Raw genomic sequence first — 70,085 nt, forward strand, 5'->3', positions numbered from 1 at the left:
GCTTTTTAAAAATTGCATACTGTATATACATTACATACATTGCATGCCATTAACTCCTTCTTCAATAATTTAATGGCTGTCTATCACAGTAGTATATGAAGTACTCTATTTACATAACCAGTTAGATTTTTCCCCGTTTTATTCCATTGCAAGTGATACTATGATGAGCATCTGTGCACATCCATCCATCCATCCATCCATCTATATATGTGGGATTTCATTAGAGTGATGCTAACCAGGAACTGGAACATTCTCACTATCTTCAAATAAATGGATATGATTAAAATGATGCATATCGTCTCTATTTCTCCCATCAGGTATTTGATGGTAGCTGATAATTAGCAACTGTGCCTACACTGATCTCATTTACACTCATTAACAAAATCAAATAAGGTCAAAATTTATTGTCCTGTTCAGTGAATCATGAGTCTGGCAGCTGCTACCACCGAGGCAAGCATTAATGCCTGGCTGTTAACAGACTGTCTGAGAAAGTATTTTCCTGATTATCTTCTAATGAACTTATTCCTAGGAGATAATATTGCAAGGAATATGTGACCAAATTTCTCTAGCGAGAAGAGTTTAAACTGATGGTACATTGGGATTTCCTCAACAAAAGGGGAAGCTCCTTCAAATAATAAATTTATATTACAGACCAGGATGCGCTAGACAACAGCCATTTTGAGGGATACCATGGAGGAGGAAAGTGTATCTTCTCCAAGTGTGTCCTCTGGTTTCATGGGGCAGAGAAAGGCAGCCATTGTTGAATGGAGGCTAATTCACTTAGCAATTACTATACGCTATAATTTTCCATCTCATCCTTAATCCAAAGTATCCATTTTGGATGAGCCAGATCTTATATATATCTTCTTATCTATAGTCACCGTAAAAGAACCACTATCCATGTGTTGTCATTGTCAGTGCAAAAATAACAAGGAGAGAAAGCGGTGGATCTCTGTTGTGGTTAGACAAGGTTGGTGTTTTTTTCTTTTTAAGTTTTTATTAAATTCCCGTTAGTTAACGTAATAACGTTGTGTCAGATGAGTGATTCAACATCACCCACGGCTCGTCATGACTAGTGCCCTCTTTAATCCCCACCCCGCCACCCACCTCCGGTCTGGTTACCGTCAGTTTGTTCCCTGTATTTGACAGTCTGTTTCTTGGTTTGCTCTTTCTCTCTCATTTTTTCTCCCTTTACTTATTTGTTTTGTTTCTTAAATTCCACATATGATAAAATGATACGGCATTTGTCCTTTCTCTGACTTTTTCACTTCGCATAATACTCTCTAGCTCCATCCATGTCATTGCAAATGGCAAGATTTTTTTAAATGTTTATTTATTTTTGAGGGAGAGAGAGAGCAGAGGAGGGAAAGAAAGGGAGGGAGACACAGAATCTGAAGCAGGCTCCAGGCTGTGCGCTGTCAGCACAGAGCCTGATGCCGGGCTCGAACTCATGAACCATGAGATCATAACCTGAGCCAAAATCGGACACTTAACTAACCGAGCCTTCCAGGCGCCCCGCAAATGGCAAGATTTCATTCTTTTTATGTCTGAGTAACATTCCACTGTGTGCAACATTGATATATATATCAATCACATCTTCTTTATCTATTCTTCAGTCAATGGACACTTGGGCTGCTTCTATAATTTGGCTTTTGTAGATAATGCTGCTATTTAAATACCAGGATGAATGTAACCCTTTGAATTCGTATTTTTGTATTCTTTGGGTAAATACCCAGTAGTGCAATTGCTGGATAATAGGGTAGTTCTATTTGTAACTTTTTGAGAGAACTACAGGTCAACATCCCTGATGAACATGGATGCAAAAATTCTCAATAAAATACCAGCAACCTGAATCCAACTATACATTAAAAAAATCATTCGCGGGGCGCCTGGGTGGCTCAGTCGGTTAAGCGTCCGACTTCAGCTCAGGTCACGATCTCGCGGTCCGCGAGTTCGAGCCCCGCGTCGGGCTCTGGGCTGACGGCTCAGAGCCTGGAGCTTGCTTCCGATTCTGTGTCTCCCTCTCTCTCTGCCCCTCCCCCGTTCATGCTGTGTCTCTCTCTGTCTCAAAAAATAAATAAACGTTAAAAAAAAAATTAAAAAAAAAATCATTCGCTATGATCAAGTGGGATTTATTCTTAAGTTGCAAGGGTGGTTTGATATTCACAAATCAATCAATGTGATATACCGTGTTAATAAAGAAAGGGTAAGAACCTTATGATCATTTCCGTAGATGCAGACAAAGTAGAACAGACATTCATGATAATAAAAACTTGCAGCAAAGTAAGTTTAGAGGGGACATACCTCAACATAATCGGGGCCATATATGAAAACCCACAGCTCATATCATCCTCAATGGGAAAAAGCTCTCAGCTAAGGTCAGGAACTAGACAAGGATGTCCACTCTCACCACTGTGATTGAACATAGTACTAGAAGTCCCAGCCACAGTAATCAGACAACAAAAAGAAATAAAAGGCATTCCGATAGGCAAGAAAGAAGTAAAACTTCCACTATTTGCAGATAACATGATACTCTACATAGAAAGCCCGAAAGACTCCACCAAAAAACTGCTAGAACTGATAAATGAATTCAGTAAAGTCACAGGATAAAAAATCAGTGTAGAGAAATCTGGTGCATTTCTAAACACCAATAATGAAGCAACAGAAAGAGAAATTAAGTGATCAGACAGAGTTTTTAGAATTAGCACTTAGTTTTGAAAAAACAAACACAGAGCATAGTTTGAATTTAGCTTGGCTCTCATGCCAAACATGAATTTCAGGTAAATTTAGTCAATATAAAAATGGATCAAGAAAATAGACAAGTCTTCTTAATCTAGGCCGTATCAATTAAATGACATCTCTTGACTCAACGAAATTTCTATGTTATGTGATTGAAGTGGCATCGTTTATTTGCATGGCTTTTTTCAATAAACAAAACATTTTTATTTTAAGATCTTTTATTTCTATGTACTGAATAACCAAATATGATCGTTTTTCAATACCAAAGTAAATATAAAAATAGTGTTCATTTTCCTACCAGAAAGATGGTTATGCCACAGTCACGTAGATAAGGCAACAATATCTCCTACATCCCTGAGCAGTGACGTGGCATAAATATTGGAAAACGCTAAGGGCTTTGGTGATTATAGTTATTGTTGTGAACAGGTAGTTCACCTGACCTGCCTTTCAATAGATAATACATCGCTTTTCATAGATAGTATGTACACAGTCAAAATTTAGAAGGTACAAATGAGTGGAAAGAAAAGGGGAACATTTTCTTTCTCACTCTTGTCTACTTAGAGTCTCAGCTTCCTTCTCTAGAGGAGACAGTTCCTGTGTGACCTTGAAGAGACGGGAGAGCATGTACCAGTAGCTCCAACGTTTTGCAAGTTTGTGTGATGCCACTTTGCTTTTTTGAGAAAGCTGTTTTTGCTAACTAAGAAACCCGAAGACGATTTTCACTTTTACAAACAGAGAGAGAGAGAGAGAGAGACAGAGAGGGAGAGCGCATTCAGTATTGGTTTTGCAGTGAGCCCCTATGGGGTTAGGGTGAGTCCTGAGCGTGAGCACAGCCTTGCCCAGCTCCCTCCCCAGGAACCCCCTCCTCAGCATTTTCCCATCAGGCCCACCCCAGCTCTGAAATGTACCATCTGTGAGCATCTGGGCTTTCCCTCGATTTGTTTTGTGCTCCTGTTACCAAGATGTGTCCTAAGGTCTCAGAAAAGCCAAAGAGAGATGACTTTCTGGGCAGGGGAATGCTCGAAAATATTTCTGTATAAATTAATGGTATTCGCGTCTTCACTTTAGGCAAAGCTTAGGAAAGTTTTCATAGGAACGCTGTACTTTTTGGATTATCGGGGGAAACCTGTATGAGCATACCAGATTATATCTCCTTTAAAAACATACGAATGGTCAAAGAATCTCCCAGTGTCCTACAGCTTCCTGAGATATATTAAGTAGAAAAAAAGGAAACTCTTAGAAAAGGCATTTCTATGTATACCAGAGTTTCATGTTCTCATGGGCTGATACACCATCACTTATTTAATTAAACTTCTGTTAACATGTATGTTTTCTCTTTCATTCATGGTGTGATTTTACAGTAACTATCCTCATAAATATGTCTTTTGTACATATGTAACTATATCTATAAGATAAAGCCCTGGAAATTGAATAAATTGGCCAAAATATAAATGCATTTTAAATTTTGATAATATTGTCACTTGCCCCCATAGAGGATCAATAATATACATGATATAAATATAGGGGCACCTGGGTGGCTTGTCGGTTGAGCGTCCGACTTCGGCTCAGGTCATGATCTCACGGTCCGTGAGTTCGAGCCCCGAGTCGGGCTCTGTGCTGACAGCTCAGAGCCTGGAGCCTGTTTCAGATTCTGTGTCTCCCTCTCTTTCTGACCCTCCCCTGTTCATGCTCTGTCTCTCTCTGTCTCAAAAATAAATAAACGTTAAAAAAATATTTAAAAAAATAAATAAATAAATAAATAAATAAATAAATATAAATAGTTGTATTTAAAAAGTATGAGAATATCTGTTCTATCACATTCTTATTGAAACAAAATATCAAAGTTTTGCTTTGTAAATTTTATTTTATTATTCAATTTTTTTAATGCTTATTTAATTTTGAGAGAGACAGAGAGTGCAAACGGGGGAGGGGCAGAGAGACAGACACACACACACACACACACACACACAGAATCTGAAGCAGGCTCCAGGATCTGAGTGTCAGCACAGAGCCCAGCGTGGGGCTTGAACTCACAAACTGTGAGATCATGACCTAAGCAGAAGTCACACGATCAACTGACTGAGCCACCCAGGTGCCCCTGGTTTATAAATTCTACAGCAAAAAGAAAAATATACTTCAGTATGTCTTTGTTATGAATGAGCAATCTACCTTTTTATAAGTTTAATAGCTGGGGTTTTTTACATACGTTTTTGTGTTTTTGAACATTTTTTTATATAAAGTTGCATTTGTTATTTATTATGTAGTTAATAGACTTTCTTTAGGAAGCTCTTCACATCACAAAGAAAAAAGTCATTTTTCTACTATTTCATTACAAGTATTTCCCCTGCTGTGTCACCGCTTTTGACTTACTTTCAGTATTTAGTGCAGAGTATTTTTATAAATTTTGTAAATTAAAGTTAGCAATCTTTCTTCTCTGGCTTCTATTTTGTTTTCGTTTTCAACACTTAAAACATTCTCCTCCTAAATTTGTATTGTTTGTATGGCTTTGTTTTCCTGCTTTTAAATATCTGGTTTATATGAAATATGTCTCGTTTAAGCAATGAGGGTTCCAAACCGTCTATTTTTTTTTCTAGACAACTGCGTACTTTTCTCCTCTTTATTAAATAATCCATGTTTTCCCCTTTGACATGCCTTGTCCCCTTCCTTTTACACTGAAGCTTGCACATAGTAACCCATCAGAATTTGACAAAGCTAAATCATACACCTGGGTTTATGCCTTAACAAGGCTAGCCAACCCAGGTATACCCCAGTATGTCGCCAACAAATATTTTATCCAGATTGATGCTGAGTTGAAGATAACATTGCTATGTAAATCTACAGGCTAGATTTACCATGCTCTAACAGGAAAAGGTCACATTTGGTGAGATTAAGAGCTATATTGAAATGTAAACACATTTATACAGTGAAAGCATAAAACTGTATTTATGACCTTACTTACATTTCATACCTAGAGAAAAAAGCGTATTGTACTATACCCAGTGCCCTGGTTTCTTGAGGTTTTTGCAAACCATTTTATTGTCTTTATTTTATTGGACAGTCTAAATTACACCGTGACTCATGGGCCAGAAAGGATCCGTTTATAAATATAAATAATATAATTTTTCCTATGAATTATTTTCATTTCTTCACAATTATTAAAGTTGTATTAGGGAACCCAGCTACCACCCTCCTTTGCTATATACAGTGTTGCAAAGTTGGCAGAAATTTACTCCAATTTAACAAATAGACCCCAAATCAAAACCTATAGTTTTCTTGATTTTAATGAGGCAATTTATATACACTCAAATCCCAGCCATCTGAAATTGGCTTGGGTCCCTGACGCCTATCTTTCTCATTTTAAAAGTTTCAACTTATCAAAAATCCTTCAGTATCGCTCAGGTCTTTGAGGTTTGGCTGTGCTAATGAACGAACTAGGTCACAGCACAGGTCTGCCAGAATGGTAATTAATAAGAAATAGCACTTACATAGGACTTTACATCTTCAAAGGACTTTGCAAACACTAATTAACCCACATAACTGACCCCTTTAAAAGAACTAAGCAGGAACGAGCATTTGTTTTATGAATGACAAGCTGACTTGCAATAAAGCTGTAATTATGCCTGATGTGAAGGCGTTACTCACAAGCAATATGTCTTCTCCCATTACATTTCACATGATTCTAGAACAACTTTCCCCACTTCCGCACTAGTGACCTTTTGGTTTAGTTATTTGTTGCGGGGGAATTTTCTGTCCATTGTGGGATATATAACAACGTCTTTGGTCCTTGCCCACTAGATGCCAGTTGCACGTCCCCAGTCTTGACTCCTAGAGGGGCACCTGGGTGGCTCAGTCAACTGAGTGTCTGACTCTTGATTTCAGCTTAGGGCACGATCCTAGGGTTGTGGGATCAAACCCCGTGTTGGGCTCCATTCTGAGCATGGAGCCTACTTGGGATACTCCCTCTCTCCCTCTCTCTTTCTCCCTCTTCCCCTCTGCCCTGCTTGTACACATTCTCTCTCTCACACACATTAAAAAAAAATAAAATAAAATAAAAGTAAAAAAGTCTCTAGATGCTGCCAAACCCTGGGGGGGTGGAGTGCACAAAAACCAGCCCCCGTTGTGAACCACTATGTAGAAGAAAGGGCAAAAAGTGACTGACTCTATTACAAGGTTTCCTTACAAATGCAGTTCTTTTCTCCAATTCATATTTTGTTATTACTGTGTATCACAGAACCCCTGCACCTGTTATTTTCCTTCTACGTTACATACAAAAATAATAACTGATATGACATTGTCCTAAATATTGTTTTAAAACACACCCAGATGCAGGCGTGTACACGCATGCATCACACACGCACACACACACTTAGTCCTCAAAACAACTCAGTAAACTAGGTACCATTATTACCCTATTTTATATAAGAGCAAACTAAGGCAAGGAAAATTGCCTAACTTGTCCAAGTACAGAAGTCTGGATTCAAACTCAGGAACCTTGTTTCCAGGGTCTGTGTTCTCAACCACTGAGTTATTACCTGTATGTGTGTTATTTCCAGCAGAGGTTTTTTTTTTTTTTTATTTTTTGGTTTTTTTTGTGTTTTTTTTTTTTTGATGGTTATTTATTTTTGAGAGAGACAGAGACAGAGACAGAGAAAAAGCGTGAGCGGAGGAGGGGCAGAAAGAGAGGGAGACACAGAATCCGAAGCAGGCTCCGGGCTCTGAGCCGTCGGCACAGAGCCTGATGCGGAGCTCGAATTCATGAACCGTGAGATCATGACCTGAGCTGAAGTCGGATGCTTAACCGACTGAGCCACCCAGGCGCCCCTCCAGCAGAGAGTTTTTAAGCAGGGAACACCGCTAATGTCTTAAATGTCACTATAAGGTCTCTTAAAAACAACAGTGGCACTACCGATAAGGAAAGAAGAAAGTGCCAGAAAAGAGAGGAGTGAAGCTGCTCTGTGTAGTTATACTCCAAATAATATTTATGACATTAATAAACACAAGACACACTGAAGTGTAAGAGGTTCATACAGCATTATTCGTGCCCTTGAAGAGCTAACTCAAAAGATAACATCAGATAAATATATTTTGAGGCAGAAAATTATGAGGAGCACAAAACTGATAAATTCTTGGATGGTAGGGAAATGTGTCACGACCGGGTGGCTAGGGCAGATCACGAGATAAAAATGGCGTATCAGCTCTTCAAAGACAAGTAGGATCTAAAATTTGGAGACTGTCACAGCAGGTGCACAAAGAGGGCATTTCTGAAGAGGAAACAGGATATTCGTGGAGGCAGAAAGGGCTAATTGTAGTGAATCAGTTTGGCTGGAATTGATGAAGCAGAGAAAGACAAGATTGAAAAGTGAGCTTGAGGTCAGGTTATAAATGTGTTACCATCAATTTGGATTTTTTTTTTTTTCTAGTAAGCCTTACGGAGCAAATAGAGAAGGTGAAGGAGGAAATATCTGACTGCTTCTTATGCACTAAACACTGCTAGCACTTTGACATACATTCCTTATCTGCTTAATGAAGGTTTTCAGAAAGAGGAGAGCGTGATGACGTGTGTACTCACTCTCCGTGGCTGCATTTTCAACTGGAGGCTCAATCGGGAAAAGATTTGCTCCCCAGTTCTCATGGCTGTGGCAGCCTTCAGTTTCCTGCAGCTGTAGGATCCATGACAGCTTACTTCTGTGACAGCAGAGAGAAGGAGAGAGAAGGAGGGGGAGAGAGATGGAAGGAGGGAGGGAGGGAGGGAGGCAGGCAGAGAGAAGGTAGGGACAGTCTGCCCCAAAGACTGAGTCTTACTGAGTCTCACGCAATGTAACGTAATCATGGGGCAATCTGTCCTCTTTGTCATATTCAATTGATAAGAAGTAGGTCACAGGTCCTGCCCACAATCAAGTGAAGAAGATTGTACAGGCATGTGGACACCATTATCCAGGGATCAGGGGAACTGCCTTACACTCTGCTCACCAAAGTCCATCCTCTGATCCTTAATGATTGGCCTCCCTCCCTTATGCAAAATGCATGTGCTCCCCTCCTGGGGTTTCCAAGAATCTCAACCTACTATAGTAGCAGCAAAGTATAAAACTCATGCCTCAAATCAGGTGCAGATGAGGGGCCTGGTACAGCTGTCCATCTGTGGCCCTGCAAAATCGAAGACCCACATAATCTGCCCCCAACACACCCACCGTGCAATGGTGACGGAGACGTAAGGAGGCAGCTGTAGACATTCCCTTTCAGGAGGGAGAGTGAATGGAAGGGAGAAAGGAGCGTCTGTCCATAGTGGTTCTGAAATCCAGCCAAGCTCGTGCTGGGAATTCCTGGATTCGTTTTCAAAGCTTGGGAATAATTCTCGGTGGCTCTTGGCCTGACTCTCTGTACTCAGTAGTTCTGCCCTCAGACTCATCCTTCCTTCTTTCACGAACGAAGGCTTGTTTGCAGCTGAGTAGTCTTCCAATGTGGGAAGTCAGCTTAGGAATTCCCTGAGCTTGCACCCTTGGGTTAACAAGGTTTAGGAATAGGAAGCCTCAGGATGAAAGCATCCAAGATGAGGTAATCAAGATGAGGTATTCAGGGCAGCAGCAACCCCCTAACTTAGTACAATAGCAGGAAGCTGCTTTCACAGGAAGGAAGGACCAAATTAGGTAAACAGGTAAATAGGGCTATAGACTGCAGCAGGGTCAAGTTGCCTAGAGGAGAGCTAATTAGCAAAAGAAAGGCACCTTGTTGACCCCGAGGTAGCATGTTCTGTCTTATCCCCTAGGCAAGCTAAGATAAACAGGCTGGCGTCTCATACCTGCCATAGACAACCATCTGCCCAACACCAGGACTTTGTTTTGTATTGACCCAAACCCCTAACACCGCATATCTTCGAAACCCCCTTCCTGCCCCCCCCACCACGCCCATGAGTTAATGTTCATGGATTCATTGTCTCTTTGTACACATCCATTGCACTTGTAAGCCTTCTGATCCTAATAAAATCAGAGCAAGGACACTTACTCAGGGCTCTTGTCTCCTCCAGGACATTAGCCTCTCTCTCATTTTAATCCTGCGTCTGCCCTTTTGCTGGACAAGAGAGAATTCCAGACCCAGAATCTAGACATTCCAAGACTGGTTCCTGCCAGTAGAGCTTTGGTGGTTTTCTCTTTCTTTCTTTTTTTTTTAACGTTTTTATTTATTTTTGAGACAGAGAGAGACAGAGCATGAACGGGGGAGGGTCAGAGAGAGAGGGAGACACAGAATCGGAAACAGGCTCCAGGCTCTGAGTGGTCAGCACAGAGCCCGACGCGGGGCTCGAACTCACGGACCGCGAGATCATGACGTGAGCCGAAGTCAGCCGCTTAACCGACTGAGCCACCCAGGCGCCCCGGTTTTCTCTTTCTTTCAATCCATACTGGCAATGATTCTGCTGAAATAACTTTCCGAAGAATCCCGTGGGTCTCCTGAGGATTTCAGTGGGGTTCTCTCCTCTCAGCAAAAGGCACACAACAGACCTTTGCAAGATGAGATCTTCTCTGCTTCAGCCTCCTGCTGAGGTGGTTCCGGAACACAACACAGCTCATCTCACAGGCCCTGTAGCTTGAGAGGATCGAAGGCTGTCATCTGAAATCATGCTTTGTGAAGTTGAATAATCTGATCTCAGGTGTTTCTTTTTTCTTTTTTTTTTTAAGTATATTTATTTATTTAGAGAAAGAGACAGAGAGTGGGGGAAAAGGCAGAGAGAGAGAGGGAGAGAATTCCAAGCAGGCTCCACACTGTCAGAGCTGAACTGCATGCGGGGCTTGGACTCACAAAACGTGAGATCGTGACCTGAGCCGAAATCAAGAGTGGGATGCTCAACCGACTGAGCCACCCAGGTGCCCCGAGCCTCAGGTATTTCTGAGGTTAGAGCAGAAATTGTGCAACCACGCCTTTGGCTTTTTCTGTATGTGACAATTTTGAAGCAATTCATTAATTTCAGCAGACCTTATAGCTGGAGAAGCAGAGAATTTTCAAAGTCATGAAATTGTGGTTTCTTTTTGTAAAAAGCAGATTTTGTTTAAATTCTTTTGCATTTTATGGTAAACAGTGAGAACTCAGGTGGCATCGTGGACACTTTGTTTGCAAGTAGGTATACATCCAAGTTCAGCACCTACACATTCTTCTTTTTACTCAAGTGCAGGAGACAATTTCGCTAAGCTTCTGTCACCACATAACACGACGCCTCTTCCTCCCTTCCTTTTGAGCCCTCATTGGCAGCATCCTTAAAATCCCGATTTCTACCAATAGTCTCCTTGGAGATTTTAGGCTTTATCCTATAGTGTTTCTTGCATTTCTTCCTGACTGTGCCCATCACCCATTCCTAAAGCTGCTTTGTAAGCATTTGTTAAACAGCACCCCACTTCTGGAACCAAAAATCTGTATTAGTTTCCTATTGCCAACTTCTCATCTGAAAGATTAGCTGGGGAACCACCTTTTCTGCACTCGTGGTTGTTGCCAGCATGCACTTCCCCGGGCACATTCTTCAAAGCCAACACGGGGAGGGAGACTCTTGGAGCTGAGTCTGTAATCACACTGGTAACAAGACAAGACATTTTGCTCGTGTGTGTTCTGAATATGTGGGCATGATGGAAATGGTTGTTTTATGCCACTGAGGTTGGGGTTGACTTGCTATGCAGTCATAGGAACAGGAACAATACCCAGAAGTCCAATTTTTGCCTTTTGGTAAATACATTTTAATTTATTTTTATTTTTTAAAGAGATATATATAAATGTCTTATTTATTTATTTTGAGAGAGAGAAAGAGAGGAAGGGAGGGGCAGAGAGAGAGAGGAAGAGAGCATTCCAAATCCCAAGCTGGCTCCACACTGTCAGCACAGAGCCTAACGCGGGGCTTGAACCCACAAACCGTGAGATCGTGACCTGAGTCAAAACCAAGAGTCAGGCACTTAACCAACTGAGCCACAAGGGGCCCCAAGTTGAATTTTTTTTTTAAGTGAATGAAAGTAAATCATGATATGTTGACAAGAATTTTTGCCCATTGTGTTTATTGCTGTTTGCCCAGGTACTTAGATGACACTCATATTTGTAAACATTTACATTAAAAAATGTAAGGGATGGTGCTGTGGACTAAATGTGTTCCCTCAGAATCCCTAATCCTTAGAAGCCCTAATCCTTAATCTGATACTTGGAAGTGGGGCATGTATGTGTTGGGGGAGTGTCTTTGGGATGTAATTGGGTTGAGATGAGTGAATGAGGGTAGAGCGCCATGTTAGAAGTTGTGCCCTTATAAGATGAAGAGCCCAGAGCTAGATCTCTCTCTAGCACGTGAAAATACAGGAGCAAGGTGGCTCTCTGAAAGCCAAAAAGACGGCCCACACCAGAACTCAACTTTGCTGGCACACTGATCTCAGACTTCCAGCCTCCAGAAACGTGAGAAAGAAATGTTTGTTGTATAAGCTACTTGGCTGATGGTATTTTTGCTACATGAGCTTGAACTGAGGAGGGAGAATCAAGAAATCAGCCTTAGACAAAAACCTGAAATACCTTGCTAAAAATTCTTCAGTGCATTTTTCCTGAGCACCAGATACAACGCATGTTCTGCAGTGTAGCATTTGAAATCATTCAAAATTTATCCTAATTTACCTATACCTCTCCCTCCCACCTAAATTTGAATGTTTTACACTCTTCCCCAAATGTTTGTACTCCCCATGCTTGTATTTATAATCTTCCCTCTGCAAGGACAAACCCTCCATACCAATATGCCTGAGGGAATTCTACTTATGGTTCCAGAATGCACTCCCTTATTAACCCCCATTGGATTAATGAACCCCCACTGGGGAGGCCTGGATAAGGGCAGCAGATAAAAGCTGGAGAGTTTTTCTGTATGCTGGGCACTATAATTCTGTTCTCATACATGCTTTTTAAAAATTATTTCAAGTGTATTTATTTTGAAAGGGAGAGCAAATGAGTGGGGGGAGGGCAGCGAGAGAAGGAGAGAGAGAATCCCAGCAGGCTCTGGACTGTCAGCACAGAGTCACACGTGGGGCTCAACCTCATGAACCAGGAGATCATGACCTGAGCCAAAATCGAGTTGGATGCTCAACCGACTGAGCCACCCCAGGTGTCCCTGTTTTCAAATATTCTGCGTGAGGTAGATACTGTTTCCATTTGAAAGTTTAGAAACTAAGGTTTAAGGAAATTGTGATTTGCTCAGACAACAGAGACAATTGGTGGCAGAACTGGAGTTGAGCCCAGGAAAACTAGATTCTAAAACTTGTATTCATTTCATTACAGCATATGGCTTTCCAGGGAATCCATCATTCTTTCATAGGAAAGCACTTATCTTTTGTATTCCAATTATTTTTATCTTTCAGTACTCTTTGAGTTCCTTAAAAGCAGAGACTGTCTTGTTCATTTTTTCACTCCAATGACTATCAAGGAGAGTAAGAACTTAATATATACTGGTTGAAATTGAATGGGAATGGTTTATAAAATAGCTCTAGTGCTCAAAGAACTTCATATTAGATATTTTAAAGCTATGTCCAACCTACTTCCCCCAAAACAAGAGTTCCAAGTTTCCAAGCCAGACCTGTTCACTCTAATGCCAGGTAGAGTGCATGCCTATGATGCCTATGAAGCAGTTAGGGTAGCGACTTGATCTTCAAAGAAGGTGCCATCAGCCACAAAAACAACAAAAAAAAACCCAAAAAACAAAAAGCAACTCTTTCAGGATGGTGATGTCATCAGGAATGCAGAAAAAGGTGGAGTTCTTGAACAGTGTCTTGTCCTGCCTGCTTTCTGGCAAGAACACATAGTCTTGGAGAAGAGCAAAGTAGGCTTTTCAGTATAATTCAGAGAATTTATTCCATTAATATTTATTGAGTGACCAATTACAACAGTGAACAAAACATACCGAGTGACTTCATTCACGGAGTTTCTATTCTAGTGGTAGGAAATAAAGGTGCAGTGCTTTGGAAAAAATAAAGCAGAATGAAGGGATGGTGTTGGGGGTGTGGGTGGGGGAACATACACCAGCCCTGAATGAAGTTCAAGGAAAAAGCACACAGACCGATGAGACTACAGTGTGGTGAGCAAGGGGGTAAGTGATAGGAAATCAAGTCAGAGAGCTAACAGAAGATGGGTAATCGGGGTCACCTCCAATGGACCATTTACGACTTTGGAAGTTATGAGTGATGGGGATTCAGTAGTTTTGGCTAGTGGAGGAACATGAATTGACTGCATCTTTGAAAGTAAAAGTGAGTGTCCTTGAGAGCTGACAGTAGTGGAATAAGACTGCAAAAGGGAAGGCCAGTGAGGTGATCGTGGTCTGTGAATAATGGTGGCAGGCTATGGTTACTGGGAAAAGTGGTGAGAGGTCATATTCTGGATTATTTGGAAGCTCCAGGCAACAAGATTTTCTGTGAATTGGAAACATGAGAACAGACAGAACCAAGGATGACAGCATGGTTTTCAGCTTGAGCAGCTGGGTGGATAGATGCACCATTTTGTGAGGAGGGGAACACTGGGGAGGAGCGTTAAGTGTATTGCAGAAATCCAGAGTTCTGTACAGAACACTTGTGAATTGTTAGGTAATCTAAATGACTGCAAAATAATCCCGAGGTCTGTAAATAGGACAGTTGTTCAGACTGAGTGGTGAGCACGTACATTCATTGCACCATTCTCTTTCATATTTTAAAATGTTTTCTATGAGAAATATTTTATAGTTCTAGTTAGACACATTAAGTACGAGAGGCTCATTAGATTTCATGTGGAGACGTTATGTGGATACATACATGAACTGGAGTTCAGCAAAGAAACCAGGGCTAAAAATACATCAGAGTTATCAGCATATTTAAAGTCAGGGGATGGATGAGAATGTGTAGAGAGTGAGTAAAGACAGAAAACAGGTCCAGTACTAAGAAAACGAACTCCCCAACATTTAGAGATGGGAAAGAGAAGAATCTAGAAAGGCATGTTGCCAAGTTTTTGAAATGCGTATCCATTTACTAAAAAATATGTGCCTTTGAATCAGCAATTCCATTCTAAGGATGTATAAGAAACAAACAGGACTAGAATACACAGACTACAGTACAGATTGATTACAATGTTCGTTAGGAAAACAAAAAGGTGGCAAGGTCAAATAACCTAGAAATCGAACAATAATGGGCTAGCTGAACACATTACACTACATTCAATGGTATAGTGAACAGCAATTTAAAGTGATGTAGGCATATTTTAGTGGCCTGCCTGTAAATTCTCCCACTGAGAAAAGCTGATCAAATAAAGCATTATAGTTTTACACTTTTCTGTTACACTGTATATCCGTGTTTTGTGCTTTCCTTACCATCAAAAACCTGAAGTAGTGAATGTTATTGTCTTTGGTGGTAAAATTATGTACTTTTCTTTCCACTGCACTTACTGGTTATCTATTTTGTAGTTTTTCTCAATAGGTATTATAAAAATATGCAAGTTTAATTTTTAATGCATTTTTAATTTTTTTTTAATTTTCTTTTTGAGAGAGAGAGAGAGAGAGAGAGAGAGCGTGCGCACATGAGCATGGGAGGGGCAGAGAGAGGGAGACACACAATCCGAAGCAGGCTCCAGGCCCTGAGCTGTCAGCACAGCCCTGACGCGGGGCTCAAACTCACCAACCATGAGATCATGACCTGAGCCAAAGTCGGATGCTTAACCAACTGTTATCACCCAGGTGCCCCAAGTTTAAATTTTTAATAAAGTTCATTCAATAATATGAAACACAAAGGACCTCAAATAGGAACCTGATTTGAATCAGTCAAAAATTATAGATACCATAGTATCTAATCTGATTGAAATAACTATTACAAATTGTCTCAAAATAAATACATCATAGGAGTGGCTCAGTTGGTTAAGCATCTGACTCTTGATTTCACCTGAGGTCATGATCTCACAGTTCCTGAGTTGGAGCCCTGCATCGTGCTCTGTGCTGACAACGTGGAGCCTGTTTGGGATTCCCTCTCTCCTCCTCTCTGGCTCAAGCTCGTGCTCTCTCTCAAAATCAATCAATCCATCAACCACCATAAATTTCAATAGCATATTAAATATTTTATTTAAATTAAGAAATAAAATTACATTTGTTCCACCATTTCAATAAAATCTAAAACTACATACAAACAATCTATACACAGTTCCTTGGGTTCCATATTTTAAGTATTTCAGAGGTGTCATGAAAATATATTTTTCATAATGAATACACTGTATTCCAAAATTTAGTATATAAATCCAGACATAATATATATTATATACACTGAATTTAAATAACCTAAGATAAAAATCATTTTAAATAGAGCAATCTACCTCTCTGTAATGAAAGTCCCAACACATAGGCTATTTTGACATGTGGATTACATCTAGGAAAATCACTCTTTGTGAATACTATTCATCTTGGAGTAAAGTTCACATAAAAACATGGTCTTTGAAACGTGCTCTATTTTACAGAAACAATAAATGTGGGCCCAATACTTGCAAAATGGTAAGTTTCTTTTAATCAAACTGATCTAATTTTAAGTTTTTAGACCATCAAGTCTCATTCAATTTCCCCTAATTTACCTAGTTACATCAATAACAGGTTTCATTTATGAGCTTGCCCTTAACCCTAAAAAACAAATTTGTTTACAACATTTCAAACTTAAAAGAATTTTAGTCTTCAATTTAAGATATATTTTTACAAGTCTAACTATAACAATTCTTCTTTCTTGCAATGCTTTATTATATAACAACTATTAAAATTTTTATTTGACTCCAGAAAATCCATTTAGATCAATGCTTTTAATGACTCTAAAAGCCTCTGAATGTATTTTATTAATATTGGAGTCAAAATTCTAGATTTCTATAGCGATATTATATCAACACCTCTTCTTTAAACTGTTTATTTCATCTTGGTTTTAAAAGTCATCAAATATTACACTGCTAAAAGATTTCTTTCTTTCTTGGCTTTGGGCTATTCAGGGTCTTACCTATCTCAAAACTTAAAAATGTTGTTTTCCTATTCTAATAATACTATTTAAGCATAAATTTGAAGGGATAAAAACAAAATGTAGTTTAAAATTTTATCTTTACCACCTGTTACGACGTGTCCACCAGATCACAGGCTTTCCTCACTAGAAAAGCTAGCTTTAAACCAAATACTGATTTTCCTCCTGCAATTCACACTTGTCTATTGAATCAGTTACCCAATCTTGTTGCAGGATTTTAAATTTTCTCTTAAGAGTTCTTCGAAAAGCTTTCAAATCTGCAACACGACTATGATCCTCCCCAATGATTACATGAGACACTCCCTGAGCTAAACAAGAAACTACTTGTGCTCCATGAAATCGAAGTTCCAAAGCTGTAAAAGCTAACCTCGTCCCCTCGATTTTGGTACTCAGGTCATTAACAACAGCATACAAGTCCAAATAAATAATGTGGTGTCGAAACATACTGAGTGGGGAGTGGTCCCAGGAATATCGATATTCTAAATTAGCAATCATGGAAGCTATTTCTCCAGGACTTTGTTCGCCGGAATTTTTAATTCCTGAGAACACTTCTTTCAGTTGGTTCAAATCTGTATCAACGAAATAACTATCACCATAACAATCATATTCACGGGCAAAATGCTGCTTCGTCGATGGGCACATATGAATCATAAAGCGAGGTTGCCATGGAACACAGCTTTTGGTCTTAAAACACTCTAACAGCCACTCAGGCTTGACAACATCATGTTCATTGGAAGAAATTATGTTTTTCACCCTGATGTTCTCGGACCCTGCAATCACACAGTAGGTGTCTGGGCCTGGATTTTGTACTATATAACCCCCAAATTCCGCAAGTCTGTTCTCCAGATCGGGCTTTGGATGGCTGTTTGTTCCACTCATAACACAAAACTCCACATCTTCAAATACGTTAGAAACTTTGTTTACATTAGAAAGGTTAGGTGCTTTTAGGTGCTCAATGATTCCAACAACTTTCTTGATCCTTGGGGCAGCTTTCCGCCTCTTCTCTTGTGGTTCATCATCACCACCGACATAAAGGTGTTTGGACGCAAGCTTTCCAGATGCTTTCCCTCGAAGTTGTTCTAAGTCATCTAGGGTGGTACATTCATACCACTCTTTGTCTTCTCTGATCTTTTCAATTCGGGGGAAACGCAAGGTGCAGCCAGTTTTATACATCTCACTGGGGACGATCTCTGTTGCTTTAATCTGAACGATGACAGAATGACAAGGCTCAATGTACACTTCTGGCTTCTCTGTTCCACATAAGATGCTACTTGGTGGAGCTTTTTTATGAAAAGGCTTCCAATGCTTGGCCAATTTCAAACCCAGATCATACAGTTCTTTCATGGTATAACCTGAACCAACACGACAGAGAGTGTGAAACATGGAGGGTTTTTCACCAGGAGGAGGTTTCTCTGCTACAGCACACAGAAAATGAGACATCATTCCGCCTCGCGAACCTTTACCCCAATAGCCCCCCACAATTAAGGTGTCCAGTTCATCCATCAACCCATCGACATACTCTGGTTTAATTTTTAACCATCCTTCACCTCTTTTGTCTGGCTTATAAATGGATAGAGGATGTTTGATCATGATTCCCTCTTCTCTTTTGTCTATTGCTTCATTCAAAGCATCAATTACTTCTTTCTTCGTATGAGCTTGTGTTTTTTGCACTATGTCTATCCTACCTGGTATTGGTGTAAAAACACTAGTGAGAACGTCGTACCTCTTTTTCAGGGTCTCACGCCCTAGCTTTTTATTATTAACCATCAGTACGTCAAAAACACAGTAACAAGTTTGCAGATCAGAATCTTCCACCATTCTCTTGATATCGAACTTATTCCCCTTTTGCATAAAAGTTTGTGTATTAGGGTTGAAGGCCATCATCTCACCATCCAGGATACAGTTTTGCACGTCTGTTTTGAATGCACTGTGAATGAATGGTGTAAGAGAGCCTTCCTGTGGAGAATCTCCAAACTGATCTGTATAGTTAAACCCGTTCCGGGAGAAGTACTGATACACATCCCCATCCTTGTGCATTTGCATACGCTCACCGTCTAGCTTGGTCTCAATGTAGAAACTCTGGTGTTTCATGTCCTTCTCAATTCTCTCAATATCTGCTATGGCAGCCAGCATTGGTTTAAAGGCAGAGAATAAAGTGATAGAAATATCACTAAGTCCGACGGAAGGATCGTGCAGTTGCCTACAGACTTTTTCAAGATCCGTGGTGACATTATGCAACTCGGCAGCATCATTGTGGAATGCAGAAAATACAGATTGCTCACTAAAGCCAAGTTTCAAGTCCTTTACTATCATCCGTATAAGCCACTTTTGTTCCAGTGCCGAACTCTGACTTATAAGCTGAAGAAGACTCTTTTTTATTAGGTCCTTTCTTCTGGCAGAATTATTGCTGGCAATTGAGTCTAAAAGGTCATTTACTTGCTGTACTGTTAAACTTCCTTTCTGCAAACATCTTGGTTTCAACACGAAATACGCAATCATCGCAAAGTCTCCAGCATCTCCACGAGTTCCAGTGGGTGTCCTGTAATTTAAAAGCTTAAGGGCATCTTTTCCTTCTCTAGGTAAATTAAGCAACTCAATATAAAGTTTAGCAAGCATGGTTTCTTTGATTCCATAGGCCATTCTTTCTCTTTCGAGCTGAGGGAGAATAAGTCTCATTGCTGGATAAAAAGAGTCCCTGACATCTTTTTGGTTCTTATGAAGGGCATCATGAAATCTTCTCCAAGAATCTAAAAATTCCCTGAAGTGTCTGATTTTTTCTGCCCGTCCTTTACTTTTCTGTATTCGTTCTAAAGTTGAACATAAATCTGCAAAAGGAACGTGAGACGCAACGGTTTGTGAAGTCTGTGGGGTAGCCATAGAAGCGATGCGGAATCCTCTGCTTTAACTAATAAGGAAAAAAGAAGAACTTTAAGTCAAAGATAAACTTCAACTGAATATTTAACGTAAAGACTTCACAGACAGTGCTTCGTTCGTGATAAAAGATTTATCAACATTTGCAAAATGAAAGTGAATCAATGCTTATAAATTCTGTCCCTTTTCCACCTCTACATTTAATGAAAATCAACTATTTTACTTCAATTCTATTCTGTATTTATTACTAAAAGTATCAGCAGCCCCACTCACTACATTAGCAATATTGAAATTGACTACCTTGTCTTTCTCCGTAAACTCCAACTTCTATTGAATTAACTATTCCGTTCCTTATTCAGTGCATGATGCAAAAGAATAACAACAGAAAAAGAAGGCTCAATGCATTTCATTTCTGGCCTTCTGAGGTAAGGCCTTTCCTTTTATTTCTCCTCTTTTTCTGTCAGACTACCACACAGCCTCAGAAACAGATGTTTCTAACAAACCACCAGCTCATGGAATTGTATTTGGCTTTGCAGGAAGTTTGGACTCCTACACAGGTAGGAGTTCACCACAAAAAAAAAAAGCCCCAAAAACAAACAAACAAAAAAAAACCCCAAAAAACAGCTACCTTCTTCTTTAGGCCAAACAAAGCCTATGTCTGTCTGTGTTCACTTTCACATCACCACTAGCTTTACCCAATCATTCCAATCAATATTCAAAACCCAACTCAAAATAACTTCCACATGAAATCCTTACTTGACTTACCTCTTCTAACTATTTCGTCTAACTATTTACAGCTTCATAAATTTAAATTCAGTAGTACATTTTTTGGGTTCATATTCTCATCTCATGCCTGTTACCCCTAACAATTCACCGACCACATATCCACCAGGCACCGTGCTATGTTTCTGCTTTCAGAGAGCATATGTTCTGTAAAGAAAAAGGGGGTATAATGGGCACTAATTACAAAATGCTAAGTGCTGTAACAAAAGTGAATTGTCACGAGACAGTTGTCCACTGAAGTATCTTCTAAAGTCAGAGGAAATAATGAGTACCCTGCTGGGCTCGGGTCTAGACTATTTCCTAAAGTGGTCACCACAAGTGTGAAATTTCCTGAAAGTTTTAAATATTCATGCAAGTCCTATTAGAGTCTATAAGATATCAGAGCTACTATGTGATGTAAACCATAGAACACTAAAATCAACTAACTTTTCCAAAAAAGACTTCAAGAAGGGGCTCCTGGGTGGCTCAGTCAGCTGAGCATCCAACTCTTGATTTCGGCTCAGGTCATGATCTCAGGGTCATGAAACCCAGCCCCGTGTCGGGCTCCATGCTGAGCGTGGAGCCTGTTTAAGATTCTCTCTCCTTCTGCCTCTCTTCCGCACACACATGCACTCTCCAAAAAAAACCAAAGACTTCACCTAAAATGTGTGTTCTGGGAATAAAAACCATGTTTTATCTTGTGGTTTCAGACACCTCCTGGTACATCCACGTCAAGTCTCAGAGCAGCTGCACAGGGAGGAGGGAGCCCCGTAGCGGTCTCAGGGACGGCGAACACAGCAGCAAACAAGCCACAGACACCATCAGTACGAGGCTACGTTGCCTAACATCTGGCGTAGGAAATCACATGGCTGGTTACGGTACAGCCGTTACTACCCCACCAGTCTCCTGAGGTCAGGAGTTGTAATTTGTGTCAGTAGTGCCTGGCACTTAGTAGGTTTGTTTGCTGAACGAATTACTCAACATCTAGAGTGGAGTTCCTGGAAAAGCACACGAGAAAAGGCCAGGGGCTGATCGCATTCACTCCCCACTATGCCTGGTGGGATTCAGTCTGGTCAAAACCATTTAGCAGCTATGACTGCACAGGGCGAGTTCCACAACAGCCATTTGGTGGCCTTTAGGGGAAAAGGCTCCACTTCTCAGTCGAATTCCTAACAAAGGAAACTCAACTTCTGTCGGGTCAGTTAAGACCAAGAAATAAACCCATGAGAGACAACTTTCCTGAGACGTTTGTCTTTGAATACAGTAACTGCTTCCTCTTGAGGTGTCTTATCAGCATAACTGACCGAACCACCTGCTTATGTTTACTGTCTTACTTCGCAAAACATGCCCCCTTAAGTCAGTACGCTGTGGTATATAATGTTATATTTACAATCCATATATAATGTATAAAAAATGAAGAATGAGAAATTCTTCTTTGAATGTACAAGGTGGGAATACAGTTTCTGATCTATCTGAATATTCTACTTGGTCTCAGTTTCCTTCAACAAGTTCCAGGCAAAGACTCAAATTACTTTATAACAACATCTAGGTAATGGGGTGGACACCCATGTATGCCAAAACTGCTATAAATACAACAAGGATTCCAAAACTAGTAACAAATGAACAGCTTTAAATATTTTTACTCATAAAATTGTACCACTGCTTTTACATGTTCCCTAATTTTATCTTCTGGATTCTGGGTTTGTTAGTTGATGTTTTTGACTTGTGGTTTGTGGTTAGGGTTCAGGCTTCAGAGTCCAATGTTAGTTCAATTCTAGACTCAAAACTTAACAGCTGTGTGACATGGGGAAACCACTTAATTTCTCTGAGAGTCAGTGTCCTTAAGTGAAAAATGGGGTTAATAACTGCAGATGGTAACAGGAGGATGAACTCAGATAATTTACATAAGGTGCTTAACACAGTAGTTGGTAGCTGGTAAATCCTTGATCAATTTTAGGACTATACTACTTGTTGACGCAAGTAACACTTAAAATATAAATATTATAAAATATTAAGGAAATAAGGGAGGGATATGCTTCACTTTTTGATAAAGACTAAGCAACTTTCAAGAGACTGAATACAGATCATTGATATTACAATAATGACTCATCGTCCATTCAGCAACTGCCTATATTATCCTAAAGTGACACAATGAAACATACCAGCAAGGTTGCATTCAGTGAATATGATGCTTTAGTGCTATTTTACTGCAGAGAAAGTGACTGGTACAATTTAAGTTTCCTTCCTGCAGCCCCTTCAAGAAGATGCGCTTCCCTGTGAGACAAGGGGTTTACAGCAGCCTTTATACACTTGTGATATTTGGGGAGACTCTAACCGGAGAGAAACTTGTGATAGGAAAAAGCCAGAAGGCTGTGGAAGCCAGGAGGTTGACAGAAGACGAAAAGTAAGAGAAATAAGGTGGTTCCCTCTAAGGATACTGTATCTCTCTCCAACTGCACCGGGACAGGCCTGCAAAATCTCTGGAGGGGTCCACACCACTCCCCCAACCCCGCAAATAAAACCCGCAACGGATCCGGGGTGAACTCGCACCGGCTTGGGGGGAGGGGGTCCCCAGAACCAGACAGTCCGCAACCACAGCATCACAGCAGCCAGTTGCGTTCCCGAGAGGCAGGCCCCTTGCCCCCGCATCCCAAGGGTGCGGGTCTAGACCCAGAACCCCGAACCAAAGACCCGGCTTCCACCGCAGCGCGGTCGCCAGGGCGGCCCGCGACCCTCACCTGCGACTCCGGCCGGGACGAATGGCCCGAAAGACTTCCTGTCCCGAAACAAGAAAAAAAATTTAAAGACTATAAGCAATCGGTGGGCCGAAAAGACGCGGGGTGATCCCCTCCGGCTTGGGTCACCCCAGCCCAGTGTCTGCCTGCCAAACGTACGCCACCCCCGTTCGCTCCGGGGACTCCGAGCCCCCTCCTGGGCCGCGCAGCCGCACAAACACCCCACAGGACCCGAAGCCCCAGGTGCGTTCTCCAAACCGGAAGCCGCAGCCCAGGGAGCCTGTTCCACCAGCTGTTCCTGGCGCAGACGCAATCTCCACTTAAGGCCGGGGAGGCCCTGACAGCATGAAGACGTTTGCGCAGGCGCAGTCGCATCTGCAGGCCTTGAGGGCACAGGGATGATGTGCGCACGCGCAGTGACGTTCGGGCTGGGAACTGGTCCGCCTTGCATGGCTGAGGAGGACTCCAGGGAGCCTGGTGGCAGCGTGACCACAAATACAACTCCTGTTAGCCTCCCAAAGCAGCAGGTGCTCTTTGCCAGTGCTTCACCCATGAGAGTGGATTTTGTCTGAGCGAGGATTTTGTCTCCCAAGAGCACTTTGTGCACTGGCTCCTTCCTTGGAATGTGAACCTGAGTCTTCCCTGGCCTTGGTCTGCTCACTAGCAAGTGATAGCCTCGAAGAGTTCTGTTTGCTGTTATGTAAACTGTACCAATACTCATCTCATCGGTTGCTTGTGAAAGTGCCCATAACTGAAAAGGGCATCTTGCCTCCCCAAACATCAGACGTTCCATTTAAATGGAAAAATAGGCTTGTGCAAAATTGCTTAAGGTTGTCCTTTCCTATTTGTTTCTCATGATGGTACAGCTTGGATGTGAGTTCTTGTCTCCTAATACAGAAATAATACATAATTCATAAAAATACATAATATATAATTCGTAATACAGACATAAAGAGTTGCATGCCTGGAAATGAACTATGGATTCTTCTAGTGTCTGTCCAAGGAGTCAAAATATTTGGCAAATCTTCACTGAGCACCAACCATGATATAGTAATTTGCTAGGCATTCAAGATTGAGATAAAAACAAACTCAGTCCTTATGTTCCAGGAACTGTTGATTTCTACTAATATTTTGTTTTGGTTTGTCTTCTTTCATGGAGAACTGAAAAATTATCCATGACGGTGGAAACACCTTTGAGAGTTATTTCCTCTTGCCATAAAATACTGTTGCTTTAAGGGGTGATATTTTAAGAAAGTGATATTTTGCTGCAACAGTCTCTGAGAACATTTTAGAGCTACTAAGTGCCCTTTGGGGTTGTCTAATGTTCAAAAATCTCATTTTACAAAACTGTCACTTATTTAATTCACAGCATTTGTTTGTAGCAGAGCTAGACTTAGCCCAACAACATTCAATTAATTTCCTTTTATGTCGAATGCACCTAATTTATCCAAATATTTCTCTGAAATCAGCTATGAAGTTTACAAGTCACATGATACTCTTTTGATGGTAATTTCTCCAACTACTATTCAACTGAATTATCAATTTATTTTGGAGTAGCACCCAACAATGTTGGTAACGGACCCCCCACAAGAGTCCATCTTATGAAAGGGCATTTGTGCGCATTTATACCTTGTTCAGCATCTACTGAGCTCCTATAATGTCAGAGTTTGCACTTTGTATTACTGATGGAAGAGAGGAACCATGGATTATGAAACCAAACTCCAAATTGATTCAAATCCTAGTCCATGATATTTTAGCCTTTCTAATCCTTGATTCAAAGATAATCAAGGGTTTTTCATTAAGTATCTTCTAAAGTTGCTGTGATTATTAGTTTATTTCCGTTAAGTGGTCTATCTTAGTGCCTGGCATTTATCAGGTGACAAACAACAAGAAGCTAATATCGAGAGCCTGGCTTTGACCTGAAGCTCTCCATCTGACGGCAAGATACATGTTTTTTGTTTTGTTTTGTCTTGTTTTTTTAAATATGAAATATTCTTTGTATATATAAAATAGGGGACAGAGAATAGGGAATGACGGAGGGTGGGGGGGATCAGACATCTGTAGATAAACAATTTAGTACAACTTGGTGCCTTGGCCCCTTTGTGTGGACACGTCCCAGGCCCTGGGCTCTAGCAGTGTTCCCTGGTCTTGTGCTTTTGGGAAAGTTGCAAAAGTAAGATAATTTTGCATTCCTTTTCTTTAAAAGGCCCTCTAAATCTCCTCACGTTCAGGCCTCATAAAACCTCCATCTGCCCGTGAAGGTCCATTCTGATAGAGGTAGGGGAGGGCTGGGTTGGGAGAAAACAGAAACAAAATAAGTTACGGATGCGTTTTTAATGAAGTACCGGAACCCACGGTACATACCCCTCCTAACTCTATTGGGCAGACACGCTGTTTTAGGTAATTAATCCTAATCTGTGTACACGCTTAGAGCTGTGTCCCAAAGGGAAATCTGGTGCGTTACCAACACTCACCCTGGGGGCCTCGGATGAGGGGCAGGAGGCCTCCAGGTGCCCCGGGCTCAGAAGCCGCCGGGTCAGGTCGCCCACCGCGAGTTCCAGCTTGCCGGCGGCCAGGCTCCAACGTATCTTGTCCGTGCCGGCTACCGTCGCCGGGGACTCCCCCGACTGTGGTTTGTGCGCATGCCCGGGAGGGCGGGCCGGGTTCCCACTAGGAGGAGGAAGGCGGAGAGGGGAGCAGGTGATGTGGGAGCCGGCGGGGACATTTGCCGGCGACACCGAGCGTGGGCCGGAAGTGGAGGAGCCGCGAGCGGCGCCGCAAGAGCTCCGGGCTAGACCGTGGCGACGGCGGCGGCCCCTCGGCTGGAGGAGGACGATGAGGAGCGACGGAAGCGGCGCGGGGGGACGCTGCCGCGCGGCAACGGGTTCCGTGTCCGCGGCCCACTGCGCAGCCTGCGAGCAGGTCTAAGTAAGTACGGTGCGCGGCCGCCGAGCCGCCGGGTGCGCTCCCGCCGGGGAGGGACGCGGGGGGCGGCCGGCGGGGCCTCGCGGGCGCCCGGGACCCGAACCGCCTCCCCGGGGGAGCGGGACCCGCTCCGCAGCCCCGCGGCCCGTCGCGGGAGCGGGCGCGCCGGTTACCGAGCGCCCGGCGCTGCCGTGCGGGGCTGGACGCGGAGCGCGTCTCCGAAGCCTGTCGGAGGTCTGGCCAGGAGCGCGCACAGACCGGTACTTAGAGCTCGCCCCTCGCGGCCCGCGCCCTCCCACGCTCCTGGCGAAAGTGACACCGAACTCCCCCAGCTGCGCGGTCAGAGAGGGCCCGCAGAGTCCCGGCCGCTCCCCGCCACCGACAGGTGTAGACCTGCGGATTGCATGGCAGCAAGTTTGGGGTGTCTAAGAAACGGCGCGAGTGCACCCCACGCAATTGAAGTCGACTTTGCCGTCGATTTTTGTCAGCGTTTGCTTTCTGCAAAATGCGATGCTAGTGATACTCCCCGGGGCATCATAACCGAAAACACATCTTTTATTCGGCTGTTTTACATAGGTTCACTAGGTCATAGTAACTGAACATTAAGGCACAAGAGGCTTCCAGTTTTGATGTTTGATTTATATTGATCCTGTCCTGGTTTCTTTGGCCCGGGTGAATACTTATCTGTGTCCATACTTAGATTAATCACATGTCTTTTACCAAGAAGTTGCATTTTATTTGAGTAAACGATAATTTGCTGCCATGCATGTAATGGGATCTCATAATTATGCCACCTAAAGCAGACTGCTCAATTCAGTTAATTGTTGACTTACTATGTGCCAGGCACTGACTACCGAAAATAGAGAATCAAATAGATGAAGTCACGGTCATCGAGGAGCTCCCAGTCTGTGTAAAACAGGTGAATTAATTATTCTACAGTAGTAAGCATCACCATATAAATTTGTACCAACTGCAGGATGTGGAATGGTTGGTAGGGGGGAGTAGAGGTCCAGGAAAGGCTTTCTGAAGGAGCTGCTACCTGAACTGGGTTTTGACAGAAAGGTAACGCATTGCCCTATTTATTTCCTGTGTGCACATCCTCCGGTATTCTCCAGTGAGTCTCATCCATTATTTAATCCAAGTCTAGCAGAACTTGTAGTTGTGCTTACTTTCATTCACCCTGCTCTAGTGGATGTTAGAATATTTAAATTTCGTCTTCTAGAAGTGGCTGCATTAACACACTACGTATGACATTTGATGCCAGCAGTTTTTCTGTTACATGTTTCGTCTCCCTTTTAGACGTGAGGAAGTATATATTCAGAGAAGCTAAGTGAGTTGGCAAAGGCCACCTAGCTATTAGCAGACCAGGCCAGGAAACCTGTCTCTTTCCACTGCCCCACGCTGCCTCCTGTTGGTAGCTGATTAGAAATGATGACTGTGAACCTGCTTAGGGACGGCTGTGTGTCCAGACCCAGGCACACCACATGCCTTCGCGGGCCCGCTTCTGGCCCCTTGCCCTCTGAGTGACAGGATTTACAAACCAGATTGTGCTGGGTTAACAAGATCACTCAGTGATAGGTTCAGGAAGCTGTCCAGCCTGGCGTTTTTCTAGGGTGTCCTCTCTCTTGTTACTCATCTCATGGGATTCTTTTCCTATTTTTCTGTTTCCCACTAATTTAGAACTCAATTATTACTCAGATTCTAAAATCTTTCCGAACCTTGTTTCATCACCTCAGGGATGCCTGGGGCCCTTATATATGCTTCTTGGATGTTGACCAAAAAAGGTGTTAGTTTTCCTAATTCTTCTAATTAAGATTTTTGCCCCTCAAAATGATACCTTTCATGATAAGTTATTATAGTTTATGTTAATGTTTCTTATGGGTCTTAACTCCTTCAGCAGTGCATTCTACTAAAATTGCAAAAGGTGTACGATTTCCAGGGCATGCACTATATGCATTAATGAGTTAGACTAGGGTCTTACCTTTTCTGTAACAGTGTTGTTATAAGAAAATGACTTTTCAGTTCCATCCATCTGGTTTATAGTAAAGTGTCTAGAACAGTACCACTTCATAAGTTGGAAACATACTAAATTTCATTATCAGTCTTTTTTTTTTTTTTAGTGTTTATTTTTGAGAGAGAGAGAGAGAGAGAAACTGAGCACGAGCAAGGAAGGGGAACAAAGAGAGGGAGACAGAGAATCTGAAACAGGCTCCAGGCTCTGAGCTGTCGGCCCAGAGCCCAACGCAGGGCTCGAACTCACAAACTGTGAGATCGTGACCTGAGCCGAAGTCAGACGCTTAACCGACTGAGCCACCCAGGCACCCCTCATTATTAGTCTTAATTCTAACATCATTATTTGCATTTTTAGCCTTCGTGGATTTTTTTTAAATGATTTTCTTTCTTACAGATATTTGTAATCTCAGAACAGATTGTGATTGGCTTCCAGTGGCAGTGAGCTGTCCTCTTTGTTCTGTCAGTTGACTCTATCTGCCACCCCTTCCATGCTTCCAGTAAAAGGGGAAGGCACAAAAATGCTCTGTGTCGCCACCTGGTGTGTTTGAGATACCTGCCCAAGCAGAGTTCAGTCCCTGAACTAGTCTGCTGTCCACCATTTTCGTAGGCAGTTGACGCTTCATTTGTCCCTTGGGGCTATTAATACACACTTCTTCATTATTGATGACGTGTGGGTAACCGTTAGGGAAATAGATAATTCATTCTGTGGTGTCTCCCGACACTGATAGCTTTTTGTGTTTCCATCTCAGCTGTGCAGCTGGCATGGTTTCTTCACTTTCCAGCGCTTAGCAGAGAAGGGGATATATCGATGCAGGAAGGCTGAATCTGCATTCTTCATTACTTGAAATGTGATTGGAAACTGAATTCCCCTAGAGTCCTTAATAGTACCGCGGGATACTCGTTCTTCCCCTGTTGTACAGCTGTTAGCAGCTGTTAGAATTTGCTTTCTACTTTTTACAGTCTTGTGAACCTCCATGCTGTTCTGTCACTTGTAGGTAGGTTTTTTAATGTATGATTAGTTTTTATTCTTAAAACTATTCCTGAAATTATCAATCTGAGATGGACTCAAGGGTCTTTAAAAATAATAGTACATTGATGAATTAGGAGTTTCTTAGTTGCATTTATAATTGGTTAACCTTTAGTTTGGGGGGAATTCATGTGTCACGTCTAGGTAAACATTGTTTCAAAGACCTTTTTTCTGTCGGCAGAATCAGTAAGTCAGTAGTGCAATGTAAACTTTTGCAGTTAAAAAAATAGAATAATTGGCATTTACTTTTTTGTGTGAGAATTCCAGCCTTTATTAAAGTATAATTTTAAGTGTGATTAAAAGAATAACTTACATACTCTGCTAGTTATTGAGGCAATAATCAAAAAATGTATTCAATTAGTCAGAGAAAGACAAATGTATGACTTCACTCATATGAGGAATTTAAGATACAAAACAGATGAACATAAGGGAAGGGAAGTAAAAATAATATAAAAACAGGGAGGTTAATTTGTGGTAGTGGGGGACTGCGTTCGCGCTTTCCCCTAAAAAAAAAAAAAAATAAATAAATAAAAATAAAAACAGGGAGGGGGACAAAACATAAGAGACTCTTAAATACAGAGGACAAACAGAGGGTTGCTGGAGGGGTTGTGGGTGGAGAGATGGCTAAATGGGCGAGGGGCATTAGAGAGGACAGTTGTTGGGATGAGCACTGGGTGTTATACGTAGGGGATGAATCACTGGAATCTACTCCTGAAATCATTATTGCACTATATGCTAACTAACTTAGAGGTAAGTCAAAAAATTAATTAATTAAAAAAAAAAAAGGCAACCACACATGAGAAGTGTCAGGCATGTGATGTGAGAGGGGCTCAAATCAGAGCCCCCTTCCCTGCATGGTACTGATGTGACCTGCCAGGCCCAGTCCAATGGCACTGGAGGGGGTGGTGTCTGAGGGCCCTCCTTGCTCCAGACTACCCCAGAACTCAGGCCCAGAAAGGGATGAGGTGGGCCGTGTGTGCATCCCTGTACCTCTGTCTCGGGTTTCTGCCTGACTCCATGGCCCCCTTCAAGGTGTTTTTCAAGGCTAGCTGCTTCCGATCCATTACTTTCAACCAAGGCCTGGACCCAGATGGTCCCAGCGGCTTCTCACTTTTTCCTTCCCACCACAACCCCCACTGCCCCCCAGTCCCCCAGCCCCCAGGGGCCCCTCTGCCCACTGCCTGCCCACTCACTACCTCAGGGGCCACCTGCTGTCAGGGGCTTCTTACGCCCACTCCACCTCCCCCCAGGCTCCCAGCCCCCCGACAGAACTAAGTTCCCTTTGGCAGAGCCCCTCAGCACTGCCACTCCCGGCTCACGCTGACTACCCAGCATGTCACACCATGCCATACCATGCCACGCCATGCCCAGGGTGCAGGCTCTGGCACCACAACCCCAGTCCAGGTCGGTGAGCACACTGGACAAGACAGTCCCTTCTCTCTTTAGAACCCAGTTGCCATGCCTAACCAGAAAAGAGGTGATCCGTGGGGTAGTGATGGTTCCTTTCAACAGTGGTGGGCCGGGTCAGCAGCCAGACCGCCTGGGTGCCAGCTCTGCGCATCTTCCCCCCCCACATGTGCCCCATGTGCCCCAGCCACATGACCCTGGGCACATCTGTATGTGGGGGTGGCTGGTACCTATCTTGAAAAGTTCAAGGCGTTACACGAGGAAATATTAGGGTGACCATATATCTGGCTGTGCCCAGAACAGTCCCAGTTTGTACCTGTTGCCCTGTCACAGTTAATCGTGCCTCCTTTCGCTCTCACTAGTGAAGAGAGGCAGAGAGCGTGCTGTGTGCCTGGCAGGATATTCAGGTATTCAATGATTATGACAGTGCTCATTCTTTTTTTTAAGATTTATTTTTTCACTTAATCTCTACCCCCAACATGGGGCTTGAACTTGCTACCCCAGGATCAAGAGTCACAGGCTCCAGTGACTGGGCCAGCCAGGTACCCCTGTGATGTCAATTCCTGATTGCTGAGGCAGTGACACAAATCTGCATGTGATAGAATGACCTAGAACCTGTATGGATGTCAGCTTCCTGTGTTGATGCTGTTCTCCAGTATGGGAGGTGTTGCTGTGGAGGAAAACGGGGGGATGTGTACATGGGACCTCTCTTTACTGTTTTTGCATTTTCTTTTGCATCTGTAATTACTTCAAAATGAAAAGTTAAAAAAAATGTATCCCTATAGTTTGAGTTTTAGTTCTTGATATATTTAAGTTGTTCTCCTCTTTAAATTTTGGATAAGGAGTTGATAATAGATTACCAGCTTCAGTGGGCAAGCAATAATATTTTTTGGCAGGGAGGAAGTTGATGGTGGTTGTTACTCTGGATTTGAAATTAATCTTTAATGTAGTGTTTGCCATCGTGTACTTTACTTTCACTGGAGAGAATGACCCGAGTTCCATTAACAAAGCAAAAGCAAAGCATTGCAGTGTTCCTAGCAACTCATGATAGTTCCTTATATAGTCCTGGCTTTTCTTTGTCTCTGCCCAGTAATACTCCTAAAACAGGCCGGGTCTGTTGTTTTATTGAAGGTTGTGTAGCCAAACTTATTTTCTACAATTTTAAGTGTGTGCTCTTTAAAAATATGTTTCTTTGATAGTAGTGGTCTGGGAAGGAGACTGAAATATATGATGAATAAAATATCTTACAAACCTCAGTTGAAATATAAAATCACTGTATCTCTGTGCATCTGAGTTTTCTAGAGACTGATTTAAAAAAAATTTTTTAATGTTTATTTATTTTTGAGAGAGTGTGAGCAAAGTGGGGGAAGGGCAGAGACAGCAAGAGACACAGAATCTGAAACAGGCTCCAGCTCTGAGCTGTCAGCACAGAGCCTGGCGCGGGGCTTGAACTCAAGGACTGTGAGATCCTGACCTGAGCCAAAGTCAGACACTTAACCAGCTGAGCCACCCAGGTGCCCGGACACTCATTTTTAATCTTGGTGCATACTTAACCTCTCTCACTTACTTTTCAATTACTCCTTAAAGTCAACTGGGCCCTCCAACCTCTACTAGTCAGTTAAGACCATGTATTTTGTAATCTAATGCTTATTTTCCAGTTCTGCCTCTCATTTTTCTCTGTCACCTGTAAAATGAATTTGTGAGACCCTAGTGATTATTCAGTTTAACAGTTTGGTTCAACAGATACGGAAACTGATACCCAAGGTAAAAAGTGATAGACAGGAAGACCCATTATTCAGGGTCCCCATACTTAAATGTGGACTTAGTGATTTGAGAACGTGTGAAGCAGGGTTCATTGGGTAAAAGCCTCACCCAGGTGACACAGAACTTGTGCCTGAGCTGAAAGTTCTCTCTCTCTCTCTCTCTCTCTCTCTCTGTCGTTTGTCTTATGTTTGTGATCCTTGGGAACCTGAAGAATGTTAGGTGTTTTTGTTAAAGGTATTTATCTTCCAGAATCTAGCAAGCTGTAACAGCGTATTACAATGCACAGAGTATTTAAATTAAAAGAGTACATCATTCTTTTGGAGGTGGGGGAATTCTGTTTTTATTTTATTTTATTTTGTGTTATGTTATGTAATGTTATGTTACGTTACGTTACGTTACGTTATTTATTTTTTAATTTTAATTCCAGCATAGTAACATACAGTGCTACACTAGTTTCAGGGATTTATTCTGAGGCTGCAAAAACATTTCAGTATTCTCAGCATGATACAACACATTAACAAATTGTAGGACAAATCATATGGTCATTTTGACATTCGGAAAATCGTTTGAGGGGCGCCCGGGTGGCTCAGTCGGTTGAGCGTCCAACTTCGGCCCAGGTCATGATCTTGTGGTTCATGGGTTTGAGCCCAGCGTCGGGCTCTGTGCTGACAGCTCGGAGCCTGGGGCCTGCTTTGGATCCTGCGTCTCCCTCTCTCTCTGCCCCTCCCCCATCCCCCCTCTCAAAAATAAGTAAACATTTAAAAATGTATTTTAAAAAAGATTTGAAATAATTGAACATCATTTCATGATAAAAACTCTCAACAGAGTGGGTATACAGGGAATACACTTCAATATAATGAAGGCCATGTATATAAAAATCCCAAAGCAACATTGTACTCAGTGGTGGAAAACGGAATGCTTTTCCCCTAAGATCAGGAACACGACCAGGAAGTCCACTCGCCTCACTTTTAGTGTTCTAGTACTGGGGGTGCCAGCTGTAGGAGGCTTCAGTGTGGCCTCTTCTCTCCATTTTGTCATCGAGTTTCTTCTGTCAGTCCTCGGGTTGATTTCCAGCGTATTTCAGGTGATTTGATGGCTACCTGGTTGTGTTCCTGGGCCAAGACAAGTGCCGCCGTCCTCCTCTCCCCGTAGTACATCATTCTTAATGTGAGGGTGACACATCTGCAGAAGGAAAGGCAGTAAGGTTCTAGGGTTAGGCAGTATGGAACAGTGGTTTTTAAACTTTCTGGTCTCAGAACCCCTTTACATTTTAAAAAATTGTCAAGGATGCCAAAATGTTTTTGACATGTGTACTATACACAGATTTATTGTATTAGAAATTAAAGCTAGGAGTTTATAAAATATATAACGTCATTTTAAAGTGGCAGTAAAAAAATCCTTACACATTCACAATTTAAAAAAAAAATTTTTTTTAACGTTTATTTATTTTTGAGACAGAGAGAGACAGAGCACGAGCAGGGGAGGGTCAGAGAGAGAGGGAGACACAGAATCCGAAGCAGGCTCCAGGCTCTGAGCTGTCAGCACAGAGCCCGACGTGGGGCTCGAACTCACGGACCGTGAGATCATGACCTGAGCCGAAGTCGGACGCTTAACTGACTGAGCCACCCAGGCGCCCCCACAATTTTTTTTTATCCAAAACATCTGTCTTTGCAGAACAATTAATGAGGAGTGTGGCGTTGTTTTACATTTCTGTAAATATCTTTAATGTCTGCTTAAATGGAGGCTGGCAGATTATTATCATCCTTCTGCATTCATTCTCCTAAGGTAGGTGGTTTTAGGTAAACTCTGAAGAAAATTGGGCTCACATAACCCTGCAGTTGTCAAGGGAGGAGTATCGTGGCTGTTCTTTGATAACTGCAGTATTCAACAGATGGTAGTCACACTGTAGAATCCGAAGCCTGTATCAAAGAACTTTTCGTCTTTGTCACATTGACATCCAAAAGCTTATGTTATAATGAATTTTTATCCATGCTGGATCATGGGACATCATTCATTGGTGACTTGGAAAATACTAGTTTGCCGTGTTGGGCAGATTCTTCCAAATGTTGAGTCATTTCGTAGGTTGTCAAAAGTCACGTTTGCTAATATCGTCACCACCACGATGCCATCAGAAGAGTCTCCGAAGTCATGGGATGCTATTGGCCACTTCACATTCATTTTTCATAAAATGTCTACTAGACATCTAAGTCTGAATGACCATACTTTATCAGGTGGCTGTATCAGTAAAAATGTTGTCACCTAGAAAAGCAGCTGGGTCAGCTCACAGCTCAGAATTTCAGCATTCAGCGCTGGTGTTGTTTGTGTCCTCCGCATTTTGTCACACAGAATATTAAAGATGTGTACTCACTGGTTGAGATATAATCCTTCCCATTTTGTCACACAATATTAAAGATGTATATTCACCCGTTGACATATAATTACATGAATAATTTTTGCGGCTTTCTCAGTGACATTCTTATGTAAAAATGACTTTTCTTCCCTTCCTGGAATCCATGGGGATAAAGAATATGATTCTTAAGTCTTGGTGCCTCTGCCTTGATTCTTGCTGCCTGTCATTGGTTTTGTACCATAAATGCGAATGTCCAACAGTGAAAAGCCAAATAGAGTATAGGCAAATACGGTATAATTGTAATATTGATCTTGAAGACCCTATAAAGGGTCTTGGTGACCCCTGCGAGTCTGCATTGGCATAGGAAGATCTCAGGTTTAAGAGGGACCTCAAAGATCATCCAGTTCAACTGCTCTGATTTCCTCTACACTGGGATTGCCAGGTGTTTACTTAGTTATGCTTAAATACTTCCAGTTCCTGTGAGTAATTGTGCTGAGTAAAAATAAGTGGCATAGACAGTTCTTTGATGGCAAGTAAGAGAAATTCTTAATCCTGGAGTTATGCTTTGTCCTGTGTTTTAAGAATTTGCGTACATTTCCACTTGTTTTCTATAAGTAATTGAACATGATGAAACGCAGGGATTACTAAAAATTATGTTGTAAAGGACACATAGTTGTGGTTTTATTTTTCTGTTGGTGTATTTAAGGACAGTTGTGATCTTTGATTTTCTTTGTCTCTTCTATACTGAAATGAACTTATGTTAGACACGCACTGTTATGTATGCCCATGTCTGTTTCCTGAGTAGATCACGAGCCACTTGAGAACAGGGGCTGTACATTTACAATTTTTAAATAGTCTGTAGTGCCTAAACACTATTATTCACCCGGTAGGGTCCACATATGTGTGTGGCATTGTCTTTAATCTGTAAATAGTGTGGTAGGACACACTGGAATCTGATGAGGCTGGGAAACCAAGTATGGGTGCTTCAGTGGCCCAGCTGGCTTTGAGAAATCCCCCGGGCTTGGCGGTAGTGTCCTAAGGACTCGTGTCATTGAGGATGGGCATGACTTCCGTACTGATCTCTTTTATTTAAATATTTTTCCTCGGAATGGGACCATTTGCGTTTCTCCAAGGACATACGTATGAGGGAACGCACGAGGTAATTCATGGAGATCAGAGGAGCATGCCCTCACTAACCCTGCTGACTTCGCACTCTGCTCACACTAGCCAACCTGGTGGTTCTGACACATTTACAGCTTCAAATTGTTTTTGTTTTTTAGTCTTAAATTGGTTATTGTATACTTATAATGGTCTAATACTTAAATACCTGAAGCATATGGAGCACTCAGCTGAATAAAACAAGTTAATCAGGACCATAAAATTCTCAAGATGATCGTCACCAGACCTGTAAGTTGTATTCATAGGATTAAAGTGCTTATATAGTACATCAAGATGTTGCTGATGCTTCAAAACTATTCTTCTGAAAGGAAAACTATCCTAATTATTTCTACTTTGTCATAATAAAATCATAATAAAAATTAGTCATGTTTTCAATAGATTATTTTATTTTATTTATTTTTATTTTTGAGAGACAGAGCACGAGCAGGGGAGGGGCAGAGAGAGAGGGAGACACAGTGTCCGAAGCAGGCTCCAGGCTCCGAGCTGTCAACACAGAGGCCGACGTGGGGCTCGAACTCAAGAACCACGAGATCATGACCTGAGCCGAAATCAGATGCTTAACCTGAGCCAGCGAGGCGCCCCTCAATAAATTATTTCTTGAGACGTGCTTACTAATATCACTATGATACCTCTAATCACTTGGTCTAAATAAAAAGCACAAAATTATTTTTTAGGTTGATTGTTTTTCATTCAGAGTCAAGACCTGTGCATGTTATGATAATATGCTTATTTTTGAAATTATAACACAGTAATTAAATTTTAGTTTAACATATTATTATACATTGAGCCCCAGAATTTTACCTATGGTTTTTGAAAAAGTATTTGTTTATATATCATGCTTTTTTTGTTTGTTTGTAAGTAATGTAAAGCATGGAAAATGTGAGGCGGAGAAGGTTGTGGTTAGTTGTAGAGCAGTTTGAGGTGTCAGTGAAATATCAGGTATTCAAGGAACGGATAAACCGAGATTGTAGGTGGAGTAAACATAGAGAATCAGAATGATTTATACATGAGTGTGATACTCGGAGGCATGAAAAAGAATGAAATTGCTGAGGGAAAGGAGGTAGATGGACAGGACCTTGGGAAATGCCTCTGTTTGGGGTGGGTCAGAGGGAGCAACTCTGGAATTTGAGTTACTGGACGCTGAGGGAGAGTCCGCGTTCGGTGCTGCTTAGGGTTTTGGGGCTGCGGTGTGGATTGAGAGAATTTGCTGGATTTGTTAGCAGGTGAGGTGCACTTTTTGTGAGAGATCGTGGTGGGAGCTTGCGCATCACATTCTCAGTGAGTAGTTACTGGGGTGGTTTAAGCCACAGGTAGATGGGCTGTAGAGACATTTGACATGAGAGGCCTGGTGTGATAAAGTGGCAAGAGCAGAACTGAGGGTTGGGAATAAGTCACATATTCAAGATGTAGGCATGAGGTGAAAACATGATAATGACGGAGAGGCCTGGAAGGTGACAGGGTGTCTGTCGGTTGGCTGAGTTTCTGCTGTCTTCAGGTCTAACGAATGCCTTTTCCCTCGAGGCACCTTTCTAGTTGGTGTCAACTTTGGTTTAACTTTGAACGTATTTAACTCACCATTTCTGTGGATTGTTTATGATACTAACGTGACGAATTTGAGCAAGCAAAAGAAGCCGGCAGATGAATCGATGTCTTCTGGCAGCACATTTGATAAATGTTTGTCCGGTAAAACGCACTCTCGGGTGTAGCCAGTTGCCTTGCGCATTGTCCGTGACCGGCGGCTGGATAGCCGCACTCTGGAGACCTGATAGACTATACGTGGCACCACTTCTGTCCCCTCTGTTGAAGGACATGGGATAGAAAACCCAGCACGTCAGCATCAGGTGTGTTGTCCCCAGATAATAATAGCTCAGGCCGTGGAGAGGGAGGGGACATGTGGGTGGGAGCAGATGCCACCCTGACTTGGCTACTTCTTGCTCCTCGGGAAGTAGTATCTTTTGTAATAGCACGTGGACACTGAGTCCGACTCGGCAGAGGACATGCCAGTTACGGGTCAGATCCCCGCTGCCGGAAGCCCCTCTTCATCCTTCCCCTTGGACATGTGTCGCCCTACTCAGGGCCTGCTTCATCCACATTTAGCTCACCATGAGGGGTCAAGTTTACCGTGCACAATGTTGCTTAGAAACGGCTGCTATCCCACCTTTATCAGGTTTCCAGGGAAACAGTGCTAGAAGGTTAACCAGAGGTCATTTTTTTCATGCTAGAGAAAAGGTTTTGTTAACCCTTTACCTACACGAATTTATTGGCAAAATAGATGGCAACTTACATACCACTAGCTGTAGGATCCGTGCGGTGTACCGTTTCAGAGGTACTGCGCGTTGGCAGTGACTTTCGTAACATCTGGGTCTATATGAAATTGTTTTTACGTGCCAGCAGGTGACTCCAGTAACTGTGTTCTGCTGATGGTTTCAACAAATTTAGTAAATAAAAACATCCTTCCTGGGGCGCCTGGGTGGCTCAGTCAGTTGAGCGTCCGATTTCGGCTCGGGTTGTGATCTCGCAGCTCGTGAGTTCGAGCCCCGCATCGGGCTCTGTGCTGACAGCTCGGAGCCTGGAGCCTGCTTCCGCTTCTTTCTGTGTCTCCCACTCTCTCTGCCCCTAACCCACTCGCATTCTGTCTCTGTCTCTGTCAAAAATAAATAAACATTAAAAAAAATTTTTAAAAAATAAAAATAAAAACATCCTTCCTATTCGAGGCTTGCTTGTTCCAGTTCCCTTAAGAGCATAGAGGTGTGACACAGACTGGGGAGCAGAAATTACTATCAAATTGGGTCAGGTAAGAGTAAGGCGGTCTGTGAGTAGAGGTCTCTGTCTAAACCACCAATAAATACGCCAAAGCGTATTAAAAAGGGGACAGCACACTCTCAAGTGTGTACTTGAGAGCAGTTTTTATTAATCTGTCCTTAGAATTGATTTCCATTTGAGATTCCTCCAAATGGATTGACATTTATTCTGGCTTCCACCGTTTAAGATTATAAAATTTCCTTTGTTTATCACAAAGAGCTTTAGTTAAGGTGCCTTTTCAGGAATGCTTTCTGGAAAACCGTAAGTTTAATTCTTGTTATTTCTAACCAAAAGTGGACTCACATATGCCATTTTTCTAATGTCCAGTCTTAAATATATGTTCCCAGTACTCAGAATACAGTTATGTTTTCTTAGAAGGCTAACAATGTACATACATTATTTATTCATTTCAAAAACATTTTAGTTTGGAATATATGTAAAGTGGTGTCCTACCCAGTAGAGATAACAGTAGTGAAAAAGAGAAAAATGGTTCTTGGCTTTATAGATTTAAATTCAATATTATATGTTGAAGTTAGAAATTAAAGAGGCTACTTTGAAAAAGATAATTTTTCCAAGTTTGAATAATTGAAAATTGTAACTCTTTTTTCTGTATGTTTGATATATATGTATATATGAAATGTTCAAGTAGTTTTTGGTAACAGTTTTGTTTGATTTGAAAACTGAGTCAACTCCTGATTATCCATGATATAGGAACCCTTATCAAATTTCTAGATTTGCTTGGCACATTCTGATGTTGAATTTAATTTGAGCAGAACATGGTTAAGAACATAGTGGTGTAGCTAGAAACACTAGTCACAAAGGCAAATAAAGTTCATTTATCTATAGTATCTGTAAATGCTTTTCACATTAGTTTCATTTGGTGATGCTGACCAGCCTTATATGTAGGCATTTAAAAAATTATTCCACTGAAAAGGGAATTCAGACTGGAAATAAGTGATAAACACAAGATTGATCAGCAGCTATATGGTAGAGCAGAATTTTAGGGTCATGGAATTTTAGCCGTGTGTTTTTTCCTACTAAATCACCAAATGAATGGTGTTTCAATTACTCCTCTCTCTGATACCACTGTCACAAATGATTGGCTTTAACTATGAAAAAGACAGTAAAATTGTTCACTGAAGACATACCTTAAGTGGTGTCTTATTTTCCAAATAGTGCAGTGCTCTAGTATGTTGGAATTTCTTATCCCAGACCTTGTTAATCCTAATCATTACACAGAATTTTTTTATTTTGATGTATAAAGTTAACAATGATGTGTTTTCACCTTTCTCCAGTATAGCGCTTGGTACAAATGAAAATCCTTGACAATCATTTGTACTTAAAAAAAATAAATAAAAGTAAGTAAACATGAGATGAAAAGTTTAAGTGGGCCAGATATGTTGTTGAGACTCGCGCACTGCGTTGAAGGGATGTTGGCGTAGCCCTGTGTGATCCAAGCTGTCGATAAATAGCCGTCAGAGAGGCTATTATTATGAGAGGCATTGGTTGATGAGCGATCTGGAATATTGGCCTATTTGGCTGCTCTGAAGCAGCCCCTCGCAGTTCTGGTTTTTAACCAGGTCGTGACACCCAGTGCTCGGGTGCTTTTAAGCTTGAATTTTTTGTTTGACTTTCTGTATCTGCTGTTCTCTAGCTCACCATGGTGTTCATGTAATAAAACTTCCTACAGCTGGGTGGCAGTGTTGACCACAGAGAAACTTCAGGAAAATGCTGTGCTGTTGGTTTATGTTCAGAGAGTCATTTGAATAAGAATTCAAATTTGAAAGTGTATGTTCAGCGAGCTAGTAAGTAAGGTATGTTTGGTGAGGTAGTGGTGAAATGTCAAATCTGTTAAATCATCTAACTCGCCTTTATGGCCAATCTAATTTAATTTGGTTTTATGATATTTTTTTCAGTGTTTAATTCAGTGAACAAAAATGTCAAGTTTATTAGCTTATGGAATACAGTAAAATTTTAAAAATCAGTCGTTAACAATTATCTATGAAATTTAAGAATAACTTCTTTATGGTAGTTTTGTTTGCAAGTAAAAGAGGATTTAATATTTTTTAAAACTCGGCAAACGTATAAGTAGATGACTGCTACATAAGAAAGCTTACAACGTACCTCACTTTTTTTGCTTTTTTTAAGACAGTATGCATAAAGTTTTTTATTTGATAACCAAAAGATATTGACTTAAAGTGCTTTTCTTCTGTATTTTCTTTTATCAATTGTAACTTTCAGAAATCTTTAAAAACATTTTTCTCCAATAAGTCATTTTCTTCATTTTTCTCTGGTTCTCAAATAGAATTGCTGTGTCTTCGTTTCACACTTCTCCCCCAGGTGTTTATGGTCTTTCCAATACGTCATACTAATCTGGATTGACTCATGATGGGAAATTGTAGTAAGGGCTATATAAAAGATTGTACCTTATTTCATGATACTAGCAGTCTGAAATTTCTTTTTAATCCAGTGTGAAAGAAATTATTGAACTCTTTCTCAAAAATGATGCAATGCTGGAAACTAGTAGTCAATTTAAATAAATTATTGTTTAACTGGGAAGTACTTCAGGTAGAGAAGAAAATATTTTATTCTTACCTCAGTTTGTTTAGGTACAATTTATAATGTGAAAAAGAAAATTGACAATAAATTAGATCAGCTTGATCTTGACTAATTAGAATATATTAACTATCTCTTTAATAAAATTTGCCTTCAACCTGCCTAGCTCAGTGAAGTTGTAGGATACAAAATCAATATATGAAAATCTGTTGTTTCTTTATACTAATAATTATCAGAAAGAGAAATTAAAGAAAATGGTTTTGTTTATAACTCCATAAAAAAATAGAGTACCTAGGAATAAGTTTAGTCAAGGAAGGGGAAGACCTCTACCCTGAAGACTATAAGACAAATATGAAAGAAATTGAAGAAAACACAAATAAATGGAAAGATAATTCTGTTTTCATGGATAAGAATTGTTATTATGTCCATATTACCCAAAACGGTGTACGGGTACAGTGCAATCACTACCAAAATTACAATGGCAATTTTTACAGAAATAGAACAGTGATCTTACAATTTGTGTATGGAACCACAAAAGATCCCAACTAGCCAAAGCAATCTTGAGAAAGAAAAAACAAAGCTGGAGGCATACTCCCTCATTTCTAACTATATTACAAAGCTATGTCAAAACAGTGTGGTATTGGCATAAAGACAGACACAGTGATCAACGGTGCAAAATAGAGTCCAGAAATACACCTACACATAGATGGTCAATTAATTTACAACAGAGAAGCCGAGAATACACAATTGGGGCAAATGGTGCTGGGAAAACTGGACATCCACATGCAGAAGAATGAAACTAGGGCACTACTTTACACCATACGCAAAAATTAACTTAAAATGGATTAAAGACTTTAAGATCTGAAACCATAAAACTCCTAGAGGAAAACAAAGTAGTGAGCTCCTTGACGTTGTCTTGGCAATGATTTTTGGATCTGTGACACCAAAAGCAGAGACAACAAAAGCGAAATAACTAGGTGGGACTACATCAGACTTAAAAAGCTTCTACACAGCAAGGGAAATCAACAAAATGAAATGACTGAAGGGGAGAATATATTTGCAAAGCATATATCTGATAAGGGTTTAGTATCTAAAGTATATAAAGAACTCACACAACTCAGTAGCAACAAAACAATATGATTATGAAATAGAAGATCTAAATAGAAGTTTTTCCAGAGAAGACATACAGATGGCCAACAAGTACCTGAAAAGATGTTCAGCATCACTGATCAGGGAAATGCAAATGAAAAACCACAGTGAGATGTTACCTCACACCTGTCAGAATGGGTATTATCAAAACGACAAATAAATATTGGCGAGGACGTGGAGAAAAGGAAACCCTCGGGCACTGTTGGTGGGAATGTAAATTGGTGCAGCCAAGGAAAAATAGTTTGGAGGGTTCCTCAAAACATTAAAAATACAACTACCATATGATCCAGCAATTCTGCTTCTGGCTGTTTATCCAAAGAAAACAAAACCGCTGACTCAGGAAGCTATATGGACACCCATGTTCATTGCAACATTATTTACAATAGCCAAGATATGGAAACAACCTAAGTATCCATTGACGGATGAATGGATGAAGAAAATATGACATGTACACACAATGAAATATTACCAAGCCATAAAGAAGAATGAAATCTTGCCGTTTGCCACAAAACAGATGGACTTGAGAGCATTATGCTAAGTGAGATAAGTCAGAGAAAGACAAATCTGTATGATTTCATTTATGTATGGAACAAGAAAGAAAGAAAGAGAAAGAAAAACACCTAAACCCCAATTTTACAGATACAGAGAACAGGTGGCTGGTTGCCAGAGGCAGGGATGGAGGAAATGGGTGAAGGGGATCAAAATGTACAAACTTCCAGTTATAACATGAATCGTTTGGGGACATTAGGTACAGCTTGGCCGCTATCATTAATACTGTAGTGCATACTCATGAGGTGCTGGGGGGGCTCGGTTGAGCGTCCAACTTTGGCTCAGGTCACGATCTTGCGGTTCGTGGGTTCGGGCCGCACGTCAGGCTCTGTGCTGACAGCTCGGAGCCTGGAGCCTGCTTCAGATTCTGTGTCTCCCTCTTTCTCTGCCCCTCCCCTGCTCATTCTCTGTCTCAAAAATAAAGATTAAAAAAAAAATTTTTTTTAAATACCGTATTGCATACTTGGAAGTTGCTAAGAGAGTGGATCATAGAAGTTCTCATCACAAGAAAAAGAATTTTGCAGCCATGTTTGGTGACAGACGTTAACTAGACATACCGTGATCGTTTCTCAATATAGACAAAGATCCTTACGTTGTACACTTGAAAACAATAAAATGTATGTCAGTTATGCCTCAATACAAAAAAGAAATTCTCTCAACCTACTTAGCCCACTGGTGGGCACACCAGGAGCTTCGGGATCATGCTCGTTGGCCTTTGGGCTCTTCGTCCTGAGGAGCTGGGAGCACAGCCGTTGACTTACGCCCCTGAGCCTCCGTTGCCTCATAAAAATTTGGGAACAGGGCATCAGCTGATTTTTGTGTCAAATCGAGGAGGATGCATTAATGAAAGTCCCTGACAGTAATTAAGCACTTTTTTAGAAAAATGTATATATTTTGATGAATATTTGTATTTTGTAATCCTAGCAGTGGAAGCAGAAAGGAGACTGTTGAGACCAGAAGGAACAGGGGAATTTGGACAACGGTGGATGGAATGATGTAGCCTTCCAAGGGTTCTCTTAGTGCCGTGATTTACTGTCACATGGATTTAACTTTTAAAATAACGTAAGTTGAATTACTGATTCTCTCTCTCTCTCTCTTTCTCTCTTTTTCTTTAGGACACTTACGGAGAGCTACAATGGAAAAATCCTGGATGCTGTGGAACTTTGTTGAAAGATGGCTAATAGCTTTGGCTTCGTGGTCTTGGGCCCTTTGCCGTATTTCTCTTTTACCTTTAATAGTGACTTTTCATCTGTATGGAGGCATTATCTTACTTTTGTTAATATTCGTGTCAATAGCAGGTATTCTGTATAAATTCCAGGATGTATTGCTTTATTTTCCAGAGCAGCCATCTTCTTCACGCCTTTATGTTCCCATGCCCACTGGTATTCCACATGAAAACATTTTCATCAGAACCAAAGATGGAGTGCGTCTGAACCTTATTTTGATAAGATACACTGGAGACAATTCGCCCTATTCCCCGACTATAATTTATTTTCATGGGAATGCAGGCAACATAGGTCACAGGTTACCAAATGCATTGCTTATGTTGGTTAACCTCAAAGTTAATCTTTTGCTTGTTGATTATCGAGGATACGGAAAAAGCGAAGGAGAAGCGAGTGAAGAGGGACTCTACCTGGATTCTGAAGCTGTGCTAGATTACGTGATGACTAGACCTGACCTTGACAAAACAAAAATTTTTCTTTTTGGCCGTTCCTTGGGAGGAGCGGTGGCTATCCATCTGGCTTCCGAAAATTCACATCGGATTTCGGCCATTATGGTGGAGAACACGTTTTTAAGCATACCGCATATGGCCAGCACTTTATTTTCATTCTTCCCAATGCGTTACCTTCCGTTATGGTGCTACAAAAACAAATTCTTATCCTACAGAAAAATCGCTCAGTGCAGAATGCCTTCTCTTTTCATCTCTGGGCTCTCCGACCAGTTAATTCCACCAGTAATGATGAAGCAACTCTATGAACTGTCCCCGTCTCGGACTAAGAGATTAGCCATTTTTCCCGACGGGACTCATAATGATACGTGGCAGTGCCAGGGCTACTTTACTGCCCTGGAACACTTCATCCGAGAAGCAATAAAAAGCCGTTCTCCCGAAGACATGGCACAGACCTCACCCAACGTCACGATTATATGATGCTCTTCTGTTTGATTAACGCACTGTATTTTAATTTGCGCGGAACGGTAAAGAATGTTCCTTTCTACAAGTGTGTTATGTCTGTACTTGTCTGAAGAGTGACATTAAACCCTGAAAGGACTTCAGTGCTCCTTTGAGACGATCCAAATAGTTTTTGACATGTGAAGAACTGTAATTCTTGGGATTATTTCATAGTTTTCATCAAACCTTTCAATGTGGTCATGTATCCGTATCTTTCGTTTAATATGCCAGTATAATAGCATATTGTATTCAAAAGTTTCTTGTTGCCAAAATGGTGTGCTTCGCGTGGCACTTGGATCCGTGGCTGGGTGTGGAAGGAGATCTGCCAACGAGAAACCTTTGAGTATTATTCCTTTAGTAAGTACCGGGACAATCATGGCAAGCAAACTTAGTTCTGTAACTGCATTCTTCACCTTAAAAGTTAAAATGAAATGCATGATGGTATTTTAGTCCTTGAATTATGCAATGCATCGTTTTTACTGTAAATAGCACTGGTCATTGACCGACGTATACGGTAACCTGGGTTATATCTATTTTGATGTAAACTCTATTTTGTTTTCGGCGAGAAGTGAAATCGAGGCCTGTGTGCCGGCTGCCATTGCATTTTGCTCTGGTGAATGCTGAGATCCAGCTTTTTCTTACAAGTAAATGGGACCCCATTTTCCAATATAAATGTACCATGTTTTGTTAGGTACAGTCTGGATCATAGCATGTAAAAATAGAAATTTAGAATTTTACTGCAGCTTTGATGTGCACATTTGAACTTTTTAACATTTGTAATTTTGGTGGCAAAGAGAATTTTAGCTTCTGTCGATTTTGTAAGTCTACAGCTCAACCACTAATAACGATCATAATGACAATTAGAACTTGTTTAAGAAATAAATTGGCAAGGCTTATCATTACATGATTGTACAGACTATTTTACAGAAATTCCCACACTTGAGTTTTAAGTCCAGTATCTAGGTATATCTAGCCCACAACAGCCAAGATATCATTTATTGGACTTTCTGAAAATAAAAGTTACAAAATCAAAAGCAAAAAACCTGTTCTTTGGTTTAATGTTTCAGTTGTTCTTATATAGAGCATTAAAAGACAGTTTCAGGAAGTTTTCTTTCTTTTTCTCCTCCACATAGGAGTGTGGGAATGAAGGAACTCAAGAAGTTTTTCTTACAGAACCTATTACCACATTTAACAATTACGTGGCTAGAAGTGAGAAGTAGTATTTAGACATAGAGAAGAGTAAGAAAACAAAAAGAGCCCCGTAAAACTTGCAGAACATACCTTAAAAAATATAAGCTATGGGGTATAATTGTGCTATGTTGTTTCAGGCTGTCCTCAAAAATTAGATGTAATTGAGCTCTGTACATTATGTCAGCTTTAACATAGAATATTTTGAATATTTAGCTATATTTATTGGCTTTGTGCAAGCGGCTAGAGCAGAGAAATCATGGGTCAATATTCTTGACCTTAATTTTAGAATCTTTCCATGGAGATAGGGCTAGAGATACTTTGCCAAATAACATTCTTATTCACTTTATGTCAGTATTTAGAAAAATTCTAGCAAGTATGATTTCCTGTTTTTCTATAAATTATTGTTTAAAAGTCATGCTTTAAAAAAAAAGTTGGTAATGCATATCATGGAAGGCGTATTTTTATGTATAAATTCCCCACAATTAAAGGATACTTTTCATCTTATTGGTCATTGCGATGTAGAATGACTCTCCTAAATAGTAGTGTATTCAAAAGAAAAAAGTTAATACAACAATCGTAGTGTACTTAGACATGAGCTTACTTGGTGCACCTTAGCTTGTATCATCTCTAAGGTTTGGAGTACCTTTGTATGTTTCCCTGTAACCATTTAGCGTAGTACTTGTGAAGGGGTTTATCCACTTTAGTTGTAATGAGTATTATGCTGATGAAGTATAAAAGCTTTTTCTTCATCAGTGTTTTGTTCTTATGCTGCTTTTTTTTTTTAAGGTTTATAAACAAATTTTTTCCCCCCTCTAAAGCCAGGCTTTCAAAAGTTGCACAGTACTCGTGTATTCGCCCCCACCTTCATTCTCTTCGGATTAAGGGGCATTTGTTCCTGCAGCAGAGGGAAGGGACTGTGTTTAGGGTGGTAGGACATCTTTCTTTCCTGGCTTCTGTATCTGAGATTTCCTTAGATGGGAAGAGGGCAGAAAACAAACTCTTGTGGTCAGGGGTCCATGGAGCCTGTGACATCGTTTTTTCACAACATGTCTAATTTTGTGGCCAAAGCAGTTGGTCTTAATAAAATGTGAATTCTTCATGAGTCACTCCTTCATTGGGACCCAGGTTTTAGTGGGAATAGAAGTGTGTCCACCTCGTGTATTAATTTCTGGCTCATTTTGCAAGAGCAGCTGTAGTAAGAGTTTATGAATGAATTTTAAGTTTTTAAGCTACTGTAAACTTGGAAATCCTAGAATGATTTTAAATCTGTCAAGATACAATTCATTTAGAGAAAGTTCCGATATTTTAAAAGGGATTATTGGGGCGGGGCGAGTGGGGGATGGCAAAAAGGACACTCAAAAGGAGATTGTAGAATATGGGGAGAAATAGTTTGTGATGCATAAAAGGTGCTAAATGAAGAGAAATGGCTGGAAAGGGATACGTGACGTGGTTCTTCAGTGTCGATCCAGGAAATGACAAAATGACTAACCAATAAGGTTGGGCGAAAAGGCTGCCTAACTGTGCAGAACAAAACGTTCGAATGCATGTCGCCTCTAACCAAGAAAGTGACTAGAGCACCTGACATTGCAAATACCTTGACTGTAAAGTTGGCATTTTTATCAAAATGGTATTTTCGATTTTGTTACAGGGCAGCTTAAACTGATTTTTTTTTCATGATGAGCTGTAGACACTTGGTAATCACCCAAGTTCCAGCTTTGGTGATGTGTCAGTTGCATTGTGGTTCTCACTGAGAATTCATACCACCCGATGCATTTATATTCATTTCTTATTTTTGTAAGATTTGGTTTGAGGTGGGAATAGGTTTGTTTGGTCCAATACGGAATGAAGGCCATATTCAATTTTATATAAATTATCTCCCAATCTCAGTTTAAGAGAAGTTTCATTGTTGAGTCCCTTTCTTCCTTAAGGTTAGGGGAAAATAGGGTAAACTTTTTAAAGGATGTCACAGAAGTCACTTTTAAAATTAGGTCATGATTGAGATGTATTGAGCTCCTCCAGTGACCACTCCCCTCCACTTTTCCTATTAAGTTTGACAACAATTATGAAGAAAAAAAACTGTGAAAAATACTAGTTATAATGCTTTTGGATTATCCACTTAAGTTTGTGTATTTTCATATCACTCAGGTAAAGTTGGAAATGACAGAGCACAGACATCTATTTTTTAAATCAATAGGGTAGAAAATGAAAAGCACTTCTGTTTATTTATATTACCATATATGCAATCATCTTAGCTAATCAGACATAATATATTCATTTGTATAGCAAAATAAATGCATTCATCCTAATTATAGTCAACACGTTTTTGCCAAATGGTGCAAATATACCTCCATTTATATTTTGTATCTTAAAATTGTAGTTTAAAAATAGGACTATGTATAAGAGACACTTTTTACAAAAAGTGCCATATATACATATGTAACAGGGATGAGTGTGTGTTGTTTCATATAATTTATAACTCAACACATCTAGGTACATTCAGGATAAGAGAAGTTAACCCAGTCTCATGATGTAAATCATATTTTTGTTATTTGCCATATTTTATTTGAAGCAGTAATACAATTTTATAACAAATTTGAATGTTATAGTACACAGTGTACTAGCCATAGCAAGCAAACATTTACATTTGGTTTTTCACTTACAATAGATTTCTTTTAGAATATACTTTCTATTTTTCTGTACTGACATATGCAATAAATTGATAACATTAAAAGTTTGATTAATGTCTTAAGATAGTTTGTATTTAGTCCCCCCCCCCCCCCAGTTTTCTATTAGCCTAAATTATATGGTAGAACATTAAGGTTTCCTTAATGGTTAAATAAAATTTCTGAATTTGTGCGGAAATTAATGAATTTTTATTGTAGTAATGGTGTGGATGATAAGTGTAAGTTAGATTTATATTCTCTTTTTTCATATTCTCCCACAGACATTTAATTTAATAGTAAATGTTTTCTGTATATGAGCTGCTGGTGAATGAATAGGCCCCAAAGCATTTGATGAGTTAAATGAATCTGGGAATGAATAAATTTTAACTGTTCACAGTCCTGTTGTGTTCAGATTTCATAAGTGCCTTTTCACAAAATTCTGGTCTTTTATTTTTCTCCCATTACTATTGAGTTGATGGTTGAAGATGATTAAAAATTGCCTGATGCTCATTCAGTCTTCAAGAGTCTGTAGCTTGCTTTCCCTGACAAGAAACTCACATGCTTCAATAGTGTCAGAACCAGTTGGATAATAGGAAATGTATTACAATTACAATACAATACAAAATGTCACAAACCTAAATGGCTGTCTGCCAGTGGAGATGAAGAGTTCACTTATTCGAGACCACCCTTCATGAACAGATGTAGGGGGAGATAGGATCTCCTGTAGATTTCCCTGAGACTGCCAACCTGAATCCCAAGAGGAAGTAGTTTTGAGATTCCTCAGTTCTTGTTCTCCAAAAAAAAGTTTTCACATTCCCATTTCACTCTCCAACTCTTGTTTTACATTCTGTTGCATGCTAAAAGTCATCAACAGTTGGGTCTGTTCAGAGAATAGACCAGTTACCTTGTTAAGGACAAGGGAGGGAAAGACATTTTTTGAATACCTACAAGTGTTCAGACCCGAGTGTAGAGCATGCTAGTGACCATTGAAGCCCCACAACAAACCTTTGAGTAATTTGCTCAGGAGTAATTTACTCTTTAGGAGCACTTCCAAAAAACTCGGCTGTCAATCAAAAATGAGAAATATTACGCAGCAAACCACACTTTCCCCAAAATACTTGTTTTTCTGTAGGAAAAGCTAGAAGTTAGCCTTGAAATACTTCTCATTCTCTTTTTTCAGCCCTTGATAGATAATAGATCACCAAAGCTGAAAAAAATAGGGGAGTTCTCTTCCTCGTGTACTGAAATAGATACTTGGGAAACTGATTCTTTTTCCAGTCCGATTTCTTTTGCATCCTTAACCACCACTGCCCTGAAATGATTTCACAGTAGGTAGGTCTTCTGTTGAATGCTTGTGACATGCCAGGGACTGTCCTGACTCCTTTTTGTTCTTTATTCCTGATCGCTGACTAGTTTGTAGAACTGGTTTCCAACTTCACTGATCTCACTCGTTGATCTTTGTCCTGTTCTAACTTGCCAAAACAACACACCTTTCCCTCACAAAGGGCACTTAGTGACTGCCATCTCTCTTTAGAGTCAGACTTCTTGGTCCGTAGGGTCCTTCACAAAGTAAACTTAGCCATGTTCTAGAAGGTGGCGACTCTTTCAGGAGTCCGACTCCTTTCTCTTCTATGTAGTTGAGCATGCCAGGGGCTTTCACCTCTAAATCGAATGCCGTTTCACCTCGTTAGGCTCCCACACCCATAACCCAAATTCCTGGTAGTTCTAGGAATAGTTTCTCCTTTCTGTAGAGCAGTTGCCCTCACTACCTTTTATGGTTTGATACTTCGTTATATTCACTTCAGTTCTTTGTTACTCACTGTCTGATTTCCCTTTTGTATGTCTTTCTTCTGCAATAAACCAAGATCTGACAGGCTGCAGTGTGATTTCTTTGTGTCTGACCTAGCACCTAGCACCATGCTGAGCCCTTTCTGGTGCTTAGTAGGTGTCCCATGTGGAATGTGTTCACCAAAGTTAGCCCACATTTTTCCTTCTCTAAGAACGAAGATACACGAATGTTTTGTATTTCTTTAAGGTTTAGACAAAACTTGTAAGGGAAAGGAAATGCACCCACACACACATACCTAGCCAGTGATTAAAGTAGAAACATCAGAAGTTGCCCTGGTGATTAAATCACCCTTCAGAGGGGGGAGAAAAAGCAATAATTATGCAGGACGCATGCCACTTGCAGGCTGTAACTCAAGCTGAGCAGAGGAGGGAGACAAAGGTGAAAATACACTTAAAAAGAGACAAGGAGCAGGGAGGGTGGGTATGGAACAGAGAAGAGATGTGATCACTAAGCCTGGCAGTGACTAGTTAGAAGTGGTATAGGGTAAGACAAGAAGGACCACAAAGCTAGCAGGCATGCTGGCAGAAAGCCAAAGAACCCCTTGTCTTGAGATTTCTACTCTGGTTGGTAGTGATTATGCCCCAGTTTTGTTATCTTCCATTATAATCATGTACCTGGAGTTCCCTATAAAAATTTTTTATCGTGATCCCTATTATTATTTTTTAAGCCAATAAGATATGCATCTCATGTGGCATATTGGTATGTTTGTGGCCTTTATTCCCAGGACATATTCCCTGGGGTGTAAGTGAGTTCAAGGCTCCTCTAGAGACCGTGCAAGCCTCTAAACCCAGAACAGACTGGGTTAGGGAGAGGGAAGCTCAAACTCTCTGGAGACCATTGGTAAACAATTGTAGCAGTTCTCCCATTGCCTTGGACACAGAGTTGGCATCCAAGAAATACCAGGTGAATGAAAAATATCCCGTGGAAATAGCAAGTACTCCAATTACAATGATATTGATGGAAAATGGATGTAAATACCTCTGCGCTCCAGAGACATCTGCAAGAGCAGGCCTCAAAAGGCTGCACTACGCATTACAGGGTTCATCTAAGTATTGAAGTTAGGGTGATTATGAAGGTCATGGGGCCAGTGTAAGTGACATTTTCATCATTGAAACAGAGAAAGGTTAGCTTGCGTGACATACTGTGTTTACTAGAATACCAAGTAGTTGGGGTAGGTGGCTAATAATGCTTTACACTGTCTTTCCATTAAAAGAAATAGAAATTCTTGAGGGGCAATTTAAACATTTTCATATACTCTTGATGAATTGTAGGTTCTAGACCATCGTCCTACAGGTCCTACTAGAACTGTCCCATGAAGACCAGTTTTCTCGGGTCGACCTCATATTTGGCATACGTATATTGCATATCTTAATTATTTGTCTTTCATTTTTCAAGGGGGAGCTAATCCAAAATACAAACCATTTGTGTTCTAATAGCGTCATGTGTTTCCCTTATTAGAATGATTGTTGCTTAGAGCCTAAAATTTAAGAAAATAGATATTTTTTTAAATTTTTTTAACGTTTATTTATTTTTGAGACAGAGAGAGACAGAGCATGAACGGGGGAGGGTCAGAGAGAGGGAGACACAGAATCAGTAACAGGCTCCAGGCTCTGAGCTGTCAGCACAGAGCCCGACGCGGGGCTCGAACTCACGGACTGCGAGATCGTGACCTGAGCCGAAGTCGGCCACTTAACCAACTGAGCCATCCAGGCGCCCCAAGAAAATAGATATTAATGGGGAGTAACTCACTGCCCTTTAATTCTTCTTTATTGTTAGTAGAACTGGAGGAGAAGAAAGGACGAGGGGCCAATCTACCTGAGAAATAGGTCATTTTAGCGAAGGGTGTTCTTATCTCATCCTGAGCTTTGGGAAAATGCAAAGGAGTGATGATCCTGGCATGTGAAAAAAGTGCAGACCTAGATTATAATGGGGCACAGAAAATAGCCCTCTTTTTTACTTCCCTCAAGATTAAAGAGCCCTGTGGCATCTTGTTGGATTCCCCTTTCCTGCTTAAACTTCTCACTTCTTCCTCTGGAGACATTAGTCTTTCAATTCTCGTCCCACCCCCACTTGTTCGTTCTCTACCCACCCTTTCATTATGTCATTCTTGTTGTTTTCAACAATCCGAAGCTTACAGAAAAGGTAAAGGTAAGGTAAAAACTTTTAAGGAAGCATTTGAAAGTAAATTCCCAAGGGAATGCCCCATCCTCTCTGAATACTTCAACGTGTTTTTAGTGAACATTCTCCTGCATGTATACTGGTAATGCAACCTATAAAACCAGGAAACTAACACAAGTCCATTACTACACCTACTTCTCAGATCTCATTCATATTTGGCCAGTTATTCCAATATCATTTGTGGGAAAAGGGTCTCCTTATTGAGTGTAGGTGCAGAACCCCTCAACAGAACACTGTCAAACCGAATCCAGCAAAATAGAAAAGGATTACGGACCCTGATCAAGACCATGTGATCCTTATCATAGGAATGTAAGATTGGTTTAGAACCTGAGTTAATGCTATACATTAGTCAGCTTGGGCTGCTCAACAGAATACCACAGACTGGTGGTTTAAACAACAGACATTTATTTTCTAACAGTTCTGGAAGGTAGAGGTTCATGATCAAGGAGCCAGCAAATTTGATTTCTGGAAAGAGCTCTCTTACTGGCTTGTAGATGGTCTTCTTGATGTGTCCTACATGGCCTTTCGTCTGTGAGTTGATGTAAAGAGATCTCTTCCTTTTCTTATGAGGATCCCAGCTATCAAGTTAGGGTACCACGGTTATGACCATATTTAACTTTATCCCTTTAAAGGCCATATCTCCCAAAGCAGTCACACTGAGGGTTAGGGCTTCAACATAGGAATTTCTGGAGGACACAATTCAGTCCCTGATACCATATGAACAGGAAAAAGCATTTGACAACATCCAACACACTTTCTTCATGAAAAACACTCAACAAACTAGGAATTGAAGGAAAATTAAGCTCATAATGAACATTTATAAAATGCAGCTAACATTGTATTTCAAGGTAAAAGACTGAAAGCCTTCCTCCTTAAGATCAGGAACAAGACAAGGATAGATACTCTTGCCACTTCTATTCAACATTATACTGGAGGTTCTGTGCAGAGCGATTAGGCGAGAAAATAAAAAGTATCCAGATCAGAAGGGAAGAAGTAAAACTATACTTCTAGGTGAAATGATTTGTATATAGAAAATCCTAAGGAATCCACTAAAATCAGAAGTAATAAATGAGTTCATTGAGGTTTCAGGATTCAAGATTAAGGTGCACAAATATTTATATCTATGTACCATTAATAAATAGCCCAAACATGACAGTGTTGTGGGTTGAATTGTGTACCCCCCCAACGGATTTTTGACAAAAATGCCAAGACAGTTCATTATAGAAAGGACAATCTTTTCAACGGATGGTGATGTGTCAACTGGATGTTCACATGCAAATGAATAATTTGGATTCCTACACCACACCGTACAAAAAGTAACTCCAAATGGAACGAAGACCTAGAAGAAAATGTAGCCACAATCTTTGTGACCTTGGTTAGATTAGGCAATGGTTTCTTAGGTATGACACCAAAACAAGCAGCAAAAGAGAAAAAAAAATAGGTAAATTGAGCTTGCTAAAAATTTTTTTAAATGTGCCTCAAAGAACATTATCAAGAGAGTGAGAAAAATAACCTACACAATGACAGAAAATATGTAGGCATCACATATCTGATAAGGGACTTGTTTCTAGAACATGCAAACATTACAACACAACAATATAAACACAACCCAATTTAAAAATGGACAAAAGGATTTGAATACATTCTCCAAAGAAAATACACACGTGGCCAATAAGCACGTAAAAAGATACTCAATGTCATTAGTAATAAGGGCAGCGTGAATCAAAACCACAATGAGATAGTGCTTCACACCCACAAGGATGGATATAATCAAAAAGAAAACAATAAGTGTCAGCGAGAATGTGGAGAAAGTTTCAACACTTACATTGCTTGTGGTTATGTGAGAGGGAGGAGACGTTTTGGAAAACAGTCTAGCAGTTCATATAATGTTAAAAATGGAGTTAACATATGACCCAGGACTTCTACTCTCGGGTATATATCCAAGAGAACTGAAAATCTGGTCACAAAAAACTTGATTGTGCACAATTATTCATAGCAGCATTATTCATAATAGCAAAAAAAGTGGAACCAATCCAAATGCCCATTAAGTAATGGTTGAATAAACAAAATGTCATGTGCCCATACATGAATGTAATGTTATTCTGCAATAAAAAGAAATGAAATACTACTAGATGCTATAACATGAATGAACCTTGAAAACATTATACAAAGTGAAAGAAGCCAGTCACAAAAGACTGTGTATAGCTGGCCCTTGGACAACACAGATTTGAACTGCGCAGATCCACCTACACACGGATCTTTTAAATAGAAATACAGTATGTATTTTTCTCTTATGATTTTCTTAACACCTAGTTTCCTCTAGCTTTATTATAAGCATACGGTGTGTAATACATATACAAAGTATACTTCAATCAACTGTTATTGGTAAGGCTTTTGGCCAGCAGGAGGCTGTCAGTAGTTAAGTTTTGGGGGAGTCACAAGTTATATATGAATTTACGGCTGTGTGGGGGGTTCAGCCCCCTAACTTCCGTTGTTCAGCGTTCAACTGTACCATATGATTCCATTCATTTGCAGTGTCCAAAATGGGTGCCTCTGTTGAGACAAAAAAGATAAATGGCTGTCTAAAAGAGGCACTGAGGGGAAATGGGGAGTGACTACTGATGGATACAGAGTTTCTTTTTGGGGTGATGAAAATGTTCTGAAATAGATATTATCTACCTGTATTCACTATATGAAAAGGCTTCACCTTTAAACCCGTGAAGAGCGTTGCAGGTAAATTACATTTCAATAAAGCTGTTATAATAGGTGAGAGCATTTAGGAATATTCTAAGTAAAAAAAAAAAAAAAAAAAACTTGGATTCAAATGATAGTGTTGGATCTGGATAAAAGTGGCTGGATTCAAGATATACTTGGGATGTAGCTGATGGGGAGGAGTGTGGAAGAATACAGAATGAATAGTTCTGTATCTCTGCCTTTAATACCTGGATGATTAGGAGAACACAAGAAGGTTTTGAGAGAAACACCAGGAGTTCCAGTTGATTTTATAATGAGTTGGAAGTGCCTGTAAAACAAAATAATGAGCATTTTTCATTCTTTTGACTGCACAGCACCCATCCTTTGCTCTGGCAGTTCTATTGGATGAGTCAGAGCTGGTCTCCCAGTGTGGGATGCTCCTCTCACAGCAAAGGTGCAGGTTCTGTCTGTGACCCAGACTTTGTCAACCAGACACACTTGCCCCAGACTTTGAAGTGGAGGGTGGTAACATGGAAAAGGAAGGCCATACAAAATGCACACTAGGGTGGCGGTAGCCATGAGCAGCCGCTCAGAGCCTCCAGAGCCCGTGGCTCTGACGGTTTCCCAGATACAGGAATGCACGTGGCGGTGTAGGCTCAAGGGCCTGTGCTAATGGCAGCAGCAGAGGTATTCCTGTGGGCCCAATTCTGCAGTGTGATCAGGAGGGGATATATAGATACAGAGCCTCCATGCATGATTCCCTAGTTCTTTACAAAGATTCTGGAAGTTACCCCAAATCCATTCAGTGAAATCCTTTTCTGTTTAGTTAGCTAGAGACGATTTTTGTCATTTGCAAAAACAAGAGAAGCCTGAAGGACACGACATCCAACAGGTCATTAGGTTCTGGGACAGAGATCTAAAGCTAGGCATTGGCGTAGCCATCAATGACCCCACAAGAATGGGTGGTGCATGACAATGTGTACTTAATGCACCGAGCTGTATATTTAAAAAACAGATAAAGTGGTAAATTTTATGTTATGTATGTTTTACCGCAGTGTAAAAAAAAAAAAGAGAGACAGAGAAAGAGTAAGAGAGACAGAAAGAGAATGTTGAGGGCAAATGTCTAAAAGGAAGGGTAGGACCTACCCTGAGGAACTTGAACATTTAAACGATACGAGAGGAGAAGATCTACCTAGAGGAGAAAGAGAATGAGACGTCTTGTTGGACTCTGCATAGCTGGCACTTGATGGTTCAGAACAGGGCTTGCTCACCATGTGAATGAATGAATGAGCTTAATGCTCAACTAGAGGGCTTCTGAGGCTGTGGATTATTGATTGCTTATGCAAATACGCATGAGTTATCAAAGTTGGTGGATAGTATCCTGGTGAAAAAGATTAGCAAATTGGTGTCGCAGGAAAGAACGGCTTCTTTTATCACAGGGCAGAGTCCACAGGAACTAAAGTGGGGCAGGCGGCTCTCAGCCCCATCCTGCTGTCACTGCATGTGACAAGAAGCAAGGCGCCACCTCTGAAGCACTTGGGTTAACAGTCTTAACCCATAACCACGTTCTCAACGCATACTTTGATTCGATGGGTTGCTTGTCTATTAAGTAAGTTTTATGCATGGATTTAGGTCATTATCAATAACCTTCATTACTACTGGAATACCACACCTTTATTTAATTAATAACATCAACTTCTTTAGGTTGACAATAAAAATGATGGCAAAATTAACTCTTTTCTTTTTTTCCTTAGCTGGATACTTAGAGGTTCCAGAAACAAACGTATTCACAAGCAAGTGTAGAAAGAGAGTGGCATTTATGTTTAGACTTTCGGTTACCTTGAAAAAATTTTTTTTTTAATTTTTTAGTGTTTTATTTATTTTTTGAGAGAGAGAGAAAGAGAAAGAGAGCGTGAGCAGGGGAGGGGCAGAGAGAGGGGGAGACACAGAATTGGAAGCAGGCTCCAGGCTCTGAGCTGTCAGCACAGAGCCCGATGAGGGACTCGAACCCACGAACTGCGAGATGAAGTTTTTGTTTGTTTGTATGTTTGTTTTGACTTACAACCAGTCACTAACCAAGAGCAGAAGATCAAGGCAGTCTATTCCAGTATTGACTCTCTGTGCTGCCATTGTAGGGGGGCGGGGCAGGGAGGTTGGTTGGTTGAGAAAGACTATCTCTGGCCTTTTTATTTTGTTGCGTTGACTTCTCTATCTTTATTTCAGTACTACTCTCTTATTGAATCTTTATAGAAAGTTTTGAAATCATTTAGTGCAAATCCTCAATATTTATTTTTTTCAAGATTTTTTGACTGTCAGGAATCATTTGCATTTCCATACACATACTGAAATCAGCATGTTACTTTATAAAAAGAAAAAGCCTGCAAATTGATGAACTATTTATCAATTTCAGTCAAATTAATATCCTAAAAATATTCATCTTTAGGCTTTAAGTTCTCTCAGCATCCTTTTTAAATTTATAATTTATCTTCAAATAGTACTTACATTTTTCCTTCTCTTGCCTTTGTGCTATTTTAGTCAGCTATTTTGCTTCTATGAGGCTTATACATTTCATAATTATTATTTTGTCATCAGTTATTTATCTTTTTTTGTGGTAAAAGTCACATAGCAAAATGTACAATCTTAATCCTTTTTAAATGAACAGTAGCGTTAGCAATATGCACCTTGTGCTTCGGATCTCTAGAACATTTTTATCTTACAGAACTGGAGCTCTGTCCCCACTCAGTGACTCCCCTCTCCCTTTCCCCCCAGCCCCTGACAACTGTCTTTCAACCTTTCGTTCCTATAAATTTGGCTGCTTCAGATTTTTCACTTAAGTGGGAGTAGGCAATGTTTTTCTTTTTGTCACTGACATTCGCATAGCACAATGTCCTCAAGATTCATCTGTGTTGCAACTGATGACAGGGTTTCCTTCTATTTTAAGGCTGAATAGTATTTATTCCATTGTATGTAGACACCACATTTTCTTTCTCCACTCATCGGTCGATGGACATTAAGGTTCCACGTCTTGGCTATTGTGAATAATGTTTCAATGAACATAGGTGTGCACATGTCTCTTTGAGATCCTGTTGTCAATCATTTTGGATGTATACTAGGAAGTGAGAGTTGCTGGATTATATGCTAGTTCTATTTGTAATTTCTTGAGGGACCTTCATACTGCCTTCCATAGCAGCTATAGTATTTTGCATTCCCACCAACAGAGCACGAGGGTACCGCTTTTTACGCATCCTCGCCAACATTTCGTTTTCTGCTTTGTGACCATCCTAGTGAGTGTGAGGTGCTATCTCACTGTGGTTTTGATTTGCATCTCTCCGATGATTAGTGATGTTGAACATCTTTTTCATGTGCGTGTTGACCATCTGTATATCTTCTTTGGAGAAATGTCTATTCAAGTCTTTTGCCCATTGTTAACTCAGGTTGTTTGGGGTTTGCTGGGCTGTAGTTCTTTATATATCCTGGATATTGCTGCCTTATTAGATATGTGGCTAGCAATATTTTCTCATTCTGTCAGTTGCCTTTTCATTTTGCTGTTTCCTTGGCTGTGAAAAAGTTTTTAAGTTTGATATAGTCTCAATTGTCTATTTTTGTTTTTTATGCCTGCTCCTTTGGTGTCATATCTAAGAAATCCTTGTCAAATCCAGCATCATAAGGTTTTTCCTATATGCTTTCTTCTACAAGTTTATAGTTACAGGTCTTAAGTTTAGGTCTTTACTCTATTTTGAGGTCATTTTGGTATATGGAATTGATGTAAGGGTCCCACTTCATGTGGGTGTCCAGTTTTCCCAGCACCCTTTGTTGAAGAGAGTCCTCTCCCCTCTCCCCACTGTGTGCCTTTGGAAACTTTGTCAAAGATCCTTTGATCATATTCATGGCCATACACTTATTTCTGGGCTCTCTATTCTGTTCTTAGTCTATATATCTATTTTCATACCAGTAACACACTGTTTTAACTACTGTCACTTTATGCTATGTTTTGAATTTAAGAAGTGTGAGGTGAAGCTTTGTTGTCTTTTCCCCTTAAGATTGTGTTGGCTATTAGGAGCCCATGGAACTTCCATATGGATTTTAATATGATTATTTCTATTCCTGCAAAAAAAATGCCATTGATATTTTTACAGGGATTGCATTGAATCTGTAGGTCACTTTGAGTATTACGGTGATTTGAAAGATATTAAGTCTTCCAGTCTGTGAATACAGAATGTATTTCTATTTATTTGTGTCTTGTTTGATTACTTTCAGCATCGGTTTGTAGTTTTTAGTGTTCACGTCTTCTGCTTGCTTGGTTAACTTTAACCCTCATTATTTCATTCTTTTTAAATACTATAGTAGGTGGGATTATATTTGTAATTTCCTTCAGATTGTTCATTGTTATTGTACAGAAGTACAACTGATTTTTGTGTGTGCATTTTATATTGTACAACTTTGCTGAATTTATTTATTGGTTCTGTTTAGGGTTTTTATGGAATCTTACTGTTTTCTACACATAAGATCATGTCATCTGTAAACAGGGACAATTATACCACTTCTTTCCAATTTTGGATCCCTTTTGTTTCTTATTCTTGCCTAATTGCTCTAGGGAACATAGGAAAAGGGAAGAGGACATGATAAGCTTTTTTTTTTTTTTATAGCATTTTTAGTACAAATATATTTGTTTTGGAATATATGAGTTCTAGAAAGATTTGCTGGCAATTATATTTTAAAACCATAAGAATTTGGGGTGCCTGGATGGCTCAGTTGGTTAAGCATCTGACTCTTAGTTTTGGCTCAGGTCATGATCTCACAGTTCGTGAGTTCGAGCCCCATATTGGGTTCCTTGCTAGGCGTGGAGCCTGCTTGGGACTCTCCCTCTCGCTGTCCCTTCCACACTTGTGCTCATGTGCTCTCTCTCTCTCTCTCCCTCCCTCTTTCAAAATACATAGACTTTTAACAGCATAAGAATTTAATTTTTAGTAAAATTAATGTAGGATTAGGACATTTCAATATGGAGGTAGTTGGAGTAACAATTTAATTTGGTGTCAGTGTATGAACAACACACTGTTTTGTTTTTCAGGGTTAACAGGAACAAAATGTAAATGGTTGATAAGCCCCCATGCTGACAAGGGTACAAGGCAGTGTTGCTGGAGCTGTTGTGAACTGTTAATTTTGGAGACCAAATTGCATCTATGTATTCAACTTGAAGATTCATTTGATCACTTTCAACCAAGTGTTTTCACTCTGGAGTCTGTCCCCAAAATATAATTAGATGAAGGCGTGTGTAAAATTATATTTTCATGTGGCATTTTTGTAGCAGCCAGAACACACAAGCAAACAAAAAACCTGCAAAATGGCTTGAACCTCCATCAGTGGGAAATAATAGAATACATTACAGAAGGAGTTAACTCTATACTTTTTGATCTGCAAAAGTACCCATGATATATTTACTGGAGAAAATGCAGTGCAACATGAATAGTAATAGTCTATTAGAGAATATATATATGTATATGTACATATATACACATATATGTATATGTATATATGTACATATATATGATGTGTGTGTATGTGTGTGTATACCAACTCTTGACCCAGTGATATACCTCACAGTGTCCTTGAGCTCAGTATATTTTTTTCTCATTAAAAGTTCAACACAAACAAAAATACACACATACATACACACAGAGGGGAGTGTTGGTATAGAATTCATGTTATCTGACGCGCATATAATATACACAGTAGACGCATTAAGCTGTTGATATTAATTACATGTCAGGGAAATAGATTGCTGTAGGTAGGAGAAAGAAGAAAGATCAGTAACTGGCATAGAATTCAAAATTGTATTGACCTAAAGTGTAAATGAAATAATGTTTAATAAAAGGGATTTTTAGACATGGGTGAGGCTGGGTGGCTCAATCAGTTGAGCTTCTGACTTCGGCTCAGGTTCGTTAATTTGAGCCCCGCGTTGGGCTTTGTGCTGACAGCTCGGAGCCTGGAACCTACATCGGATTCTGTGTCTCCCTCTCTCCCTGCCCCTGCCCCCCCTCAAAAATGAATAAACATTAAAATTTTTTTAAATCAGAAAAAGGATCTTTACACAAAAATACAGGTTTTGTTGTACTTAGTATTTAAAAGATAATGTAGGAGAGTTTTTGTGTGTGATTGCTTTAATAATTTTCCCCTCCCCTACTTTACAGAAGTCTTTTCTAGGAATACGGTGTTAGAGTTTGGGGCATTGTGGCTTGTAAAATTGCCTGAAATAAAGGAAAGTTATTTTAAATATTTCAGTTGTGATTTACCATTCTAACAACTGTCATTATACGTACACATACATCTGTATTTATAATATATTCCATGTATCCCCTATCTATCCACCCACACTGATCTCTTCTTAGAGAAATGGTAGCATTCTATACATGATTTATTCTACCATGAATTTTTCACTTAAAATATTTAGGAGTATTTAAAAAATGTAAGAGAAGCACTTTCATATGGTTGAACATTTGAGGATCTAAATATAATTTGGGTACGCAAAAGTTTATATTGAACTTCAAACTTCAAGTCCCTTCAACAGACCTGTGAAATTTATTTGCTAGATCACCAGCTTTAGATTGTCATCACCTTATATCTGTGAGTGTCTATATTGTCTAGCTGTTCGAGGCAGAAGTTCATGAGCACCAACCCCTCCACCTAGCAACCAGATAGGAAGTTAGATGAGAACGTCAGACTGACGTCTTCCAAGTGCACAGACTCTAATTATCAAGCAGGCATGGCCACATTGGATAGAGGTGCTGGGAGAGTGTTATTCCTAGAGGGGGTGTGGAAACTCCAGACCCTTTCCCACATACCTTGCCATATGCACCTCTCCCATCTGGATGTTTACATGTATGCTTCATCATATCCTTCTAGAACAAACCGGTAAACAGTGAGTAAACTGTCATCCTGAATTCTGTGAGCTGCTCTCACTAATTAATCGAACCAGAGGAAGGGCGTTAGGGACCTCTGATTTACAGCACATCTAACAGAAGCACAGGTGACAATGCAGACTTATGACTGGCATCAGAAGAGGGGTGGAGGCAATCTTGTTGGACTGAGTCCTTCCCCTGTGGGATCTGACCCTCTCTCCAGGTAGATGGTGTCAGTCAGAACTGAGTTAAGTTGTAGGACACCCAGCTGGTTTTGCAGAGAATTGCTGATGGGGGGAAACACACACACGTCTGTTATCAGAAATGTTGTGAGTGTGGTAGTCATGTGAGAGCCAAAGAGATACACGGGGCGGAGGACAGAAGTTTTCTTTACAAGCATATTTGAGAAAATTTGCCGATCAATGAGCAAGAACTATGTGTCTGTCCATAGCTTTATTTTACAGTGTAAACCAGTTAGCATGTGTGCTAATTTTAAGGAGATTTTTAAAAGAGCTTTAAAAATTGTCCATGGTTCTTCACTAATCAGGGACATGGAAATCAAAACCACAATGACCTATAACTTGTAAAGTGATATGCTAACTTTTCTATGCTAATTTATTTACAATGCGAATTAGAGCTAAGCCATTAGGGTGGCTTCTGACAAAAATTGGAAAGTAACAAGTGTTGGCAGGGATGTGGAGAAATTGAAACCACTTTGCACTGTTCATGGGACTGAAAAGTGGTTCAGCCACTACAGAAAACAGTATGGAGCTTCCTCAAAAGGTTAAAAATAGAAGTACCATAAGATTGAGAATTCCACTACTGTGTATGTATCTAAAAGGATTGAAAACAGAATCTCCAGGAAGTATTTGCACACAAACATTCTAGCAGCATTATCCACAATAGCCCAAATGTGAAGCAGTCCGAGTCGATCATCATCCCTCCCTGATGGATGATTGGATGAACAACGTGGTACTGCCTTCACTGGGGCTCTCCAGAGAGACAGGAACAATGGGATATGTATATATAGGTACGTTGTCTGCTACAAATCCAATGACCTGAGATCCAGGAAAGCTGGTGCGGTAAGTTCCAGTCTGCAAGTTCGCAGGCTCAAGACCCCAGAAGAGCCGATGTTTTTGTTCACATGTGAAGGCAGGAAAAGGAAGGAAATTCTGATGCAAGCCATCACAGGGATGAACCTTGAGGACATTATACTAAGTGAAATAAGCCAGTCACAAAAAGACAAAGACTCCTGTAGGAGTCCGCTTACAGGAGTATCTAGAGTAGTCAGCATCCTAGAGACAGGAAGGATCATGATGGTTATCGGGGGCTGGAGCAGCGCCGTTGTTTAGTGAGAATAGACGTTTGGTTTTGCAGGATGAAAAAGTTCTGGACACGGATGGTGGTGACGGCTGCCTGCCAGTGGGAATGTACGTAACACTACTAAACTGTAACTGAAAAGTTGTTAAGATGGTCAGTTTTATGTTGTATGTTTTTTCCCACCATTAAAACAAAAAACAAAACAATGTAGGACCAGAGGAGGCATTAGAGGCAGAGGATATTCCTGGGAATCAAAACACATTTCTCTTTACCACGTAGAGTGGAATGGTCCACCATTTTTGCCAGCCTTCTAGAGCCCGAGATGATGTATAAATCCTCTTTGTGCCACAAAATCCATGACATCCAGAGGTTTCCCAAAGTGCAATAGGTTTCCCTGTCTGCATTTGGGTGACAGTTATAAATTCAGAAGCCACCTATGTTAAAGAAAAATTGAAGAGTGACTTTATAAAGGTGGTAAATTTTATGTTTTGTGTATGTTTTTAAAGAAAAAAATTTTAATGTTTATTTATTTTTGAAAGAGAGGGAGAGAGAGTATGAGCAGGAGATGGGCAGAGAGAGAGGGAGACACACAATTTTTTTAAATGTTTTTTAACATTTATTCATTTTTGAGAGACAGAGTGTGAGCAGGGGAGGGGCAGGGAGAGAGGGAGACACGGAATCTGAAGCAGGCTCCAGGCTCGGAGCTGTCGGCACAGAGCCCGACGCGGGGCTCGAACTCATGAACCGTGAGATCATGACCTGAGCCGAAGTTGGACGCTTAACTGTCTGAGCCACCCAGGCGCCCCCACACTTTTTTAAATTTTTTTTTTGAGGGGGACACAGAATCCTTAGCAGACTCCAGGCTCCGAGCTGCCATTAGCACAGAGCCTGATGTGGGGCTCAAACCCACGAACCGCAAGATCATGACCTGAGCTGCCTTCAGACACTTAACCGACTAAGCCTCCCAGGCGCCCCTTATGTTATGAATATGTTAATGCAATTTTATAAAAAGTCAAAAAATGTCTACAGTTCATGATTTAAGATTAGTGTTCTGAAATGGTGAAGGATTTTTTTTTTTAACTTTTATTTATTAAGTAATCTGGACTCCCAGTGTGGGGCTCAAGCTCACCACCCTAACGTCAAGATCAAGAGTCACATGCTCTACCGGCTAAGCCAGCCAGGTGTCCCTATAGAGGGGAAGGATTTTAATAGTCACTAGCAGATACAATTTATACTTTATTCGATTTTCCTTGTTATCCTCGGTTAATTATTAGTACTGCTGGTTGATAAGTGATAAGGAAAATTTCACAGGACTTTTGCACTGCCTCACAACTGTTTCTCCTGAGTGTGAAAACACCAACTTGGGTCTGGATTGTGTTTAATTTTTGAAAGTATTAGAAGCTCGTTATTCAGTTTAAAATATGTAAACAGCTAAAGCTGTGGGATAACAGATTATGCTTTTGGTTAAAATTCTGGAAATCACCCTCTTTTTTAAACTAGGATAAAGAGACTTATTTTTAAGACGAATAGACAAAAAAAAAATCAGTTCATTTTAAATGCAGGAAATTCAAAAGTAATTGACAATAAGACTTATGAATTCTTACTAACATATTAGATGAGTCTTAGGAGTCTCCGCAATTATCTAATACGGCTTTTACAAATTTTCTTATAAATTTGTTGGACAATCAGACGTGGTAATAAAACAGTTTGAGTACAATAGACTCTGTAGCTTTATATTTTGAGTAGCCTGAAAACACACCAGAAGAAGTTGACTATTCCCAACAGAGGACTAAATGGAATTTGATTTTACTTGAGACAGTATATATGTAAGTCCTTTGCTACCGTTTCCTTCCCCACCCCTGCCCCCCACCCCCATGGATAAATTCTCAGCAGCAGGACTGTTGAGTTGAAGTGCTTTTGTGTTTTCAGTGTTACTAGGTATTGCTAGATTGGTTTCCAAAACAACTTTTTTTTTTTAATTTTGCATTTTTGAAGGAGTTCTCTTTTCTCCCATTCGAACTAGCAGTACATAATTAACAACTAACCATCAATGTGTGTTACTTAATTTTCATTTCCTGAATTATTTTGGCTTATTTTGTTCCCTTTCTGATTTCATCAGAATAGGATTGTGTTTTGATGATAGCTTTGTTTTCAGTGGTCGGGTTTCATTAGTGACTGTAGCCTGGCTGTTTTAATGTAAATTGTTTCTCTTCTCATTGTTTCCCAAGGTAGTTTCTTAACTTCAGTTTTGTATACCTCTTTGTTTCAGATTTTATCTGTGAACATAGTTTTACATTTTCAAGTAAACAACTCTTTGACCAGCTTTTTAAATGATTTCTATTTTTTATTAAACTGTAATCAGTGTGATATTTTCGTTCTTTATTGCTAAGCCACTCTAATTTAGTGGCTTATTACAGTGATGATTTATTTTTTGCGATTCTGTGGCTTTGTGGCCAATGCATCTGCTGGTCCCACTGTGGGTCACTACTGTGGCCATGTGCCTTTGGCAGCTCCGCGGGCCGCGAGGCTCCAGATGGCCTCCCTCACATGTTTGACACCAGATGCTGGCCCTGGGCTGGGACTTTGGGCTGCTTCTCCATTTATCTTCTCATCCCCCAGTGGGATAGACTGACTTTCTTACATGGTGGTCTCAGGGAAGCAGTCCAAGAGAGTGTAAACTGGAAATGGAGCGCATCTGCAATATTCTGTTGGTCCGAGCAACTCACAAGGTCAGCTCAGATTCAGGAAGCAAGGAAATAGAGAAACTCTGTGATAGGAAGAGCTACGGAATCACATGGCAAACGGACCTCCACCGGAGGGTTTATTCTCACCGTGTTCCAAAACTACTCCTCACAGCAGCTTGTACAAAAACTCTGCCATTGTGGGGCGCCTGGGTGGCGCAGTTGATTGGGCGTCTGACTCTTGATTTTGGCTGAGGTCATGATCTCAGCGTCCTGAGATTGAGCCCCGCCTCGGGCTTCACGCTGAGTGTGGAGCCTGCTTGAGATTCTCTCTCTCTGCCTCTGCCCCTTCCCTCTTCTCACATACATGCTGTCTCTCTCTCTGTCTCTCTCTCAAAAACAACAACAACCCAACAGCAACAAAGCCAAAAAAATTCTCCCTTTTGAGGGTGGTTAATGTTGACTAAATTTTGTGTTTCTTGAACGTTTGGGGAAAAAAAATCTCTTTGTCATAGATAGGAGTCATTATCCTCCTTTTTAAGAAATATCTTTATGCTAATAATATACATAATGGTAAATAATGTAACTTTGAGTATTAGAGCATCAGTACCCATAACTCTAATCCACAAGATGAATAACTGGAAATGCACAGGTAAAACACTAGTTGTAGGAGACTTTCCTCCATCTCATCAGTTGGTAACATTATAAACAAGCAAATCAAAGGATATTGCAGATGTAAAAAATAAAAGGATCTGTGTTATAGTCACACAAATGAAAATATTATGAATCTACAAAGAAACATTAGTTAAACTGTATAAATAGAAATAGGAAGAGGAGAAGATCAGAACGCAATGGAATAAACTAGAAATGGGTAAGAAAAATGAAAAAATATGCCTGGAAATTAAAACAAATTAGCAAATATCTCCTAAATGGCTTTTGAGTCACAGCTGAAAAACAAACCAAATTGTGAGATTTTTCTTGAAAATATGAATAATAAAAACATTGCCTGTCAAATCGGATTGAATCTTGCTAAGCAGTGCTCTTAGGACATATACTAGCCTATTTTTCGGTATCAAATAAGAAAGGAAATGAGTGATTTAGGCATTCAGCAGAAGTTAGAGCAACAAAACAAGAAAAGCAGAATGAAGCAAATCCTAAAGATAACAAATAAAACCCTCTGCTGATTTCTTAGCCAACAGTACATAAACAAATTAGTTTTAGCTATCCCTTCATGAAATAAAGGGAGAAATCTCAAGTACACAATTTAAAACACAGTAAAAGACAACCACAGATACAAAATAAATTGAAAACCAGATAAGAAACCATTTTGCATCTCTATTATAATGCGAAATTGTTTGAAATGAATGATCTCACACACAACAGAATTTAACCTCCACGGAGCGGGAAGGTTCAACTTCTCTTTCTTAAAATTTTTTTTAATGTTTATTTATTTTTGAGAGAGAGAGAGAGAGAGACAGAGTGCAAGAAGGGAAGGGGCAGAGAGAGAGGGAGACACAGAATCAGAAGCAGGCTCCAGGCTCTGAGCTGTCAGCACAGAGCCTGATGCGGGGCTCGAACTCATGAACCGCGAGATCTTGACCTGAGCCGAAGTCGGACTCTCAACCGACTGAGCCACCCAGGCGCCCCTAACTTCTCTTTCTTAATTCCTTTTTCTTTTTTCTTTCTCTGTCTGTCTTTCTTTCTCATCCCTAGCACCTAGAGCATTAATGACGGGTGAATGGTAATTCATCTGGCCTTTGCTTTCCCTGATTTATTATTTCATTTTTCTTGTACAGAAAATAGAAATAATATAAACTCCTGTTTCCCCTTATCATGATTGCAAAAATTTGTTCATCACCACCTCTTAGTACCTTTTTGGCATCTGTAATAGCTCTAGAAATGCCCCAGGTTTCATTTCTGTTAACGCAAGCTTGTACTTTCTTTTTTTCTTTGTTCTTCCTAAAAGTTACTCGTTTTATTTTTTGTTTCAAATAACCAAATTCCTTTATCCCCTCCATTGTATGGTTGCTTGCCATTTATTTTATTAATTTCTTATGTTCTTTTTGTCTTTCTTCTATCTTTAAGCTTCATTTGCCCTTATTTCTTCAATTTCTCAGGAGTCTGGCCTGTATGCTTAGCACACTGTTGGCCACTCTTTTCTAAAGTATACAATTGGAATATGTTTCTCTGCAGATCACATAAATCCTTCACCTTTCCCCAAAATACACAATCGAAGCTATCACTTTTTTCATAAAAGTAGCTTTAAATGCATCTCACAAAGTTTGACACGCTTTATTTTCTACATATCCCACGGATTTTGCTGTGTTCAGGAATTTCATCAGGCTTTCCTGGGTCTGTTTTTCTTGGAGTTACCACTTGGTGAGCATTTTCAAACTGGTTTTAGGTCTTTATGGGATTAGGAAAAAGAACTTTTCCCCTTCATGTTTTTGAATCACTGTGTCTTTAATCTACCCTCTTACATCTGCTAGCTTTTGTGTGCTGTGTTCTGACATTTTGCTCCCACTGGAGCCCGCAGGCCAGTGTTTCAGAGCTCCAAAGTGACTGTCCTTTCCTCCTATTAAACTGTTTACTAGGAAAATTATGGGAAGCTTTCTCAGTTCCTGAAAAAAAATTACCTGCAATTGAATCTTCTGTCAACTTTAAAATTCACGTTGTCTGTCTCCTCTCTTTTGGGTCTGTGCAGGGGCATTTCTGTGTTCGGTTTCTTTGTGGGACTGCTTACCTTTCCTAAACACCTCACTGGCTCCCTTTAAGGGCAAGGTGGGCAGTCTGGGCCCAGCTGGTGGGAGATCATGTGTCTCTAACCCCGTGAGCCACCACTGAACCCCAGGGAAACCACAGTCTGCTGATGGGCACTGGGGCTCTCCTTATATTCTCCCAGCCTTGGGACACGAGGACTGACTCTACCCATGCTTGGGGCTCCAGGAGATGTGGCTTATCCCCATGGGGCTGATGGTAACCATTGTCGGCTCACCCTTTCCTTCACAGACACATGGAGCCCCCTACCCTCTGGTCTCACATAAATATGTAAACTCTCACTTGCAGGGGCGGAGGGGGGAGGAAAGCCTTGCCCCATCCATCTGTCTCAGACTAGTTAGAGCTCAAGGCATCACTACTGTCTACCTGTCTCTGGGCTGTCGTGCAGTTTGGCTAGGGAAAGACAGATAATCGGGAGCTGGTAAGAAGGACAGAGAGATGGTTCACACTGCCCCCAAACACCCTGGGCTCCCCTTTGCTTGTGTGTGTGTGTGTGTCTGTGTGTGTGTGTGTGTGTGTGTGTGTGTGTGTGTGTGTGTGTTTGAGGGGGCTCCCTCCCCATACAGAGACTCACAATTCTGATTTCATGGTTTCCTTTCAGAAAGAGGTGACTGGGTTTCTTCTAGTTCCACACAGAAAAGACAGATCCATTACACATAGTAGCATTTCCAAAGGTGTCTGTTTCTTAAGTTTCCCAACACGGTGAAATAACTGAAATTGTCAAAAAATAAGTGAAATCAGAAAGAAGACTCTTAGTGAATGAGTCTGTTTTTCCCAGCTGCGGGTGCTGACCTTTTCTGTCTTTACATTATAGTTCTAAAAATGTGGACACGTGGAAAAATTCTG

The 70,085-nt window shown here is 40.5% G+C and overlaps 3 protein-coding genes across 4 annotated transcripts; 2 read left to right on the top strand and 1 right to left on the bottom strand.

The window, feature by feature from the left end:
• Positions 1–15,785: 15,785 nt before the first annotated feature.
• Positions 15,786–25,714, bottom strand: LIG4 (DNA ligase 4). 2 transcript variants are annotated; one of them, XM_049647205.1, is made up of 2 exons: positions 25,573–25,714; positions 15,786–19,635 (listed from the first exon to the last, which is right to left on the bottom strand). In XM_049647205.1, the coding sequence occupies exon 2, from the start codon at positions 19,605–19,607 to the stop codon at positions 16,872–16,874; it is 2,736 nt and encodes a 911-aa protein (XP_049503162.1). In that variant the 5' UTR covers positions 19,608–19,635; positions 25,573–25,714; the 3' UTR covers positions 15,786–16,871. The 2 variants fall into 2 exon arrangements, with proteins under 2 accessions (XP_049503162.1, XP_049503161.1); XM_049647204.1 differs by lacking the exon at positions 25,573–25,714 and adding an exon at positions 23,102–23,190.
• Positions 25,715–25,740: 26 nt separating this feature from the next.
• On the top strand, positions 25,741–43,915 carry LOC125934048 (uncharacterized). The gene is made up of 3 exons (XM_049647330.1): positions 25,741–25,845; positions 25,894–26,942; positions 43,744–43,915. Exons 1-2 carry the CDS (start codon positions 25,741–25,743, stop codon positions 26,620–26,622), a joined length of 834 nt encoding a protein of 277 aa, XP_049503287.1. The 3' UTR covers positions 26,623–26,942; positions 43,744–43,915.
• On the top strand, positions 25,827–47,279 carry ABHD13 (abhydrolase domain containing 13). Its single transcript, XM_049647206.1, has 2 exons — positions 25,827–26,026; positions 43,935–47,279. The coding sequence occupies exon 2, from the start codon at positions 43,955–43,957 to the stop codon at positions 44,966–44,968; it is 1,014 nt and encodes a 337-aa protein (XP_049503163.1). The 5' UTR covers positions 25,827–26,026; positions 43,935–43,954; the 3' UTR covers positions 44,969–47,279.
• Positions 47,280–70,085: the final 22,806 nt, after the last annotated feature.

This window comes from Panthera uncia, assembly GCF_023721935.1.
Source record: "Panthera uncia isolate 11264 chromosome A1 unlocalized genomic scaffold, Puncia_PCG_1.0 HiC_scaffold_16, whole genome shotgun sequence".
Classification (NCBI taxonomy): Eukaryota; Metazoa; Chordata; class Mammalia; order Carnivora; family Felidae; genus Panthera; species Panthera uncia.

Bases quoted from the DNA above. Each gene is read 5' to 3' on its own strand.
- LIG4 (XM_049647205.1), bottom strand. From the start codon at position 19,607: ATGGCTACCCCACAGACTTCACAAACCGTTGCGTCTCACGTTCCTTTT.
- LOC125934048 (XM_049647330.1), top strand. From the start codon at position 25,741: ATGCCCGGGAGGGCGGGCCGGGTTCCCACTAGGAGGAGGAAGGCGGAG. The intron at 25,846-25,893 runs GCCGGAAGTGGA...GCTCCGGGCTAG, and splicing joins GCCGGCGACACCGAGCGTGG to ACCGTGGCGACGGCGGCGGC.
- ABHD13 (XM_049647206.1), top strand. From the start codon at position 43,955: ATGGAAAAATCCTGGATGCTGTGGAACTTTGTTGAAAGATGGCTAATA.